General features: G+C 34.8%; 6 protein-coding genes across 7 annotated transcripts; 5 read left to right on the plus strand and 1 right to left on the minus strand.

Moving 5' to 3' along the window:
- Positions 1-591: 591 nt before the first annotated feature.
- On the minus strand, positions 592-1,527 carry LOC121451577 (olfactory receptor 8B3-like). The gene has a single exon (XM_041657243.1). It carries the CDS (start codon positions 1,525-1,527, stop codon positions 592-594), a length of 936 nt encoding a protein of 311 aa, XP_041513177.1.
- Positions 1,528-12,340: 10,813 nt separating this feature from the next.
- LOC121451524 (olfactory receptor 145-like) lies at positions 12,341-13,285 on the plus strand. The gene has a single exon (XM_041657117.1). The coding sequence runs from the start codon at positions 12,353-12,355 to the stop codon at positions 13,283-13,285; it is 933 nt and encodes a 310-aa protein (XP_041513051.1). The 5' UTR covers positions 12,341-12,352.
- A 25,893-nt stretch (positions 13,286-39,178) lies between these two features.
- LOC121451522 (olfactory receptor 145-like) lies at positions 39,179-40,117 on the plus strand. Its single transcript, XM_041657111.1, has one exon. It carries the CDS (start codon positions 39,185-39,187, stop codon positions 40,115-40,117), a length of 933 nt encoding a protein of 310 aa, XP_041513045.1. The 5' UTR covers positions 39,179-39,184.
- A 9,251-nt stretch (positions 40,118-49,368) lies between these two features.
- Positions 49,369-50,304, plus strand: LOC121451617 (olfactory receptor 8B3-like). The gene has a single exon (XM_041657312.1). The coding sequence runs from the start codon at positions 49,375-49,377 to the stop codon at positions 50,302-50,304; it is 930 nt and encodes a 309-aa protein (XP_041513246.1). The 5' UTR covers positions 49,369-49,374.
- Positions 50,305-55,805: 5,501 nt separating this feature from the next.
- On the plus strand, positions 55,806-56,871 carry LOC121451582 (olfactory receptor 145-like). 2 transcript variants are annotated; one of them, XM_041657251.1, is made up of 2 exons: positions 55,806-55,819; positions 55,935-56,871. In XM_041657251.1, the coding sequence occupies exons 1-2, from the start codon at positions 55,806-55,808 to the stop codon at positions 56,869-56,871; spliced, it is 951 nt and encodes a 316-aa protein (XP_041513185.1). The 2 variants fall into 2 exon arrangements, with proteins under 2 accessions (XP_041513185.1, XP_041513186.1); XM_041657252.1 differs by lacking the exon at positions 55,806-55,819 and having other exon boundaries at positions 55,930-56,871.
- A 4,960-nt stretch (positions 56,872-61,831) lies between these two features.
- LOC121451744 (olfactory receptor 8B3-like) lies at positions 61,832-62,773 on the plus strand. The gene has a single exon (XM_041657484.1). The coding sequence runs from the start codon at positions 61,844-61,846 to the stop codon at positions 62,771-62,773; it is 930 nt and encodes a 309-aa protein (XP_041513418.1). The 5' UTR covers positions 61,832-61,843.
- The last annotated feature ends 9,316 nt before the right edge of the window (positions 62,774-72,089 follow it).

The raw sequence follows: 72,089 nt of genomic DNA on the forward strand, positions 1-72,089 counted from the left end.
AAAGAGAAATATTAGCTTGTTTTCCTAAATAAAAGGGATACAAGAAAGAAGAGAAACAAATGTTGTATTCAGAATGAAATCACAACCCGATTTAAAAGGGAACTGTTAACCCATATTTTGTTTTACTTAAAAAAATATTTTCAAAATGCAATGGATTTAAATGTTAAAAACACTTCATTTGAAATCATGACTAATAGATAACTGTGGACTTAATATTTTATAAACTTTTTAGTCTAAGGACTACTACTCTCAGTAAACTCTAGAATTTTGCCCATCATACACACACACACACACACACACACACACACACACACACACACATCACCAAACTGTGATGGTATGTCTTTACAATATGCATATGACTAATATGACAAAAGATGGTTTTGATAGTTATATTTAATCAATGGAGAAAGCACTGAATATGGAATCAATCATTTCAAAGAGACATAATAAAACACCATTCTCCAACATCATGCTGAAAAAGGAAAATATAAATTACCCCAGTATGATGAAGATGTGAGATAATGAAGCAGGCTCAACACCTAGAAAATCATGGATTTGTGGCTGTTTGTCACCAAGACAGAACGTTTCTTACCAAAACTTTCTTCTGTTTAGAGTTTTGCTAAGGGCAACTTTAACATCTTTGTTTCTCAAGCTATAGATTAAAGGATTCATCATGGGGACCACAATATTATAGAAGACAGATGATACTTTTCCTTCATCTAAAGATCCAACTGAGGAGGGTTTTAGGTACATAAAAGCACATGATCCAAAAAATAGGGAAACAGCAATTATGTGGGAACTGCAGGTGCTGAAGGCTTTGGATCTTCCTGTAGTGGACCTTATCTGGAGGATACTAAAAAGGATGAAGCCATAAGATATAAAGATTACAATACTTGGTACAGTGATATCTTTACCCCCTACAATGAAAATCTCTATCTCGTTGACATAGGTGCTGGTGCAGGAGAGCTTCATCAAAGGCAAGAGGTCACAGAAGTAGTGGTTGATGATGTTTCCAGCACAGAAGGTCAGTCTTAGGATGCATCCAGTGTGGATCATGGCATCAAAAATTCCCATCAAATATGAACCAAACATAAGATAGGAACAGACCTTAGGGGACATGGCAACATTATACATAAGTGGGTTGCAAATAGCCACATAGCGATCATAGGCCATTGCTGTCAGGACATAACATTCAGAGATGACAAAAAAGCAAAAGAAGTAGAGTTGAGTCATACATCCTGCAAAACCGATAATATTCTTCTTTAGTACAAAGTTCATTAACATTTTGGGTGTAACAACGGAAGAATAGCAGAGGTCTATGAAAGACAAGTTAAAGAGGAAAAAGTACATGGGGGTATGAAGGTGAGGGTTAAGAACAATTAGAATGATCAAGGTCAAATTTCCCAAAGCAGTTATCAAATACATTACTAGAAAAACCAAGAACAGGGGCCTTTGCAGGTCAGGGTTTTCTGTTAACCCCAAGAGAATGAATTCTTTTACCAAAGAGCCGTTTGTCAGAACCATTCTTCTCTAACAGAATCTGTGAAGATATAACAGGAACAGTGGAAATAAAGTATCACAGAGAATTTACAAATGCCTGTTCTCTCATCCATGTGACACTTATGCTGGGAGTGACTGGGAATCAGCCACAGGGATGCTATAGTCTATGGGAAGCAAAGTCAAGAGATGCTATCAAAGGGTATAATGATTCAGTCATAAAATATAATTAAGTTCTGGATACTCAGATTTTAGCATATTAATAATACTTAATAAAACCTTGCTCTATAATTGAGTCAGAACTGATTACATCTTACTATGGTCTTCTCACTTTATTTATTTTATGTTTGCTTCAAAGACATAAAAGCCAGTTCATGTGGAGGGGAGGCCTATGTGACTTAGCTACATGTTGGGCATCTCACAATGAATAAATTGTTCCATATAAGTTGTAAATCATATGTGATTTGCTCCAGATTTCAGGATACTAGACATTTCTTATATAAAATTTTGACATTAGCATAAATATCAAAACATCCATGCAAATAACATACAGATAGATCAAATTGTACATATATATATACACACATATGTGCACACACATATATTTTATTTATTTATATTTAATTAAATATGTACATATGTAGTTAATAAAAAGAGGCCATGAACTTGACAAAGAGCATAGGCTTCTTTTCTTATCACTTTAAACTATCCCATGAAAAGTTTAGATAATCCTAAAAAAATTAAGCAAAAATTTAAATGTTAATTTGTCATAATTCAGAAGGAAAACAGTGCTGTCTCTTTATTACAGGGCTGTGTTATGTCAAAGAATAATATCTAAAGACAAGATTCATCATTTCTTAGATTCAAAGAATCTGAGAAGGCAAAAATCTTTTGTCATATTTCTTTGAAATCTTTTTGAGATGCAGCTCATAAGGTTTAATGTAAATCCTTAATCCTCTGAATCACTAGATAAAAAGTAAGTCACTTTTCCTGTGTTCACTATTGGCATTAGATAAAACAGAAGAAGATTTTATGTATTTTACTACCATTTAATGTATTTTTCTGCACTTGCCTGTTAACACAGAGTAGAATCTTCCTCAGTCTATTTCCAGAGCCCAGATACCAGTCATAAAAATGAAAGGAGGTGGTTTCTTCTGCATGCAAGACCATGATATATCCTTATGTCCTAAGGGACTCAGGTATGACCTTCTCTTAGGGATTGGTACATCATCTATACTTATGCCAATACTGAACTCCCATACCTCATTGCCCCTCATCTCATAAGGGAAATCTTTTCTTTTGCTTACTTTTTGCTTTGTTTGTGAGTGCTGTACAGTAATATTCCATAGGGTTCCATTAAAATCTTCTTACACTTTTTTCAAAGTTTTCATATATGTGGAAATATATTTAATGTATCATCTCATGTGAGATTATCCAAAGCACTTTTTAGAATTTTTTTTACTGCATTTATTTTCAATGACCTGAATCAAACTCACAAAATGAACCCTGCTCCTGAATAAGTACTCTGTCCTGGATCAGCATTCCCATCCTCAAGAATCACTTTTGCCATGTTTAATTTTGTCTTAGTTATTGTTTCTACTGCTATGATGAACAACCATGACCAAGACACTTTGTAAAGTGAAGGCATGTTTCTGGGGACTTGTTACACTTTCAGAGCACCAGTTAGTCCAAGCACAACATCATAGAGAACACTTGGGAGGCAGTCATGCGTCAGAGCATTATCTTAGAGATCACATCTAATCCACAAGTTGCAGGCAAGGCAGGGCCTGGATTAGGTTTTTGGAACTCCAAATCCACACCAAGTAACAGAGCTCTTCCAGAAAAACAACAACTACTCCATTAAGACCATCTCTCCTAATCCCTTTAAAATGGTTCTACTAAATGTGGACTAAGTATTCAAACATATGATTGATCCTATGATGGCCATTCTCATTCAAACCCTTACACACCCAACTAAACATCTAAAATAAATATTGAAATATTTAAAGTAAGTATGCTGCTCAGTCATTAAATGTAACAGAATATTAATGAGGCCAATGATTATTTTACACTCATCATAATAAGAAGAGAGACTATGTAGCTAGAGAGACAAGTTACTAGACAGTCTGTTTCCCTGGTTCATTTATGTAAAATAGGAATGGTTAAACTTCTGGGGGATATTTTGATTGCATTCTGACATGTCTGAGACTGCCAGTAAAGTCTGATTTCTATCAGAGGATGGAGCTAGCTACCAACAGACCAAATATTAGCCATAGAACTTTTGGAGGACCAAGGACACATAGAAATTGAAGAGACAGACAGATAGAGAAATAGTAGGGCAAGGCTTGGAGAGAGTCTTGGCCCCTTTTGATCCAGGACAAGAGTAAGGGGAGGTCATCGGTCACTTTTCTTATGCTTCTCTTATCATTAAGTTTCTTACCTTGATATTCCCAAGTATTCTAAAGAATAATTAGATAAACATTTTATTAAGCTATCATTTATTTTTTCTGATCACTTTTGATTATATATAAAAAAAGAACGTAATATATTTTTAAACCAGCTGCTGTCGTGGTCCAGAACAGGGCAATGAGTTAGTTCACGCCAATATATACCTAATCTATGAACTGCTGGAGTATGTGAAGGGGTCAGATCTGCAAATTTAAAGCTAAAGGATCTCCATGACACCAGACAACAAGGGGATATATATAGGATAAGACCTGAGAGTCCAGTATTGATAGTCACAGAAGCCAGAGGCCTTGAGCTAGACCAATGATCCATTGCAAAGAACACTTACAGGTAAAGATGTGTGGATTAAAGGGTATACTGTGTGACTCACTAGGCAATATTACAGCTTTCATGTCCAGATGTTTTGATTGTTTGTTTATTTTGGTTTTGTTTTAATTTTACATTTTGTTGTTTTGGGGGGTGGTGGTTCAAAATGCAGATGCCAGAGTTTAGGGGACAATGAGAAAAATGGGATTGGATGCATGACTCAATAAAAACTTAAAAAAAATTAAAAAAAAGAATATCATTGTACTTGAGGGAATAGTGAAATGTCTGCCACAATCATTAGAGCTTTTGAATTTCGGCAGGGAAGATGTTCAGATTAAGGTATCATTACTTCAAAGCATCACAAGTTGAATATATATGGAAATTAAAACAAAGAATGGATATTCCTATCACATATATTACCAATTTCAGGAAATGTTGCATGATATGGAGGATATTACATGTATACATTGTCCATTTCTACAAATACCAACCATCAGAAGTGGGGATTGCTCTGGAACTGGTTTTGCAGGTGAAGTTGATTTATGGATCTATTTGAAACCTTCAATGGGCTGTATAAGAGGAATGCTGGGTGTGCTGAAAATCTACCTTCTCACTTTGGTTTATATTTGTTCCCAAATCATGTATGATTAAAAATCGGGTTCTTAAGTTATCTGTTCATTGCTAAGGGGCTGCTTATGAAGATACCAATGTGCCATCAAAATTGCAATTTACTCTCTTCAACTTATTTAAATCATGTCTGGTTCTTTGTGGGAACACATAACTTTTACTCACAGCAATAAGAAGACTAAGTAGAAAGATTGCAAGGTGACAGTTCTCTATATAATGCTACAAGTTTCAGAGAAAATCTGGAATATATATAGCAAGATTTTGTCTCCAAAATCATGTAAATATAAGCATGAAATAACTATATAAAACTTTATTTAAATGTAAATTAAGTCAGTAAATGGTCCTGTTTTCTTTTATTTACAAAAAAAAATCAGAAAGTAAATAGTTAAGGTTTTGTGAAACATAAAGATCCTGGTGTTACTATCTAAAATGTATCTTTTTATTATTAAAAATTTCTGCCCCCTCCCCACCTCCCCTTTCCCTCCTCCTCCCCCACTTCTCTCCCTGTCCCTTTCCAATCCAAAGAGCAGTCAGGGTTCCTGGCCCTGTCCAAGGTCCTCCCCACTCTATCCAGGTCCAGAAACGTGCGCATCTAAACAGACCAGGCTCCCTCAAAGATAGTACATGCAGTAGGATCAAAACCCAGTGCCATTGTCCTTGGCTTCTTAGTCAGCCCCATTGTCCACCATGTTCAGAAAGTCCGGTTTGATCCCATGCTTTTTCAGTTCCAGTCCAGCTGGGCTTGGTGAGCTCCCATTAGATCAGCCCCACCATCTCAGTGGGTGTGCGCACCCCTCGCAGTCCTGATTTCCTTGCTCATGTTCTCCTTCCTTCAGCTCCTCATTTGGGCCTTGGGAGCTCAGTCCAGCGCTCCACTGTGGGTCTTTGTCTCTATCTTCATCCATCGCCAGATGAAGGTTCTATGGTGATATGCAAGATATTTATAAGTATGGCTATAGGAGACAATAGGTAAATGATTGTTAATCAATTCCTATAAATTTTAAGGGCTAAGTATACAGGTCAGTTGTATAAGCCTTGAGCATCCCATATGATGCTCTCGTCTTATTGGATAGCATTGAATAAAGAAATGTCAGTTGTCAGTATAAGATTGTAATCATAAGTATGATAATTCAGAACTGAAACCAAGGTGAAGCTAAGGCATTATCTCTTTTTTAAAGCTGTCATGTAAAGATTACAGTATCCTTTGAAAAACTAACATTTCAGTGCATCACACTACTGAAAACCACACTTACTTCACATATATAATAGGCAAAACTTTCATTTGTAAAATAAGTTTCTCTATTGATTTATTAATTTAACTAATGTTACATAGTTCAACTGTCTTAGTTGAAATTATAACCATCTTAGTTAGAGTTTTATTGTTGTGAAGAGATACCATGACCACAGCAATTACTATGAAAAATAATAATTGCCTACAGTTATCTACAATTCAGAGGGTTAGTCCATTATCACCATAGTGGGAAACATGACAGTACGTAGGAAGATATTGTACTGGAGAGGTAGCTGAGAGTAGCTGAGAGGCAGCTGTGCCTGAATCCACAGGCAGCAGGAAGAAAGAATGAGCTATTGAGCCTGGTTTGAAATTCTAAAACCTCAAAGCCCATGCCAGTGACACACTTCCTCTAATAAGTCCATATCTACTCAGATAAGATTGCATCTATTAATAGTGCTACTTCCTAAGGGCCTGTGGAACTCATTTGCATTCAAATCATCACAATGACTAATAGTTTTTACATGTTTGCATAATATAGATTATCGTGGTTTTAAAAGCTTTCTTTCACTTTCAAGAAATGTGTATTCCTTCCATTCCTTTTTCCTCTTTTTTTAAATTTAATTATTAAAAATTTCCACCTCTTCCTCTCCTCCCATTTCCCTTCTACCCCCGTCCCCCTCCCTCTCCAGTCATAAGAGAAGTCAGGGTACCCTACCCTGTGGGAAGTCCAAGACCCTCCCCGCTCCATCCAGGTATAGGAAGGTGAGCATCCAAACAGACTAGGCTCCCAAAATGCCTGTACATACCGTAGAATTAAAACCCAGTGCCATTATCATTGGCTTCTCAGTTAGCTCCCATTGTTAGCCACATTCAGAGAGTCTAGTTTGATCACATGCTCATTCAGTCCCAGTCCATCTGGCCTTGGTGAGCTCCCATTAGATCAGTCAAACCTTCTCAGTGAGTGGACGCACCCCTTATAGTCCTGACTTCCTTGCTCATATTCTCTCCTTCCTTCTGCTCTTCATCTGAACCTTGGGAGCTCAGTCGAGTGCTCCAATGTGGGTCTCTGTCTATATCTCCATCCATTGCCAGATGAAGGTTCTATGGTGATATTCAAGTTATTCATGAATGTGTCCTCTACTGCCTGAAGGACCTAGCTGGGGACATCCCCTTGGACACCCGGTAACCCCTCTATAGCCAAGTCTCTTGCAAACCCTAAAATGTCTCCCTTAATTAAGATATCTTCTTCCCTGCTCCCATATCCACCCTTCCTCCATCTCAACAATCCCACTTCCCCAAGCTCTCCTCAATCCTCCCCTTCTCCCTTCTCTCTCCCCATCTCCCTTTACACCCACCCACCCCCACCCCAGTGCTCCCAACTTTTGCCCAGCGATCTCGTCTACTTCCAATTTCCAGCAGGATAAATATTTGTTTTTCTTTGGGTTCACCTTATTATTTAGCTTCTCTAGGATCATGAACTAATGGCTCACTGACCTTAGTTTATGGCTAGAATCCACTAACCAGTGAGTCCATACCATATTCCTCTTTTTGGGTCTGGGTTATCTCACTCAGTAAAGTGTTTTCTATTTCCATCCATTTGCATGCAAAATTCAAGACATCATTGTTTTTTACCGCTGAGTAGAACTCTATTGTGTATATGTGCACACCTTCTTTATCCATTCTTCCATTGAGTGGCACCTAGGTTGTTTTCAAGATCTGGCTATTACAAATAGTGCTGCTATGAACATAGTTGAACAAATGCTTTTGTAGTATGCTTAGACCTCTTTTGGGTATATTCCCAAGAGTGGAATTGCTGGATCCTGAGGTAGGTTGACTCTCAGTTTCCTGAGAAACCGTCACACTGATTTCCAAAGTGGTTGCACAAGTTTGCATTCCCACCAGCAATGGATGAGTGTTCCCCTTACTCCACATCCTTTCCAGCATAGGTTATCATTGGTGTTTTTGATTTTAGCCATTCTGACAGGTGTAAATTATTAAAAATTATTTTTTAAAAAAAGTTTTGGTTAAGTTTAATGTGTTTTTTAAAAACATTTTATAATGTCATAAACATATTTCTTACTCACTAGGTCAAATTTATACATAAAACTGAATTATGAGAAAATAAAATGATCACAAAATTAAATGACTTAGCTGATAAATCCTAGAAAAAAAATTATATAATCATTGACTCAAATTCCTTTTCCCTTGCTTGTTTACAATCTAGAGTTTAACCTGGTGATGTGGAGAACTCTAGAGAAACATTGCACACTGAGCTCTAGGCCCAGTGATCTATGGATCCTAGAATATACTTATCAGATTTGACCAAAAAATGTGGAAACAGAACCCAACTGACCTTCAATTTGTTCTAAGTTCTTATGTTACTCTATAGTAGAGTAGTAGTATCATATCATTTTTCTCTAGCCAGAAAAATATCAATAGCAAAGTATTGAGGTAGGTAAGTCATAATTAAGATTTAAACTGAGTTCATAAGATGATAAATAAAAAAACACTATATTGTGTCACAGAAGCAGCATATGTTTAGAAAATTATTAATATTATCAACCTTTCTGCCAAGCAAACAAAAGATAAACAGAGCTTAACAGAAATTGGAAAATAATATATATTATCTCAACTATCAGTGAAAGACAAAGCGTCATTAAAGAAGTTCTTGGGGGATATTATGCTATAAATTATTATGAAAATCTGTAAGAAATTTATGTTCTTCTTATTGCATATGATATATGAAATTGTGCAATAAAGCATATAAGCAAGTATCTGAAACAATTGATGACAAGTAGTGTGCAATGACTGATGCACTAATAAAATTCTCCCATCTAACAAGACTGCAGGACAATTTACCTCATAATTGGATTTTACCATACTTTTAAGAGCCAACTGATACCAACAATTTCACAAACTCTTCCATAAATAGAGAGTAAGAACATGTTCAATTTGGTCCTATAAATACAGCTTTAGCCTATATAAAAACCAGATAAAATACAACTAAAATTTAAAACTGGTATATACTTAAATATTTTAAAGCCAATTGCTCAATGGCATTTAAAAAAACATCAAACAATATAATCAAGTTAATTTGCATAAGGCTGTTCATTATACACAGTCAGTATTAGAATATTGAAAAATATGAGGCTAAAACAATATGGTGATTTCTGCAGATGCAGAAATATTTTAACAATGCTATAAATACCCTCTTAAGAAATTTTTGATTAACTGAAAAAAATTAGACATCACACATTAAAGTAGTAATGGCTATGCATGATATAGGCAGTGTCACACTGAATACAGAAAACCTGAAAGAATTCTCTCTAAAAAAAGGAGGATTCTATAATATTACGTAATACTTATATTCCTCATCTGCTGGTTAATATTTGTGAAATAAATATAACACAGCTGATTGACAAAAGAGGTTCAAATACATATTATTTACAGTGGTAATGTTAATTGTGAAAAATGGCCAATCAATAAAAACACCCAGATCATGAAAGCACTGGAATTTCCAAGGGACACATTGATGTCCAAGAAAGGGTAAAAGTCAATCTGGGGAAGACAAGGTAAGGTGCCCCAAATCTTTTTCTACTCTCTTTGTTCCTCCGATCTGTTCCCTTAGACTTCTCTCTAGCACTGCAACAGAATGAAAGCTTCAGCCTCCTTTCCTCCTTCCTCCCTTACTCTTTCTTCTATGGAAAGCACAAACCATCCCTTCTTGGCCTCCCTTCCATTCTCACAATTGTATACCAGGCTCCAGTTCAGGGAGACATCTCCTGCTAAACAACATGTCACACATGACAGAAGACCAAATAAGCTACCTTCAGATCTTTTCCACACTCTATGTTCGTCCAGATCCAATGCCCCTGACTACTTTTTAGCCCTGTAGCAGGTTACCAACTAATTTATTTCCCTCTGCTCCTGTCCATGTCTCCTGCTGATTCTACAGACTATCCTTTCATAGTGTCTCTTCCACAACTCTGCATTCTATCCTGACCCCTAGCTCTAACTCACTTTGACTATTAAACTGCCAGAGAGCCTGATGCGCTTCCAATTGACCTTCTCCACCCACTGTTCCGCTAGAGCCACAAACTCAGCCCCAAAGAAAGTACTAGAATGAAAACACCAATCCAAGGTAGCTAACTGTAACCACAGGCAAACGAAAACCCCCACCAACAAAAAACAAAGAATAAAAACACACAAACACTATGACTGAAAAATAACAGGTATTAATAACAGCTGGCCATTAATATCTCTTAATATCAATTGACTCAATAAAAAGAGACCTATAAAAAGACACAGAATAGATATCTGCTGTATACAAGAAACACACCTCAAACTCAAAGACAGACACTATCTCAGAGCAAAGGGCTGGGAAAAGGTATTCCAATCAAATGGACCTAAGAAACAAGCGGGTGTAGCTATCCTTATAGCTAACAAAATAGATTCCAAAAATCAATCAGAAGAGATAGAGAATGACACTTCATACTCATAAACTTTCTTCTTCTTTTCAAGATTCATTTCTCTATGTCCTTTAATCAATATATCTTCTTCAGAAATAGTGTCTTTTCATCTGGTTATGTGGGTCAGACAAGAGCAATAGCAATACATTATGTTGTTTTAGGTATTTGCATGTGCCACCATGTTATCACAAATTTAGTAACAGTATTTTATTTAGTTGTCACAGCAATTTGATAAAATATGAGCTCTTAGTCACTATCACTAATTCATAAATTGTGGATACAAAAGAAAGGAAGTTAATTTAATTTAAACTAGTTGTATTAAAATCTCTGGACAAACTTCAGGTTGCAATTTCTAATCGTTGTAAAAGCAAAAACTTTTGAAGGGGGAAATTTTATAAAGTGAAATATTAAATGAGAAACTATTGAACTAAGCTGCTGAAATTACTAAATTATTTCAGAAAAAAGTGGGAAATATAGAATAAGAGCATGTAGAATGTTTCTATTTAAGATATAGGAAGAAATGAGATAATGCAATACATTTTCCATTAGATATGAATACAATATGGAGATAAGACTATGTTTTGGATTTGTCGTGGGAGTTGTACAAGCCCAAGGGTGAATGAAATACTTCAGTAAAATTGTGGGTCCCTTAGGAATTAAAGACAGATCTTCATTCAAGGTGTAAATAAAATCCTTTTAGTCCCTTCATACACCAAGATTCTGTTCTCAAGGAAAGAGAAATAACAAGCTTTTATTTTGTTTAAAGTCTGATATATTAATATTATTCCACTTACACAGAAACTTCTCCATACTATAAAGTGACAAATAGACCAATAAGAGGAATTTTATTCTGTTATGAATAAGTAGTTAAAGATCATAATTAGCAAATCAAAGCTACAGATCATAAATATTTTTAAGAAACTTTGCAAAACAAATCTTAGTAACAACAAAAGCCTCAAGCTATGAATCCTGGAATTTTCATTTCAAGTAATAATGCAGAAACACCAGTGTTTTCTGGTTCAACAATGGTGAGTTTATGAATGCTACGTACCAGAATGCCTTTGTTTCCAATAAACAGATGTCAGATATATGACAGATCCATTCCTTTCCTATTTATTAAACCTTGAAAAATAAGTGAAACTGACAGAAATATGTTCCAGATACAAAGGAGAGATGTTTTTAAAATACATTAAAAATAAATTCCTTCAACAAGTAAAAAACTTTTAAAGTTGAATTAGAAGTTGAATTCTGGGACTAACAGTAGTTAGTAACTGTGCCTATAGTCAGTGTCCTTACTTTTCTTTACTTCGAAAATATTTTGATTCCTTTTATACCACTATCTAATCTAAACAGAGGACAACACTAATTGTTAAAGCTTGTATTGTTTTTTTTTTCTAGAAAGCAAGTTAATCAAGGAAAAGAAGAAATAATAAGATGAGATAAGGTGTTTCTGTTCACTCCCACCATCTTTATACCTTGGTTTGTGAACAGTCATGTTTACATGAAATGACCCATCTTTCCTTCAAGATTAAAGGAACTAAGGTATATTGAATGCCTAACTTGGAAAGACTGTAATCAGTGAAACTCTATGGCACTCACAGTCATGAGAAAGGCTGATTCTACAGTTTGAAATTGGAGTAGACTTGAAGAGTTCCCATGACTATACATTGGTGGGATGAGATAAAATATGAAAAGAGCTAAATTGTCTTAAAGTATAACATGCTGTCCTACAGATTCTAATAGGAAAATAATGGCTATTGGAAATAGGTCTTTTGTGACTGAATTCATCCTGATGGGCTTAACAGACCAACCAAACCTTCAACTCCCTCTGTTCTTCCTGTTTCTTGTAATGTATATGGTGACTATGATGGGGAATTTGGGCTTGATAATTCTAATTGGACTGAATTCACATCTTCATACCCCTATGTACTTTTTTCTCTTTAATTTGTCTTTGATAGACCTCTGTTACTCTTCAGTGTTTACACCCAAAATGTTGTTGAACTTCATACTAAATAAGAATGTTATCTCTTTTAAAGGGTGTATGACCCAACTCTATTTTTATTCATTTTTTGTTATTTCAGAGTGTTATGCATTAATGTCAATGGCCTATGATCGCTATGTGGCCATCTGTAATCCACTCTTATATAATATTGCTATGTCCCCTAAAATATGCTCATACCTAATGCTTGGTTCATACTTGATGGCATTTTCTGGTGCCTTGGCTCACACAGGATGCATGCTGAGACTGACCTTCTGTGATGCAAATATCATCAATCACTACTTCTGTGACATTCTTCCCGTGATGCAGCTCTCCTGCACGAGCACCTATGTCAATGAACTGGAGGTTTTCATTGTGGCAGGCATCAATATCATTGTGCCCAGCATCACCATCTTTATATCTTATGGTTTTATTCTCTCCAGCATCTTCCGAATCAACTCTGCTGAGGGCAGGTCCAAAGCCTTTAGCACCTGCAGTTCCCACATAATTGCTGTTTCTCTGTTCTTTGGATCTGGTGCGTTTATGTATCTTAAACCCTCCTCAGTTAGGTCTATGAATGAAGGAAAAATTTCTTCTGTCTTTTATACAAATGTGGTTCCCATGATGAATCCCTTAATCTACAGCTTGAGGAACAAAGATGTTAAAGTGGCTGTGAGAAAAACCCTGAGAAGATGGAAACTATGATGGAAACACCGTCTCTACATATCTGTAGCTATATATTAAAATCTTAGATGAAATACATTTTCCTATTTTATTGTGCAATTATTAGCTATAGTCTGACTTTTCATAATAGCTATTCATTTCCTCTCGTCATTTAGTACAAATGATTTAACATGCTAAAGAGATCTAATCCAAAGCATTTTATTGTCATTATTGATAATTTTTCTTTAGGAAAAATTAATTATTCATTAAACTATCAAGCAAATACTAAGATAATATTTTCCTAATGAATAGGCTGGCAGATTCTTTAATTATATTCCACTGAACTTACAAATGATAATATTTCTATTTTAATTTCCATTATCCGATTTCAAAGTTAATATCTCAGGAATAGGAAGATTCCACAAAGACCATTGAATACAATCCATTTTGCTGTTGTAAACACTGACTGAGCTTTCTTATTATATTTCTTTATATTAATCACTGTACCAAAAATCATACTACATCCTCATATCTATTTTATAAATTCTTCATATATATTTATGACATGGATAGTATACTAATGTGCAGCAATATTGATTATTAAGGTGTCTCAGTTATTCTAATGAAAAGTCTCAGGACAAGGATGCCCTCTTATTATTTATGTTGTTTTTGTCAGTAATATGAAGAAAAAAACAAAAATTTAACTGAAAAAGCTGACTGCCTTTGTTTTTAAATGAGCTTCAATTATCATTCCAGGGAGTAAATACTGATTTACTTTCTGCCAGAAAATAACTTAGTGGCTCTTTCGCTTGTGATTTAAGATATTTTAGAGGCAATTAGCTCAAAAAGTCAGATATTGTATAAAAACAATAGAAAACATGAATTTGTAATGTTTTAATGTGTTTGATATTTTAGAATGACAGTATAGAAAAAAAAGAAGGATAACAGCATTTCTTGATGTTCTAACATACACAGGACCAGAATATAGGAGGTCTCTCTCTAGGAGGGTTTAGAATATACATGGCAATGAAAATGCATATCTGTTCTATGAGACATTGCATTGCCTTCCACTTTCAAAATTTTGAGAAAAGCTACAGTCTACAACTGGCACATGCTAATGATGTTGGATGTGAGAAAAGAATGACTATATTTGTGTGAAATAAAGAAATAAAATAGTGAACAACTGAGAAGGTTCCTCAGTTAAGGGCACCTGACACCATGACTGATGAGCTATGTTCAATCCATAGAACCTACAAGACGGAAGAAAAATGCGGATTCTCAGAGTTCTTCTCTGACTTCCACACATGTACTGTGGTAAGCGTTCACTACAATAAGCTGATTTTAGAATAAAAAAGAAATGACGAAGCTCAAGTTAGGAATTTTGAAAATTAAAGCACCACACTACCCAAATCTCCTAATTAAAAGGCCTTAAGCATAATAAAATTTCTAGATTTCACTAAGTAGGATAGGTTTAAATTATTGATTATAGAGAAGTATTCATGTCTGAAGGTCAGAGTATCTGAGGACAATTAAAGTTTTCTGATCTCTAGACTTTTATTTGCTGATTCTATATATTAGATATGTAGTCAGTAAGATCCTCTATTTCAGCTGGGAAAATTTGAACCTCAAAATGTTAAACAAATAAACAAATCAAGTAATTTGAAAGAAATTTTGTGGTCATGTATGAGACCAGGTTCAACAAAAATACCACTTACTAGGATAGGGTCATGGTGATTAGAAAAATAAGTAAAGAGAACAAAGACACAAGTGAAAATAATAAACCAGAAACATACGATAGTAACGGGAGGAAGTTACTATCCCTCCATTGAATACTGAATAAATCCAGTGAATTTTGAAATTGCCCATGTTTAATTTCCATTTGTTTAAAATTCCCCTTACCCCAAAAGGTAGGAGTAGGATAAAAAACTGCATTAACCTGATGCAAGAAAATGAACAGATGAGCTGAAGGTTGCATGCTACATTCTAAGTTAAAGATTCTGTCACTAGAATAAGAGTAACAATGCTTACACCTTAAACCAAACATTCTGCAGGCAAACCACTCCTCATTGTTATCACCCTAAGACAGTAGGAACTTCTTTGGATCCTTAGGCTTTGGTTTGAGGTAGAAACAGATCTACTTCTCAGTACCTGAAGAACAAAGTCTGGATATTAGCCACACCTGTTGAAAATAACTTTGTGAGAGCAGAAATCTCTGATCTGAATCTAGGAGAAAATAGGATCATGGTCAAACCCAAATTATTATATTTCTTTTCTAGAATAGGAGGTTGCATTATTTTACCCTCTCTTTGAGGAAACAGACCAAAAGACACCTGTGCTAAAACCAGTAATCAAAGAAAAATCAAACTTTTGTCTTGCAAACGATTCTCTATTATACTGTTTTTATTGAAACTTTGCATTTAAGTATTGTAAAATTTAGTGTAAGTTTTTATTGGTATTTATTGAGCTTTACATTTTTTTTCTGCTCCCCTCCTTGCCTCTCCCCTTAATCCTCCCCCAAGGTCCCCGTGTTCCCAATTTACTCAGGAGATCTTATCTTTTTCTACTTTCTATTTCCCATGTAGATTATATCTATGTAAGTCTCTCTTAGTGACCTCATTGTTATCTAAATTCTCTGGGATTGTGATTTGTGAGCTGGTTTTCCTTGATTTGTGTTTTAAAACCACCTATGAGTGAGTACATATGATAATTGTCTTTCTGTGTATGGGTTACCTCACTCAAAATAATGTTTTCTAGCTCCATCCATTTTCCTGCAAAATTCAAGATGTTATTTTTTCTGTTGTGTAGTACTCCATTGTGTAAATGTACCACATTTTCCTTAAACATACTTTGGTTAAGGAGGCATTTAGGTTGTTTCCATATTCTGGCTATGACAAACAAAGCTGCTATGAACATAGTTGAGCATGTGTTTCCTAATATTTTTAAATACAACCAAAAATGTAGTCTTTTATCCTTTTTCTAGTTGCTTGATTGTGTGTGTGTGTGTGTGTAACATTTCTAACAAAGTCCACACACCTCTTTTGAGACCAGGCTCTCATTGTTCTTTAGTACACAAATAATTATAAACTAGGTATCCAAAGACTTCATAGGAATATTCCTGTCCTTGCCTTCCTAGTGCTAGTTATGAGTGCATATGCCACCACACTCATCTTTCACACATTTGTTCTGGGGATATAACAGTTGTTCTTTTACTTCCAGGACAAGTGTTTAATTCTCTAATTATTATTAAAATTTGTATAAGGAAGTATAGGTGATTATATACAAAGAGTTATGCTTTAGTCATATGACGACGACTACAACTAGTACTACCACTGTTGCTACTGCTGCTATGTGAGAGACATTATAACAGATTGAAGTCTGCACACTGAGAGATAAACCAGACATCATAGGATTCATATTAACCCACAAACCTATGAACACCTGATTTTTCACAAAGGAGCCATTCCACTAAAATCAGGAACAAGACAAGGCTGTCCACTTTCTCCATACCTCTTCAACATAATTCTTGAAGTTCTAGCAATAGCAATAAGACAACATAAGGAGATCAAGGGGATTCGAATTAGAAAGGAAGAAGTCAAAGTTTTATTATTTGCATATGATATGATAGTGTACATAAGCGACCACAAAAACTCTACCAAAGAACTCCTACAGCTGATAAACACCTTTAGTAATGTTGCAAGATACAAGATCAACTCCAAAAAACCAATAGCCCTCCTATACACAAAGAACAAAGAAGCAGAGAGGGAAATCAGAGAAGCATCACCTTTCACGATAGCCACAAATAGCATAAAGTATCTTAGGGGTAACTCTAACCAGGGAAGTGAAAGATCTATTTGACAATAACTTTAAGTATTTGAAGAAAGAAATTGAAGAGGATACCAGAAAACTGAATTGTTTTAATAGATGTTTTTGTTCTAATAGTAAGCTGGTATTGCCTAGTATTATTGATATTTGATATAACCAACTAGCATCTGGTGGAAGATTAGCCAAGTCAAAAGTAGAAATGACTTTACATATACTGTACTTCCCTTTATCAGCCCTCCCTAGTTAATAAAATCTTCTCCTTACACTATAGCATTTCTATTCCATACTCTACCATACCATATTAATCACATTAACCATTCATCTTCTGCTCTGATGAAGGCTAAGAGTAATGTTAGTCTAAGAGCATAAGCATAAACATGTGGAATGCAAATGAGATGTTCATTTAGCAAATTATCAGTAAGAAACTTCACCCAGGGACTGTGAATTCCCAAAATATTAGATTTAAAACAGGTTTGCACTATCAGGCATATATCATTTCCCACAGAGTGAGCCTCACATCCATTCATGAAACAGCTTTTACCATTTTCCCTGAGCATTATGCCACTATTATATTAATGAATACCTTTTGCCTGGTTGGAAAGCTTTGTATGTAGCTGGGCAAGATCTTGCAGGACCTGATTCAATAATAAAGAGAATTTTGAATAAGAGTGGACTCCCTCTGCTTATCATTCTCCTCCTTGCGTCATGACTCTTGTTTTCAGCCTCTATATCTTCTTCTGACTTGAGATGCTGCTACAAAAAGACCCTGACTACATTTGGACAGCTTAACAATAAACTGTGTGACACACAGACCTTTGAGCTGCTGTCTTCATGATTATAATTGATTGTTTAATCTATGGAATGCTGTTAGAAGAGCAAATTCTTAAATTAGGAGAAAGGAGAAACTGCAGCCACAATATAAAATTAATTAATTGGTTTGCTAAAAAGAGTTATTTATTCCTTTATTTGCAATATAGCTGTCATTTATTACCTGCCCTATTGACAAAAGTAGATTCTTAGCCTTTATGAGTACATGTACATGATTTTGTCAGGTAGATATCAGCTCTATGTGATGATTGCAATTTTTTAGTTAAATAATAAACATTTGCTACAATTACCAACAATATTATCTATGGCTACAGTTTCTTTCATGAAAGATATTTAGCTAAGCATTAGCTGCCTCCCAGAGAAACATATTTAAATTAACAACTTAAGAAAGCTATGGTTGTATTTATAATTGATAGTTTGTGTGAAAGCAATCTATTTATTGAGTTTTAAAATTTATCATTTATTCATAGGCATACTTTATTTTCTTTGTATTATTTATATAGCAAACAAAATAGTGGTTTAACCTAATTAATTTTCATAAACACACCTCATTACACTAATTTCCTGCTAGTCAGCATTGTCCCCACAGACGCTCATCCATCATCTTTCATGTCATGGAATTTTTACATATCACTATATGTGTACATATATATTTAATATTAGATTCTGCAAATGAGAAAATCATGGTGTTTGTGTCTTTTTCCTTACTTTATATTCCACTCTTCCTTTGTCCCCAACCCGTTTGCTTTTTTTCCCTATATATACTGTTTCATTCAGCTTCATGTCATATGCATTTAGGTCTAGATCCTGAACATGACAGAAAATTATGAAATTAGTCTTCTGAGACTCATTTATTTAATTTAACCAGAGGATTTTCTGTTTTATTTATTTTCCTACAACTAACAAGGTATTCTTTGTTACAGGTAAATTAGCTCCATTGAGTTTATAAATACCACATCTTCCACATTCATTCAGTCATCCACTGCTGAACATCTGGGCATTTTCCATTTATTGACTGTTGTACCTACCACTATAATACACTTGTATGTGCAAATGGCTCTGTCTATTATTGTCTTTAATTCTTCTGAGTTTATACAAAGGAGTATTATGACCTTAGCAAGCTTTGGGGTCATTGTAGATGTAGCTTTCTCTTCCAATCACCATCTTCTACCATTAAGAATTTAAACTGTAAGACTCTGATAATTTGTCATATGACTGAAAGCCTAATTATATTTATGGCCTAAAGGGTGGTACATGACATTTTTGTTGTCCATATAGCAATCAGCATACGATTTTTGTATAGCAAGACACTTCCTGATAGAGAATAGGGGCATACTACCTACTATGAAGCACAAGATTATGCAGTAATTATTCAGCCATCATTTCATAAGGTCAGCCCATCAGAATTAAGGATTCTGTTGGGATTAAACCAAGATGTAAGGTATGTTGGAGTTATTGCCTTTTGAATGAATTCATTGTTTTTTGCTGTAGATTTCTTGTTGTAGCTTATTATCATCTGTTACATATTTGGAGTTTATTTCCCACAGTTCAACTCTATTTGACTATTTATTGGACACAACTTGCCCTATGCATTTGTTATATATTGATAACCCTAATTATTTGGGAAAACTGTCACACAGTCAAAAACCTGTGACCCACCACCAGGTCTTTGTTCCTTTCTCCAAATATAGAGATCTGCCTTCCTTCAATTATATTTCTTGGCAGTCATTTAGTCAGCCTTAAGTGTTCAGGCAAAAGTGTTTCAGGGACATAGAATTACTACATACTGAAAATTGTTGATTCATTGTTACTTAAATAGAAAATAAGCATGCCCTGGTTTTACCTCACTTGCAGATAAGAGAAGTAATAATGTAAACTAACTTTGCACTAAAAGATCCTTAACTCCTCGCACTTAACCTTCACCTTGGTCTGGTAACCCAAGATTTTAGCTTTGGGAATTATTGCTTTTGTTTAAAATAACAAGAAAGGTATTCAGCCAATTTCTTTATCGTCAGAGGAAAAGTAAACATTTATATAGATTGGCTGAAGACCTCCACCACCAAGTCAGGTTTAGTTTCTTGTGCAAACTAATCATAAATCCTCCCTTTGTCTATAACCTTAAGAAATGGGTATTATCCTTAGACCTAGGGGAGACACACACACTTGATCTACTTCATCTCATGAGATATGTATTACTAGATTAAAGAACACAGGATAACTCCAAAACAGTATAGTTGGGAATTTTAGTGCCCTATCTTCATCAATAGAAAAGTCATCTGAACAAAATTAAGCAGAGAAGCATTTGAGTTAAATGAAGGCTATGAACTTACATGTTCTCCAACTGGTGGTTATATTTGGGAAAGCTGTAAAACCTTTGGAAAATAGAACATGAACAGATGATAAAGGTCCCAGACGTGAGTTCTTAAGGTTTTATGTACAGTGCCCGTTTCCCATCCACACTCTACTTCCTGGCATGCAATATTGTTAAGCTATTGTGAATAAGAATGATTCCATATCTGTTTTTCAGGAAGTTTGCTATTGATGTATGGAAAGTTGCTGATTTTTATCAGTTGATTTTGTATCCTGCCACTTTGTTAAAAATTATTTTGATAATTTTTATAGGTTTTCTATTAGAAATTTTGAATTTCTGCAAACACTTTTTCCAAAAGGGGTAGATATTTGTACTGTATAAAACTGCAAAGTATTAAATGTCAATACACAATTACTCAGTCAATAAATAGATAAAGAATTAAACATCCAGTTTTCAATTTCAATAGTATTAGTACAGATATTGTTTGTGTGTGTGAGAGATAGGGGAGGGGAGAGTTCATCATTCTTGGCCACCATGGAAACACAAATTATAACAGCATTGAGTCTCCTTCTTACCTCAGTCAGAATGTCAGTTGACAAAAAAAATAATAACAAACAGCAGAAAATATATGTTGCGGAAGATGGTAGATGTGAAACTCTTATTTATCATTGCTGGATATACACATTACTACAGCCATGATGGAAGTCACTACAAAAGACCATAAAACATAACTATCAAATGCCCCACCTGCATCACCCCTGCCATATAGATTTCATAGCCTTGGTTCTCTGGTACTAACCCAGAAAATGAACACACAGCATATCGCAAATGATAGAGTTTATAACACAGTCAGTTGGGGATTCCCAGGGAATAAGAATGGACATTGACCAACATGATCATTATAGATCAGAACATTTATAGATGAAAATATATAATAATCAAGGAGACTGTGGTACTGGTTTGTATTCCAGGAAGACCATATGTCTTCAAAAACTTTTAAAGCGATGGGGACATTTCCTTCCAGGTGACTGACAAGGTACTTGTATTCAATTTTAACAGAATCAAAAATGCTATGCCCCTATCAAAGGCTTTGAAGGGCCAGCCTTAGAAGTCTTTTCTAAGAAGAGATGCTACAGTAAGCAAAGGAATGAAAATCTAAGAGCTACAGAAAAAGGATCTTCTCACAACAAGATCTTTCTGTTCATCTTTGTATATTTCTAAAACCAGGTGAAATCGTTGTTGTGGGACCCATCTTCTTCCTAGAAATGTCAAAGGTTACTGCAGGAAAATTTATTGTTCCTTGTAGAAAACATAAACATCATTTGTATAGACATATATTCAATGAAAGGTACCATAGAGACTAAAATAGGTATGGGGAGGAGTAAAATTTTCCTAAGTTTTTTCTTCCATATGTACCATACCAGGTGACTCCTGATATGAATCAGAAACTCTGAACTTTTCGTTTAACAACATGCCTGGATTTAGAGAAGGATAGCCACTTTCCTACAACAAAGCCAGCTTTGATTTTTAAGTGTGCTGGAACTATCATTATACTGAGAAGTAGGGAGATATGTATGTTTAGATAGTAAAATCCTGCCCTGCGGAGAATATGGTTACAATAAGTCAGATTTCTCTTTGCTTGATGATTCTTTCTTGATAGCTATATTTTCTTTTTTAGGCATCTGTATGTCCAAGGTCTCTTGAATTTTTGAAGATGGGTATTTCCTGTAAAGACAAGAACAGAACCCTTTCCCAAACCTAATGAAGTTTCCTTACCACCTGTAGGACTGTCACCTCTTTGGATGAGCTGTCATTTCTCTTTCTTTAGAGGTTTCTATTTTTCAAATAGAATCTTTATTAACTTTGATGGTATTCATAGCATTTCTTCTCATGTGGAAACTAAAATGAAACCCCTTTGCCAACATAGCACATCTCCTGATGTCCGTTGTGAGATCAGCACGTCCCTGAAATACACCAGCTGATTTAATTCAGAAGTTCTTTCCATTATCCAATGTCTCTCTGCTGCCATTGTTCCTTTCTCATTAGCATTAAGAAAACTCAAGGTAATAAAGCATTGTGCAATCTATTTCTGGGTATATTTCATCCCTTTCTGATTGTTTAATATATCATTTATAGTTTGATTTTAATAATAACTGCCTGATATGTAGGATTGTGTGGTATACCTGTAATACGCTCTATATTATAAATAAGCAAAAAGTTTCATTTTCTTAGAGACATAGGCTATAACATTATCTGTCTTGATTTTTGCAGGTATACTCACGATGGCCATAACTTCGAGTACATGTGTGATTACTGAATCAGTCTTTTCCAGACTCAAAGCAGTTGCCATTGAAATCTTGAACAGGTGCCAATGAATATATTTTTAATTTTCTGATATTTTGATTTGTGAATATTTCTAATGATTTCATCAAATCAAATAATTTCTGTTTCTCATTCTGCACATGTGATTTCAAAATATTACATTTTCCCATCAATGATAATTTTCTCATCCTTGGATATTATTTGGATGGCGTGTAGATTGCCTTCCTGGAGAGATATTCTGTCTGCTAACTTACATAACTTTTTAACAGATGTTGATTGTCAATTTCAACAGTATTAATCTTTTCATATAATCTCTCATCAGTATTATTTTGTAAGGTTTCATAAGCCACTGACATGGATTGAATTTTGCCTATCAAATTAAGGATATAATTTTCAATAGTATGAACACTTTCAGCTAAAGCCTGTATCCTTCCTAAAAGTTTCTAGTGCTTAACTCTGTTATCAAACCATTTCTTTAAGGATTATAAAGAACAAAGATAAGTGTCATGAGCACAAAAATATATGTACAAGTTAACTCATATAAATCTTGTAGAATTCCATTTACAATAGAAATAAAAAAGGCTGTTAAATTCCTACATAATGATATTTTCTGCAATTATCTTGGGGTTGAGTTACAATTTTCAAATTTATTTATCAAATTAACTTACCACCATTATAATTTTCAGAAAATTGTTGTAGATGTAATAATTTTGAATGGCCAGCAGGTGTCACAGTTGCAGCAGTAAGGCAGGTCCTAGATCAGGACCTGAATTTCCTGAGACTTAATTACTAACAAATTTAGTTAACTATTTAAGAACAGTGTTCCCATATATGAAGAATGTTATGTTGAGCAGAATATCAAAGAACCTAAAGCTTGCAGGAAGTTGCGAACTGAGAGGTTACAGGCCTGAGCTCAGGTCAAGAATTTGTGGATCCAAACTAGAAATGAAAGCCCAATTAGCCCATGCTCTGGTGTCAGAATTGGGCGTGATCAGAGCAGCCCTGGCAGAAGCCAGAGAAGCATTGGGCAAGTTTCAGCAAAAAGCTGCAGGCAAGAGTAAGTCAGCCACTTAGTAGGCGGGATGAAGCCACACAGGCGGATTGACAGGAAATTAACATGTCGCCGCAAGACAGACCTACCAAATGGTGTGCAGTTGTGTGCCAGAGGACTGTTCAGCTGCAGAGGGGTAGTTCAGCTGTGTGTGCTGGAAGAAGGCTTCAGCCCTTCTGGGGATGGACTCTGGCCACTTTCACACCAAACCGTTGCCATTCAAAAGAGTTCCACACCTGCCCAGAATGAAGTATAACAATGATTTATTTATTAGGAAGTAAATTCACAAAAGAGTAGTGATCCACAGTTCTCTGCATGAACTGGGAATTGGAACTGAATCCAGCAGCCAATGGGGTTGCACAAACACTTTTTATCTGCATTTATAGTAAATGAGATCACACCCAAAGTGGGGCCGTATCTTTTTTTTCTTTTTTTTATTACTTTATAAATAACACCAATCAAAATTCCCACTTCCTCCCCTCCTCCCACTTCCCTCCTACTCCCCCATACACCCTCCTCCCCACCCCCCTCCAGTACTAAGAGACAGCAAGGCATCCTGCTCTGTGGGAAGTCCAAAGCCCTCCCTCCTACATCCAGTCTTAGGAAGGTGTGCACCCAAAGAGAATAGGATCCCAAAAACCCAGTATATGCAATCCAGATAAATCCCAGTGCCATTGTCATTGGACCCTCAGTCTGCCCCAATTGTCAACCACTTTCAGAGGGTCCAGTTTGAACCCATGCTTGATCATTCCCAGAACAACTAGAGTTAGTGAGCTCCCTTTAGCTCAGACACACTGTCTTAGTGAGAGGCATTATGGTAAGAGGTATTGGACGAAGAAATTCCCATAGCAGATTGATCCGTTTTCATTCATTTTGCTTGTGAATATATTTGGATTGGAAAATTGAAACCATTGGTAAAAGATGTATACTGATTCCTATCTTTTTGTTTATTTCATATTGTTTGGTGTTTTTTCGTTTTTATTTGCTGAACTAATGGCCTGATATGGCTGTGATTTCCTGTACCTTTATGTTGTGTTATCTTTTTCTTCATTTGAAATGAATTCCTGCCGGGCGGTGGTGGCGCACGCCTTTAATCCCAGCACTCGGGAGGCAGAGGCAGGCATATCTCTGTGAGTTCGAGGCCAGTCTGGTCTACAAGAGCTAGTTCCAGGACAGGAACCAAAAGCTACGGAGAAACCCTGTCTCGAAAAACCAAAAAAAAAAAAAAAAAAAAAAAAAAAAAAAAAAAAAATGAATTCCTTCATTTATTTTCTTTAGGAATGATTTTGTGACCGAAGATTCCTTTAGCCTGTTTCCATCATGGAAAGTTTTTCTTTGTCCTTAATTATTACAAATAATTATTTTAGGTAGAATAATGTCTTGTTAGTTATCCTTGGATATTGAAAAATATCACTTCAATACTTCTTTTATTTTGTTTACTTGCTTTTTTTTTTCTAGACAGGATTTCTCTGTAATTTTGTAGCCTGTCCTGGAATTAGCTCTTGTAGATCAGGTTGGCTTGAAACTCACAGAGATCTTCCTGTCTCTGCCTCCAAAGTGCTGGAATTAAAGCTATGAACTTCCGCCACCAGGCTCAATCCCAAGACTACTTGATGAATAAGTTCTATACTTATCTGTGTGTATCAGAAACTATACCAGTAATGTTTCATCAATATGGCCACTCACATGTAAGCAGAACAGATTCACAAGCGTTCAGGTCAAGAAAAAGGGAAAAAACTCACGACAAGGAGGAAGCAGAGGTAGTCAGAAAATATAGTAGGTCTTGGGCCAGTCACAAATTAGTTGATTCGTTCATGAAATTCAACTGCTTTGGCAGAAGAGTTTTCTCAATGTGAACAAAAATACATAATTTATTTTCTAAACCTACATTTTTCCTGGCCAAACACCTCTAAAATTTGTAGGGGTTTACAAATAAATATGCCAAAGTGAATTGGAAAAAGTCCATGAGGTTTGAAACCTACACAAAGAACAATAGGGAATTGAGGGGGGAAAAATAAGGGAGATAGTATTTCCCTGGTAAGGGCAAACCAATTGGTGTCTCATCAATGTGTGGTCTCATCAATGTGTATATTACTAAACCATCAACCATGAAAATTTTTGCAAGTGATATAATTATGTGGACTAAACATATTATATTTATGTAATAATATTTATGAAAAAAGAGACCATGAAATTTGAATGAGAGAGGAAAAGAGTATATGCCAGGGTTCTGAGGGAGGAAAGAGTGGTAAGAAGTATTAAACAAATGATCATGGAAATCCTTGGCATGAAGATGTAAAATGAAAACTTTTTAACCTATACAGAACTCAACTGCTAAATATAAGAGCTTATATTTTAAACTGTAAAAGGCATATTAAGAAGATTAACAAAATTGGAGTAGGTAAGAATTTTTCTCAATAGACTTAGTAGCATGGGAAATGCTATCAACAATAAACAACCAGAATCTTATGGAACTTCTAAGATTTGTTACACGAAGGGAATTGTTAAGTGAAGAGGCAGCCATATAATATGAGAAAATTCTTTTCTAAATAAACAAATGACAGAAGTAAAATAGAATAAATATAGAACTGAGAAAAAACCTAAATAAAATAATCAACTAAAACTAGACCATTAAACTTCATTAAGATTTCTCAATAAAAAAATAATAATTGACTAAGGAACACTTGAGTGGGAGAGAAGTGGAAATTTGGATTGGTAGTTTTTAAAGTAATAAAATAAAATTACAATAATAATAACAAAACTGTTCAACATTCTTAGCTGTATTATATTCATTGCTGTCATAAAATGCCATGACCAAAGGCAACTTATGGAAGAGAGAGTGTATTAGTCAGTGTTCTTTAGAATAACAGAATTTATAGAAAGAATCTCTTCTCTCTCTCTCTCTCTCTCTCTCTCTCTCTTTCTCTCTCTCTCTCTCTCTCTCTGTCTCTCTCTCTTTCTCTCTCTCTTTCTCTGTTTGTCTCTGTCTGTCTCTCTCTTTCTCTCATTATCTATCTATCTCTCCCAGATAGCTCAGTTGGTCTTCAATACATACTGAAACTGCAAAGTAGTAGGCGAAAATATCAATGCCATTGAAGGAATGAATATGCTAGCAATACAAGGGCAAACAGGCAAAGAGCAAAAGCTTACTTCTGTGTTGTTGTATAGGCTTCCAGCAGAAGGTGTGACCAAGGCCAATGGTGTTTGCTTTGTACTTCAAAGGTCCAAAGTAGAAGTGGATTTTAGATCAAGCAAAAAATAATCTCTCACAGGTGTGCCCTCAGTTTCTGAGATGTAGTCCATTCCAGGTGGTAATAACTTGACAACCAAGAATAGGATCATGAGGGAGATGAGAGCAGGAAGCTAAAACTAGAAGTCAGCTTATCATATTTCTAATGGTTTAGAATGTTAGGTACTTCCCCTTGAATGCTGGTTCTATCCTGGGTGGTGCCACCTGTTCCAGAATATTGCTTTGTCAGGTTCTACCTGCCTCTTTTTGTGATTTTGATTATCATATTATCATTGTCCTTCCCTATGGAATTTCCCAACTGTGTCTGTAAAAACTAGAAAGCTCCTCAAGATCAACGCTTATTTTTCCTCTTCCTCTTCTTCTCACTAATCCTACTTCTTCCCTTTACTCTACTTTCTTCTCCTTATTCTTCTACTTACTCTTCTTATTCTTCTTCTCCTCCATGCCCTTTTTACTTCACTTTCTCCCCTTGCATGAAAAATAAAGAAAATGCAGAGGTAATGTACTTGAGTTATTTTTTTACTCTCAGTTCCATGGCTGCTGTACACCTCCAATTCTGAGCCCTGAGGAGGTACTGAGGCTGGTACTCAAGACCTCCCATAAAAGATCATTGAATACAACCCATTTTGTTGTTGTAAACATTGATCATTTTTTTGGTATATTTCTTTATATTCATCATTTTAACAAAAACTCACACCACATTTCTCATATAGATTTATACCACTGACAGTATACTAACGTGCAACAAAATGGACCATTAAATTTGAAAGACCCCTGGAGTAGGGAGACTCTCACTCAAGTCTCAGGATAACACAACCTCCCAGGAACTCAGGAGAGACTGTCCTTGCTGCAAACACACTGTTATGGTTTTCTGTCCCTTTAAGAGACAAGCCATGCCCACTCCCTCCCCCATCCACTGAGGCAGGCTGATCTTCAGCTTCTGGCCTGAGCTCGCTCTCTTTCCCATCTTCCTCTTGGAGAGGCAGCTTCGCTTCTGCCTCTCTCCCCACTTCTCCGCTTCCCCTGTATTTGTCTCTTTCTCCTTCTCTCTCTCTCTCTTTCTCTCTGCCCCCTTCTCCCTTCCCCCTTCATATCCCCCTAAATAAACATTCAACCTCATTCTGCAAGTCGTGTCTATCCATGTTTCTGTCTCCTGCCAGCCTGCCATGTGTCTCCCTGCTTGGGACAAGCCACTTCTCGAGGACCGGCAGCCATTTCTGGCTGCTCTCTGAGCCCGCTGCCTGCCGCCATATTTCCCACCATCATGGCTCAGGCCACCGCTCTGGGACTGGCAGCCATCCTTGCCTGGGACTGGCTGCTCCCAGGGTCCACTGTCTGCTGCCACATAGCCTGCTACCACCACTTGGGACCTACAGCATTTCTGCTGCCTACTGCCACCGGGGATCTTGCAGCATTTTTTTTTTATAAAATATAAAACACATAAGGTTTATTGACAGTACAGAAACCAGTGCACTGAGGCCGAAACTCATTTCCCAAACAGGGGTAGAGGAGTTCTACCCTGAGTAGCTGGGAGAAGGAGTATTTAAGGGACGAAACCATAATGTTTCCAAAAGGGGTAGGGAGGGCGTCATTGGAAAATTCCGAAAATACCAGTGATAATCACAAGGGGGTAACTCCCTGTTTATCAAGATTATTCTCAAGATTATAATCTAACTTTATGGTCAGGTAGTTTCTGGAACAGAGTCACTGAACCGATTAACCTAGATTTTTGGTTCTTCTCTTCCTGCTAGATTTTATTTATTTATTTATTGCTAGAGGGGTCTGACGTTATCTGGGTCTTTCAAATTGTGTCAGGTTTTCTAGTAAAAAGTCTAAGGAAAAGGGTGTCCTCCTATTATTACTAAGTTTTGTCAGTAAATGTGATGTAAAAAAAAATCAATTTCGTTTTGAAATCTAACTGCCTATGTTCTTAGATGAGCTCAATTATCATTCCTCAGGGTAAATACTAATTTACTTTCTGCCAGAAAATAACTTAGTGGCTCTTTTTGTTGTGATTTATGTTATTTTAGAGGGGATTGGCTCAAAAATCCAGGTTTTGTACAAAACTACAAAAAAATGAATTTGAATTTTTTAAATATGTTTGATATTTAAGAATTACAGTATAGGAAAGAAAGGAGACTAACAGCATTCTCTATGCTCAAATAGACAGAAATTCAGAATATATGAGGTCCCTCTCTAACAGGATTTAAAAGAAATATTCCAATGTAAATACATATCTGTTCCATGAGACACTGCATTGCCATCTACTTTCAAAGTATTTAGAAAAGCTACAGCCCACAGCCGGCATGTACTAATGATTTTTGGATGTGAAAAGGGAATGGCTACATTTGGAGGAATCAAAAAATGAAACAGTGGACAGGTGGAATGGTTAATCAGGTAAAGTCACCTGTCGCCAAGCCTGACGACCTATGATCAATCCCCAGAATCCACATGATAAAAGAAAATACTAATCCCAAAGTTCTCTGATGTTCACACATGTACTGTGGTATGCACACACCACTCATAAGATAATTAAGCACTTAATTAATTAATCAAGAACAAGAAAGGAATAATAACTGAAGTTCAAGTTAGTAATTTTGAAAATAAATGCAACATCTATCCAAATCTCCAAATTGAAAAGCTTTATATATATTGAAATTCCCAGATTTCCCTAATTAGGATAGTTTTAAATTAAAGAAGTATTAGTTCGTGAAGGTCAGAATATCTGAAGTCAGCTAAAACTTCTAGTCTCTGGACTTTTATTTGTTGGTTCTGAATAGATATATTGTCCCTAAAATATCTCCTAATTCAGCTGACAAAATTTGAACATCTAAATGTTAAACAAATGAATAAACCAAGTAATTTGAAAGAAATTTTGTGGTCAGACCCAAATTATTATATTCCTTTCTAGAATAAGAGAGTGCATTCTATCCCCCTCCCCTTTTTGAGGAAAAAGGCCAAAAGATGACCGCATTGACAAGCAGTAATCGAAGAACAATAGAAAGCTTTGTGCTGGAAAATCAGTCTGTATGTTACTGTTTTTATCATAAGTTTTATTTAAGTGTTGTCAAATTTAGTGTAAGTTGTTAGTGATTTGTATATTGTGATTGGATGTTGGCCATTGCCAACACTGATTTTCACTCTAAAGTTTATTTTTAAGTAAAACAGCTGACATTATTTTCAGTTTTTTTGCCTGCAGTTTTCCTAATTTGAATAAAAGACTTTTCTTATAGAATGGGCAATATTTATGAATGTTCAAATAACATATCCACTGTTTCTAATTCTCCAGAGTAGGGATGTACTTACACTACGATAATTTTCTTACTAATTCCAGTATCCATATTATATTATCTTGCTAATTTTTCATTGAACCAATCTCAAAATATAAAAAAAATTTTATACTACTGTCAAGTAAAAAATAATAAGAAAAGGACAGCTCTGCCAGTGCAAGAAATCCAATTAGGTCAAATCAAACTAAATCAAAATGTCCCCCATTTTTTTAAGAATGATACACCTGGGTGGCTGAGTGCATGGTGGGGAGACAGAAAAGCAGGGAGCCCATGCAGACTTGAAAACCACATGATTCTCCTCTGGGAACCCATTTAAATACCCTGTGGGAGTGGTCGGGAGGAGGGGTCAGGACCTAGAATGCTGAGATTTGGAGTCCAGGGCAAAGCAACTCCCAGATTTGGGGGCTGGGATGAATGGCAGGGGCTGGGGGCTACGCTCCCATCTTAACATTCCAGACTCTTTGGATAAAGGGGTGACAATAAATTGAAGTGATAATTGCAACAAATATTTAAGCTTTCTTTGAAAAAAGGGCGTAGACTCAAGTATGGCTCCTTCCTACAGGTATGGGGCAAACTGGGGAGGGGGTGCTGGCTGTTGGTGAGTCCACCTTAGCGGGTTGTGTGGCTGAAAAGGCATTCTGTCTGTTGACATTTTGGAGATGCCAGGCATTTGTTTCTTGAGGGAGGTAAGAAGGCAGCTATCTAGGGAAAAAATATTACTGGAGCTATGAAATAAGGCTAGCCTTGGGATGAGACACAATAGCAGATGAAACCATATTTAAGTTGGCAGATGTCCGTGACCCAGAAGAGCTGGTACCAATTAAATCCCAGGAGCTAGTACAGGTGCTTTTGGTGTTGTCCTGGAAGCGTTTTGTAGGTTGGTCTGGAGTAGGCAGCAGAAGTAACCTGCAAAATAAGCTTAAAACTGGCTGGGGTTAGTCTAGTAGTAAAACAATTAAATAAATTGGGAACCCTGGATTTTACCAAATCTGATTTTGGTGTAGCTATAAAACTTTTCCAGGAATTTGTAGCAAAAGGCTATTAAAGTAAATTGGGAACTTTTGAACTTCTGGAGACTGAAATCTGTTAATCCTGGACTATAAGCCTGTTAAAGACCAGTACCTTGTGTTGTCAAGTGTTCTTTAGACAGATCTGGGAGGAATAGATGAGCAAAAAACAAGACACTTTTGGCCAGCAGGCAATCCCAAATCCTGTCCTTGGGGAACATCAGGCTAAGAAGCAATATTTGCCATTAACTGTTGAGTGCAAAAAGACCAAAGATTTTTTTTTTTTTTTTTTTTCCTGTGAGGGGAAGAATGTCTTATTACCTGGCTTGGCAGATACAGCAGATTGATTCCCTGAGAAGAAAGTCATTTTTGCTTTTGTGTGGGTGCTTTGCAACCCAGAGGAAGCCTAGAGACACAGGTTGTCTTCTTGGAGGACACACAGGATGCTGCAAAGACTGGCTTGTCTCTATGTTAAAAAAAAAAAAAAAAAAAAAAAGAACTCTTATTTGAAATGCCATGATCTCATGTCTGTAAAGGCACTTGAAAACCAAGTGTTATTATTTGGTATTTTAGCTGTTGTAATCTGGAAGTACATATAAACACCAAACTGAAATTTACATTAAAAAACAGTTAAATATTTATATAAACATATGTTGTAGCCACATTATACTAGGCATGGCAAGAGAGAACAGAAACATAGAGATGAAAGACTTTTAAGGGTTTAGAGTGGAAGAAGGACTGGAGAAAAAGTAGTTTTGTCAGTAGGGAAGATTTGTTGTCAGCATAGAAGGTGGGGCAGCAGCCGTTAGAGAACAGAGGCACAGAGACAGGGAAACAGCTTGGAAAGGAGGGGCAGCAGCAGTCAGAGCTTCGAAGGCAGCCCTGGAAAATGGAGCGCTCTGATGGTGAGGGGCCCAGAAGTTGATGGGCATTTTGGGTGCACAGGAAGCGCGCGCATGCCCGAATGAGGCAGAAGTCAAGGCGGGACAAAGAGCAGGAGTGCCAATGAAAACATAGAGAAAGACAAAAGTAGGGTCGGGACAAACTAGTGGTCGGCGAATGAACACACAGAAAGAGAAAGAAAGGGAGGGCGGCGGAAGCGCCAAACTTGAAAAACACAGGCTTGGAGTGTAGTTTGCTTTTACAATTTAAAAAGGTTTTAAGTCCCCACTTAAAGGCTTTGAAATTGGCTAGGATTCGCAAGAAAACCACTTTAAATGCATGCCTCTGACACAGAGAAGGTCCAAATGCATATTTAAATATCATTTAAAAACCCTCTAGGTATTTAAATATCACTTAAAAACCCTTTAGGTAGTTAACTATCACTTAAAAACCATAGCATGCTGGGATTTGGAGTCCAGGGGAAAAAAGCAACTCCCAGACCTGGGGGCTGGGATGAATGCCAGGGGCTGGGGTCTGTGCACCCAACTTAACAACTACATCTGAAAATACCTTTGTAGGAGGAAGGGGCCATTTGTGAACATCGGATGCTGTGAACTTTGAACTTTGCTGGTAAACAGATTAATAGAGATGAGTTAAATTAAGATGTAAGAGTTAGCCAATAAGAAGCTAGAGCTAAGGGGTCAAGCAGTATTTTAATTAATACAAATAGATAGTAACACAAAGCAAAGTAATTCATGACCACAGACCTAAGAGGTACCTAAAGAAACCCTACATACTGATGCGAAGGTTAAACACACATATAAAATTATGGAAAAGAATAAACTTTACTAGAATACTGAAAAACAAATGAAAATTAGAAATTTGTCAAGTATAAAATTATAATATTTTGTAAATTTTTATTTATAAATTATATATTATTTATAAAATTATAAAATATGAAATAGGCAGGAATTAAAATATGACTTTCAAAAATGTTAGGAATGTGGCGGTCTCATTTTTAATTAAAGATACATGCTGGCAGACTGAGTTAAAATAGATTGTATATTGCTTCTGAGAAATGCACATCCATGGAAATAGCCTTGAGTGATAGTCTATAAATATGAATTCCAAACAAATGCAACTAAGAAAGAAAGCAAGTTAACTAGAACTGGTATCTTAGAATATGGATTTCAATGAAAGAATTTTCAGTGGTATATAAAAGACCAGTCCCTGATGTGGGAGTCCCCTTTGTGTGCTGTCATTACCATTAATAAATAAAGAAACTGCTTTGGACCTATAGCAAGGCAGAACTTAGATAGGCAGGGAAAGCTAGGCTGAATGCAGGAAGAAAAAGGCAGAGTCAGGGAGATGCCATGGAGCCACTGCCAGAGTCAGATATGCTGAAACGTTGCCCGTAAGCCACTTCCCAAGTGGCCATACACAGATTAATGGAGATGGGTTAAATTAATATGAAAGAGTTAGACAAGATCTTAACTTATGTATAGTAAGTCAAATAAATATGAGACTTAAAACTAAATAATAGGAAAAACTGAAACATTCTCAAAATTTTGCTCAATGACTATTTTTTAGATGATTATTAGAAAATTACCTACTGTATTTTAATGACATATATAGATAAAATTATCTGAGACAACTTTAATAAAAATTTTAGAGAAGGAAAAATTGAAGGAAGACAATCAAATATCACATTGTCCAAAAATACAATTCAGTAAAATCAAGGGCAAATTAGATTTAAAAAAGTGGTTGTAGGAAAATCAACAAGCACCAGTAATTTCTTGTTGATAACTCTAGGCATATTTTCACTTGGCTCAAGAGTTAATCCTATTCAAATATAAATATGAGTTTAATAATTTATGCTTTCAAGTGTTTTCCACTAAACAAGCACAAACCTGTGAATACCAGAAGGACCAATATGTCCTGATCACAGATGACAGTAAGTCCAACAGAACAAAGGCTTTCATTTGACTTAATTGGACATTAACTTGAAAGCAGTAGAGGTACATTGTGCATTTTCTTGGTGCACAGGTGGGTTAGAATGTATTTCCAGAATTTTTTTTTCAATCAGAACTATTAACTAATTGTGGTGTGAGTTTTTCACTACTTTGATACTCAAAACTTTAGTTGGAACTGTACATGTTGGCTTATACCTACAATCCCAGCATTTGAAAGGTTGAGGCAGAACCATTGCCATAAGTTTGAGGCAAGCTTGGACTACATAGTAAGACTCTAACTAAAAACAACCAAAAAAAGTAAAGATAACATAGAACTCATTAGAATGCAGATGGCATCTCTATCTTTGTGACTTTATAAAAAGAAATATTTTATTTTTGTTTTGTAGACTATATAGATAAAGTAAAATATTCTAGAACATGATCTGAACTAATAAAAAATAAAATGGAAACCAGCAATTTCATGCCTGTGAGTTAACCAGTTTAAGAGTTCTTTCTCACATACCCTGTATCCCTCAAATACAAAGCCTCTGAATACAGTTTTATTCTCTCCAGACCTGCTAAATGGAATTTTGTAGTCTTACTTAGTCATTTTTTATTAAAGAGTCTTGCTATTCAGATAAAGATTGTTTCAATTAAGCCAAGGATTTTTAGGTTTTCTCTCTTCTTATTTGATAATTTATTTTTATGTTCATTACACAATAAAATACACCAAGAAAAGTTATTGTTCTACAGATGTACAATGCATGACTATTGATATAACAAAGCATTAATAAAGTTTTCAAGGTCTGCTAAGAATTGTGAAGTTCCTTGATCATATTATGAGTTTTTAAGAAACATTTTAACCTTTCTTTACAGCTTTGATTGCTTCATTCTTGGATTTTAAGGGCAGGTACATTTCTAGAGCTCCACTGTCCTTTCCTCTTCATCAGAAACATAAAAACTGGTTTCATCTTGTTTACTTATTTCAGTTCACTCCATGAAATCATCCTGGCTTCACAAGTCACCAGATCCTCATCAAGAGCAGCATATTCCTTCCTCTGTGGACAAGTCTTCAGGAATATGTTAGGAAAGCAAAAATGAATTGAACTCCAAATAAGCAGTTTTAAAAATATAATAATGATTCAAGCAGAGAAAAAGGAAATGGAAATGAAAAAAATATAAAAAATAATGAAACAAGGTTATTTGAAAGATAGCCATGAATGTCTATCCATTATCCATCTTAAACATAACAAAGAGAAGACTCAAATTCATAGTGTAAAAGATAAAAAGGAAACATTACAGCACACTGATGAAATCTGCAGTATCTTTATTGCATATTGCAAAATCCTGTATTCCAGGAAATTTGAAAACTTTAAACATATATTCTAATTCTAAAACAGAGTAAAACCAATAAAAATATTATGGTTCTATATTACTAATAAATTTTAGAAAACATTTTTTATTAAAATACTGGTACATTAAATTTGCAACACTTTTCAAATGGCATTCACAAAAAAAAAAAAATGTGCTTCTTTCCTGGGCTGCAAGAATAGTCTTTTAAATGTAATTCAATAACATTTTCAAAAGGTTATTATCCATGTCCAGCTATCTATATAAGAATATTAAGAAAATTAAGAAAGTGTTGATTTATGAAATTCAGTAACATAGTATTATGCATTAATAGAAGACTGGAATTACATGATTAATTTTTTATCCATTAATATTTCATTCATATCTATTATTCCACTATCTAAATATTGTGGATAGAGCAGTGACCAATATCTATGTGTACATATCTTTGAAATGGGATATATAGTCATTTGGGCATGTATTCAGTGATAGTGTAGCTCAGTCATACTAGTTTGCTTCTACGTTTTGAAGAACCCCTCACTGATGTCTTTAGTATTTGTAATAGTTTATATGCTACCATACTTGAATAAGTGTTCATTTTTCTTCACATCCTCACCAGTATTCCTTGTCATTTGACTAACGGGTGATAGTCATTCTGACTGGGATGAGATGGAATATCAAATTAGTTTTAACTGGAATTTTCTGCTGACTAATCATGTTGAACACTGTTTAAAACATATTATTTTAATGATCTTTTATGTATAGCTTCCCTTCCTACCTTGATTTTTCCAGCAATATTTTAGGCTATAGCAATATAAAAATGTTGAAAATAGGAAAATAAATTTTCACAAAAGAAGAAATCAAATTCTCACATGAAATTAAATTTGTATACTAATGCAGATATATTATTTAAAGATTATTGTGTATTCCTTGTTGTATAACTACAAAATAACATTGCCATTAGAAGAAATGTTCATTGTATTATTAAATTCTTAATGACCAAGCAGGGTACTCACTCAGAAATTTTCAGTAATTGTTAAAAAATTAACTTGAGTTGTAACATACCTTAGATATGGTATGACTTTTTTTGTTTGTTTGCTTAATTGTTTTATTTACTGAGAAATTGTCTTATTATGTAGTCATATCTGTCCTGAACAAAATATGTAGAACCAGGTTAGTTTTGAACACATAGAAATCTGCTTGTTTCTACCTCATGAGTGATGGAATTATAAGAGTGCATAACTACACATATATTAGTAAAAAGGAATTTGGAATTCTTTGTATATTGCTCAGAGGTAGTCAGGCCAGGTATGAGTGAATTCTTAAGTTTGGTAGAGATCATAAAATAAAAACATTAAAATAAGGAAAAAAAACTCAGAAAATATGATTTCCTTAAAAATAACTAAAATTGATAATGAGGTATTAGATGATAATGGAATTAGACTCTGTGGAACATTACCATGAAGAACTTGGGAACTGAAATAAAAATAACAGAAGCAGATTTCCTGTATGAAATGAAAGGTGATGGGCAAATGGGAGTTCATTATTGGTTAAATCAAAGAGGAAGTACAATCCCTAAAGATGAAAGTGTACCAGAGTAGAGAACTGGTCCCTAAAGATCTAAATAAACACCATTACTAAGCATGTAAATGCATAAGCCCCATTTCCTCTTTATATCTGGGCTCTTTAACCAGGTAAGAGTCCAAGAAAACCAGTTCCTTATCCATAGGCAAATATAGAGTAGTAATAAATTGTGCATAATATTCTGGAGTCTTACCTGGTGACCAGTGTGATACAAAAGATAAGCTTTATGCTTACTTGTGTTTCTTCAGAGTCTTAGGGAATTAGTAGCATTATGAATTATGATTGGTAGTTCAGAAAGATTTCAAATGACTATGGAATATTAATTTTGTGCTTCATCATCTTGTAATCAAGACTTCATCAGGACTTCAGGAAAAATAAAAAAAAATGGTAAATTTGCAAGAAGGTTTTCTCACCAAAAGTGGGTAAGTTTTGATTTCTATGCCAATATTTCATTGTTTAATTGACACTTTCAATGAGATATCTCTAAACTCTAAAATGATAATGTGAGGTAAGAAATTTGTTTTGAATCATGCTTTACTTGTGAAATGCCCAATGATAAAGCTAATTGAAACATGGCTTCTTGCATACAAACCTACTTTTATTTGGTTTAATGTGTATCCATGCAGAGAGAAGAAGACCTGGAGATAGATCCTCTTAACAAATTCAAATTGACAATGGGGCATTATTTCTGTTAACCTGTTGAACAGTTGATCTCTAGGGCTAGGTATTTTTCCAAAATGAATGGCTTTCTTTTAAGCATAGATTCTTTCTATTTTTAAAACCAATATTTTGGATTTGTAGCTCTTTTTTTTTTCTTTCAGTATTTATACAGTGACATTGGACATCCTCTATCCTTTCAAAAATACTTGATTTTTTTTGCTCCATTTGCCCTAGTAAACAACATTCTATTTTCTGCTAATGCGGATATAACTATTTATATTGTATGTGTCATGGAGTTCATGAAGGGTTTTTCAATTTTAGCTCTGATTTTATTATGTTTGCAGAATGGTTTTGTGTTGAGTTGAAGCCCAACATCCAAGATCTTTCTTTCTTTACCAATCTGTGTTGTCATAAAGTTTCACAAAAATAACTGGAAATTTTCCTGCAACATTTTGTTTAGAGTCGATAAAAACTGGAGTTGCTTGGGGTATTTTAATCAACAAGTTCTAATTCAATAGCTATATATCACTTCTGAATTTATGTTTTTTGTTGTGATAAGACTAGTAACTAAATCAAAGAAGGAACTACCAATCAGTATTGAGAAAATGAAGGTTCCTTTAGGGAAGTTTTTTTTTTTTTTTTTTTGACAGCAGATGTCTGGGAATCCTAACATCAGGAAAGCTGCAGTTGACCACAATGAACTGCAACCTATTCCCAGTACCTTATCCTAAGACCATAAGCATCCTTATTTGGATGGCCCTTATTAACAAGGTCCTTATTTGTCTGACAGAGATCTAACTGGAGTTGCTACTTGAAAAATTGTTCAAAATATCCTCCCAAAGCAGCTCAGTTTTCAATTTGGCCAGTCCTTTTTTTTTTTTATGAATCAGGAGCTTGGAAAATATATATTCACACACACACACACACACACACACACACACAGAGAGAGAGAGAGAGAGAGAGAGAGAGAGAGAGAGAGAGAGAGACTCAGTTACACCTTAAAAATACTTTTAAATGTGATTATTTTAACTATCTGCTGATACAATCAGTAGTTTTCTAGATATTGCCTTTCCAGGTTTGCTACAATCTGAAGTATATATAATAAACCATTGGTTTCCTTGTCAAAGGAGTTAATTCATCAACACCTGGCCATCCTTTACTCTACAAGAGTGAACACAATGTCCACTATATTAGCTATTCTTAGAATTAGGTTCTTTTTCTTATGCTTACAATTTTACAAGAGTTCAAGTTAGATGAAGCTCAGAATTTGTTACCCAAGGCAGAGGCTAAGTCAAAGAAACAATAGTAGAAAGAGAAATGACAATTTGTCTGGAGACAAGCTGCTTCTCTCCTCTCCCTTAATTTTTCTAATAGTCGTATTGGGTATGATAGTACTGCTGTCGACTTATATACACTGTTGTTGACTCTGTAATGTAGTTAGTTTTTAAAGTCTGATATGGGGAAGATGATGACGTTGAGTAATGTGGTGCCATGAAGAGTTTCAAATTGATCAACTTCAGGCAAATCTACTAGACAACTCACTTACATAGTAAAAACTTTGGTGACATTTTCTTTTATCTTACCCGATTTCATCTTAGCTGCTTTTGTTCCTACAGATACTCTAATGGAAGAATGGCTCTGGGAAATATTTCCACAGTCACAGAATTCATCTTGATGGGGTTAACAGACCAGCCAGAACTTCAAATCCCTTTGTTCCTCCTCTTTCTAGTAATGTACATGATAACAACACTGGGGAATTTGGCTTTGATCATGCTAATTGTACTGAACTCTCACCTTCACACCCCCATGTACTTTTTCCTATTTAATTTGTCCTGCATTGACCTTTGCTATTGTTCAGTCATAACACCCAAAATGCTAATGAACTTCACACTAAAGAAGAATGTTATTTCTTATGAAGGATGTATGGCTCAATTCTACTTCTTTTGTTTTTTTGTCATTTCTGAGTGTTATGTGCTGACAGCAATGGCCTATGATCGCTATGCGGCCATTTGCAATCCACTCTTATATAACATTACTATGTCTCCTAAGGTGTGTTCTTACCTCATGCTTGGTTCATATTTGATGGGGTTTTCTGGTGCCATGATCCACACAGGATGTGTCCTAAGACTCACCTTCTGTGACAGAAATACCATCAACCACTATTTTTGTGACCTCCTCCCTTTACTCCAGCTCTCCTGCACAAGCACCTATGTCAATGAGATAGAGCTGTTCATTGTAGCAGGAAAAGACATCATTGTGCCCACGGTCACCATCTTTACCTCTTATGGCTTCATCCTCTCCAGCATTCTCAAAATAAGTTCTACTGAAGGGAGATCCAAAACCTTCAGCACTTGTAGCTCCCACATAATTGCTGTTTCTCTGTTTTTTGGCTCATGTGCATTCATGTATCTAAAACCCTCTTCATCTGGGTCTATGGATCAGGGAAAAATATCTTCGGTGTTTTATAACATTGTGGTCCCCATGATGAACCCATTAATATATAGCCTTAGGAACAAAGATGTTAAAATTGCTTTGAAAAAAACTCTAACCAAAAGAAAGTTTTAAGAACAACTTGATATCTTTTTAATTGTGGGTATATCACCAACAGTTAGCGCATATTTGTCAATATATTTTTGTATATTCCTCTCTGTATTTTTTTTTCATATCATGTAGGGAAGAATTTGTAACTTGTTCTTTTTAGTAGGTTTGTTATCTGGCATTGAAAAGCTTTGGTCCTTCACCATTTTGTCAGTTTGACAACGTAAGTAAGTAAATGACTTTTTCTTTTTCATTGATGTCAGACTGCATTCTCAAAATTATTAATGCTTCTAACAAGTCCTAAAAGGGATTATATAAATAAAAATGTCATTGGATGATGTGGTTCTTATTTGTCAATTTTTTAGTAGTGAGTCAAATAGTCTATCTCTGCTGCTGTTTTTCTTCTTTGGATGACCATAGGTCATTTTAATGTCATGTCTACCATGATCTCTTTCTTTCACCACTGGCTATTAAATATAACCCACATCATAGCTGTGATACAATGCACTGAAATTTTTTTTGTCAGTGATTGTATATTTACTTTGCAAAGACAAATTAAAAATATTTGGTTGTTTTCACTAATATTTGTGTAAAGAAACTAAAAATATTTAGTTGTTTTTCCTTTAGTTGTTTTAGTTGCTTGTATGTGTTTGTGTGTGTGTGTGTGTGTGTGTGTATGTGTGTGTGTATCTTCTTTAACAAATTCTACCCACCTCCTTTAAGACAAGGTCTTACATTGTTCTTTAGTATACAAATAATGCTAGATGAGATATCCAAAGGCACTGTAGGGATCTTCTTGTCTCTGCTTTCCTAATACTAGTTATGAGTGCACATTACACCACACCCAGCATTTACAAATTGGTTCTAAGGATATAGCTGTGGTATTTTTACTCTCAAGGCACGTGTTTTGTCAACTGATCCATTTCCCTAATCATTATTAACATTGCATTTGAAATCTAAAGAAGTATGGGTAATTACATACAAAACAGAGATATCCTTTATTCAACTGAGCACCACTACTACTATTACTAATACTACTGCCTCTGCTACTGCTGTCACTACTACTTGAGAGACACGATCACTTTGAAGATGACACAGTTGATGGTTAAACTGAAATTATAGGATTCATCTTGGCCAGTGTATGAGAAAACAGATGATTTTGCATTAATCAGAAAGTTTAGGCTTTCAATTTACAGTGAAAAAAAAATTATCTTCCTTCTAAACATATAATAAAATGTTCTTGTCATATCCTGAATAGATTAGATATGTTTTTTTTCTATTAGTAAGCTGCTAATGTTGGTTAGTATAAGTGATATATGACTATGACCAGCTACCATCTGATGGAAGATTAACCAAGTCGAAAGAAGTAACGTTAAGTGTCCTATGTTTTACTTTCTCAACCCTCCCTAGTTATTAAAGCCTCCTTGTTCTCCTATATATTTCTGTGTTACACTCTACTATACTATATTACGCATATTAGCCATTAATCCTCCGCTCTGATGAAGGCTGAGTGTAATAATAGTATAAGAGCACAAACATGCACATGTAGAAATGCAAGTAAGATGCTCATTTATCAAAATATCAGTGATAAATTCTATCTACCCTGGGCCTGTGATCTCCCCAGAGATTGGATTTAAACCAGGTTTACATTTTCTGGCATGTATTATTCGCAACAGAGTTGGCCTCACATCAAATTATAAAGTATCTTTTAACCATTCCCATGGCCCCTCTAGTATCAAACCACTATTAAAATAGTGAGTACATTTTGCCCACTTGATCAATATAGCATCCTACTGACTATATAACTTGACAAGGCAGTTATTTTGTTTGTTTCACTAGCAACCTAGCTATCTCTACTGGTTCCAACTTGATTTCTCTTTGACCTGTATGAAAAATGTATGGTTTTTCAGTAAAGGGATCTTTCTCTCTGTTGCTTGTAGGGAGACGTTATCAACTAAATAAATCTTTTATTACTTAGGAAGTTTTGATGAGGGGCAGGACAACAATTCCTAGGGAGTTATCCTATACCTGATAGTGGGATTATCATTTTTAAAAAAATCGTGCCAGGTTTGTTTGTTTTCTTGGTTTGTTTTTTTTCCTTAACTTGTTGTATATTCTGACTGTTAATTATTTATTGGGTGTATGACTGACAAATGTTTCTCCCCCGACTGAGTGTTTGCTCTTCTTTACAGGAATGATTTAATATATGAGGTTCCATTAATCACTTTTGAGACTAATTGATGAGCAAATGCATTCCACCTCAGAAAGCTCTTTTTCACAGCCATGTCAAATGTAGTGTTCTCCTTATAATTTCTTATTGCACACTGGGATCTTTTGTCTGATCATTTTGCACTGTGATAGCTTGTTTTAGTTTAATTCTTCTACATTGGGAATTGGGGTTTTTCCCAACACCATTGTTTTAGGATGCCATCTTTCCTTGAGTCTTTTAATAAGACTTTCAAAAGGCTACCTGCACTATTTATGAGTCCATACTCCCTTCCCTACCCTAGATTCTGCTGACATCCCATTTTGACCCTTCATGTTCTATTATTCCCCTTTTACCACTTTATATCACTACTTTCTAGGTCTGATTCCTTGAGAAACAATTTTTTTTCTCTATTTGATTTTAAATAATTTTATTAGCTAATAATAGTCAGTAATAGGTGTCGTACTATGATAAACAAGATTGAAATGAGTGGAAATCTCTACTTTGATCATGGTGTGAAAGACAAGAGATCTCAGTCATTATAATGGTCATTAGAGATTATGATATGTTGTTTCATAATTAACATTTATCATGTTGTTATAGCTCCAGTATACCTTTATTTTGCTTTTTTAAAGGAAATTATGTTGGATTTTTTCATAGGATTCTTCTATGTCCACTGACATACATTTGATAATGTAATGTTATAACATATTAATATGTTTGATTTAAGAAATGCTTAGCTTTGTTGAGATGTCATTCTCACACTGTTATTTCTTTTTTCCATGCAATTAGGATATTTACTGACCCATGTGAAAATTCATTACTAAATTTCATTACTGCATTATCACCACTGAAAGTAAATATTGGATCTATTTGCAGCCAGTTTTGTTTCTTTAATTTCTATCACTACCAGCACCATAAAACAATATTTTTTTTTATTTTTATAGATTTTTTATTGTTCTAGAAAATGATAAATATTAAGTGAAATGACATTGTATGTTGACTTTTCTGATTAACATTTATAATGTAACTGATATACTAAGTGTTCATTGATTTTAAAACCAGTATGTTATTCTTTGTTAAATTAAATATATGGGTGTGTATACACATTTTGTTATAACCAATTAATTGGTTTGCATTTGAGAAAATTTCACCTTTTCTTTTTATGAATATTGATTTTATGAACATCTGTGTACATTGTAGAGATAAATGCATTATGTGGACATGCATATTCAGTGCTTATTAGTACATATTTAAATTTCCTAGTTGCTATGCTATGCTCTTTTTAATACATTTTTAGTGATATTTATCGAGCTCTACATTTTTCTCTGCTCCCCTTCTTGCCTTTCCCCTCCTCCCTCAATCCTCTCCCAAGGTCCTCATGCTCCCAATTTACTCAGGAGATCTTGGCTTTCTATACTTTCTACTTTCCATGTAGATTAGATCTATGTAAGTCTCTCTTAGTGTCTGCATTCTTGTCTAAGTTCTCTGTGATTGTGGGTTATAGGCTGGCTTTCTTTGTTTTATGTTTAAAAACTACCTGTGAGTGAGTACATGTGATAATTGCCTTTCTGTGTCTGGGTTGCCTCACTCAAAATAATGTTTTCCAGCTCCATCCATTTTCCTGCAAAATTCAAGCTGTCATTATTTTTTTCTGCTGTGTAGTACTCCATTGTGTAAATTTATCACATTTTCCTTATCCATTCTTCAATCGAGGGGCATTAGGTTGTTTTCATGTTTTAGCTATGACAAACAAAGCTGCTATGAACATAGTTGAGCACATGTCCTTGTGGCACAATTGAGGATCATTTGGATATATACACAAAAGTGGTATTGCTGGGTCTTGAGGAACATTGTTTCCTAATATTCTGAGGAATTGTCACACTGACATCCAAAGGGGTTGCACCAGCTTGCATTCCCACCAGCAGTAATGCAGAAGTGTTCCCTTTCCCCCACAACCTCTCCAGCATAAGTTGTCATCAGTATTTTTGATATTGGCCATTCTTACATGTGTAAGATGGAATCTCAGAGTTGTTTTGATTTGCATTTCTCTGATGACTAAGGATTTTGAACATCAAGTCCAAATGGATCAAAGACCTCTTCATAAAGCCACCCACACTGAACCTAATAGAAGAGAAAGTGGGAAGTACACTTGAACACATTGGCACAGGGAACCACTTCCTAAATATAACCCCAGCAGCACAGACAATGAGAGAAACAAATGGGACCTCTTGAAACTGAAAAGCTTCTGTAAAGTAAAGGACATGATCAACAAGACAAAACGACAGGCTACAGAATGGGAAAAGATCTTCACTAACCCCACATCAGACAGAAATCTGATCTCCAAAATATACAAAGAGCTCAAGAAATTGGACACCAAAATATCACATAATCCAAGATAAAAAAAAAAATGGAGTACAGACCTAAACAGAGAAATCTCAGCAGAGGAATCTATATTTTCTTTAGCAGTTTGAATGTATTATTTTGATAACAGTTTTGCTGTTGTTTCTTATTTACTCTACTTGATGACAGACATTGTGAGTTAGATGAGATGCAGTATCATACTGATAGGATTTGGATTTCATCAAGAATAAAGATGTTGGAGTGTGTGTATGTGTTTGCACATGTATGCGTACATGTACACACACATATGTGTGTTTGTGTTAACCATTTTCAGTTCCTTTTGTGATTGATATAGTTGATTTTTTATACATTCTATATTGATCTGTTAAAGGAAAACTGGCAAACAGAGCACCACACATTCTTTATAAGCATTTTCTCTTGCTGCGACGAAGTATTTAATTGATGCAAATTGGTTAGTTTTTATTTTCATTGATTATATGATGAAAGACCCATATATAAATAGGTCTTTTAATAAATGATTTTGAAAAAAAAAACAGGAGGAGTATATGAATAGGTTCAAACAGAGGAAAGGGGAATGGTTTATGTTGTAATTATGACCTCAAAAAATAAAAAGACCTATTTAGAAATACATTGAATCTGTGTTTGTCTTGGAATTTTCTCTTCCTGTTTGTCTACTACTTTTTAGTTTTCAAGTGTTCATTTACATCTTTAATACAATTTATCTTGATTTTTTTTTACAGAAAAAGTATATAAATCCTTTTATTTACAAGTGGATAGCAAGTCTTGCTGGCATCTGAGTGTCTTTTTTTCCTTATTATTGTCTTTTTTATCTTTTTAAAAACCTTTTCAGAATAGATATTATGTTGTCTATATTGACCACAAGCCAGTAGCCAAGGACAACTTGAACTCCTAATCTTTTATGCAGGTTCTAAAGTGAGGAGGTTTTAGGCATACATCTCCAGGCCTAACTCCAGCAACAGTTCACAGAATTTATCTTTTCTGTGACATAGAAAAAAATACACAATGCACTTTATACCAAAGTTTAGAAAGCTCAAATGTGTTCATGGGTACCACTTCTTTTCCCTTACTAATCCACCAATAGGCATTTATGCCTGTTCTAATGAATAGCTGTAATCTACCCCATTTCAAAGATAACTGCCTATGTCTAGGATTTTTGAGAAAGGAATAATCTAATCTTTTAATGAGATAAAAATGTATATTTGACATAGGATATTTTAAACTATTGATAAATAAATCAAGAAATGGCTCATTCATGATGTCAATAGGATTTATATTTATGGATTGATTGTCTATTATTTTTACTATTTTCTATTATGTATTGATTTATATAACTAATTTTATATTTTTTTCTATTTTATTACCAAACAATAGAACTGAAGACACAATCTTTCATACTTTTTATTTTAAAAAATACATACATTAGTTAAATAGGTTATATCAATAAATCTCTGCATTACATACTACATTTCTACAAAGTGTATATATGTTGTTAAACTCATTTATAAAGTGCCATATATAAGAAGTAAACTGGAAACTAAGGGGGAAGTCTTATGTAAGTATTGAAATTACTTAGCAATAATGGAAAATTTTGAATGTGACTTGAATGTTTGGGGATCTTGCTCAAAGGGACACCTCATGCTTGGCACCAATGACTTTCTGATCTTCATCTTAAGCAATGAAGACAAAACAGCAACAATAAATTACTTTTGCCAAGTGATATGGGGAACACACAGGATAGATAATAGTTTAGATATTTTGCTGCATTCCAAAAGAAAAACTGATATAATAATAAGGAACATTGGGAATAGACTCTGTGGAAACTTCCACAGTACGGGCTGGGCCAAATCAAATGATTTTTGTAATTCTGAGCAGGTTACCAAATGAAATGTTATGGCTTTACTTTGGTCAATTAAAGGGGGGTATTTTTTTTTTAATGTGCCTTATTTGTTTTGACTTAAATCGGCTGATTTGAGGATCACAGAAGTGAGTGGATGGAAGATCATATCCATGCTCTAGGTCCCCAGACAAACCAAATAGGAACATTTTCTTTCTCTCTCCTAAGGACTAGCTCTGGTTCTACAAATATAAAAACTTTGTCACACTTTTTGTTTTGTAGCACCCAGATCCAATGCTTTGCATATAACGGGTGCTTAATAAATTTTTATCAACTGAAAAATAAAAGAATGGAGGAACAAAAAGAAAAGAAAACAACACAATAGGTTTCCCTTAAGCTATCAAGTTTTATTGTGAGATGGGATTCAATGTTGGCTCAAGAACAGAAGCACAGTCCCTAAAGACTTGGTGTTTCTTAAATGCCAAATCCCTAAGAAACAAAAGGTACATTCTGGCCTAGCATGTAAACAGCATACCTCTTGTCTTTTTATATCTGGTGTCTGTGTCCTCAGAGAGGAGTGAGAAAACGTCTACTTTGTTCATAGCTGAGTGTATTATGGTAGTGTACTATGCAAACTTTCTGATGTCTTATCTGGTGGTAAGCGTGATAAAAAGAAGATATCATTTCAAGTGATTAAGGTGTATTTGATAAATTATGACAAATTATTAGCAATTCCAGTGTATATAAAAATTAATTTTGTGTTGTACCCTTTTAGAAACAAAGGTTTGAGGCTGGAAAGATGGTTCAGTTAAGAGCACTGGCTGTTCTTCCAGAGGACCTGGGTTCAATTTCCAGCACCCATATGACAAATTACAACTGTCTGTAACTCAAATTTCTGGGAATCTGACACCTTCACAGCAATGCACATAAAATTCTAAATGATTTATTTAAAAAAGAATCAATGTTTTTAAACCTTCAGAAACTTTCAGAAGGCTATAATCACAACTGGGTAAAGACATGAGATGCAACCTTTTCTGTCATGATGATGTAAGTTAAAATATCCTAATGCCTGACTCCACTTTTTTCTTAACACATTTATTGATATAGTTTAAACATCTATAAATGATAAATTATTTGGGACACAAAGGTTCTGGTACCACAGATCACTGGAGAAACCAGGAATGTTAAGCATGTAGGGATCTCTCCTGGAGGAGATAAAATAACTCTTTTCTGTTCAGTAGGCTGGGGTTTGATATTGATAATAACTTGGTGAACTTTGGACTATCTGTGGAGGTAGAACTTGAACTCATCCACTCTTTGCTATAAAGGCAGATCTCACAGAATACCCCAAAAAAATTATCCTAGACTCTTCCTTCCCTATATTTCAATTCATATAGCCCATCATTAGGGGGGATGTCACATGTACGTTATAGCTTACTGATCTGCATGCCATCTTGGTCAAAGACCACACTTGATTCTAGGCCCTACTGTTATAGAGCCCACCCTCATGGTCACATGTACTTAAAAGGGAGTTTCTAAGTAGTCTCTTTAAGCTTTATTATGTACATGTTGTTAACATTATTCTTCTCTGGAAACCAGAATTGGGAATGATTGTTGCCTGGAATCTTTCCCCCAAATTGTTCTGTGTTTTAAATATGCTGCCAATGAAATGCCCAATTCTGATACAGATTGACAAAGTGAATCTGGACTAAATTTTCATTCTCATTTTTTTGCAGATAACTGCCTGCATTGTCATTTGCAGGATCCTCCTCAGTAAAGGTACATGTTACAATTGCTTTGAAACATTTATTAATTGTAAAGTTATGTAAATGGATATTTTTCAAAAATGCCTTTTTCCTATAAAGGCTTGCCTTTTGAGGTTTTTAATATATGTACATGACAGTAATAAAATTTAAAATGTTATTCTTTATTGAAAATCAAAGCATATACCATTCTTAATTATTTTAACTTGTTGAAATTTTTTCTGCAGACTTAACTGCATTTCTCATTTGAATCATTTTGCCATTAAACATGCAGTGCTTGATTTCCAATCTCTTGAACCCCTTCCATGAATGCTCTCATATTTCTTTATGAATGTCACTGTTTATATTGTACATATTGAAAAGGTATTGCTATGTTTCCATTTAGTGTCTTGGATTTTAGGTTTATGAAGTCGCTTGACATTGAAGTCCAAGGATCTCATGAGTGCCCTATCCTTTCATATTATATAATTCTAGGAATGATGAAATTCCCAAAAGAGTATCCTGGGAAAAGGTACAGGGTATTGAAAGAATTTGAAGCAACACAAGTATTACAATGTAGCACTCATTAAGTTTCATCTCTAAGACCATCTCACAATTCTTTCTAGATGAATATGAATGGTGGTTGTAGCAACCATGGGATTTTATTCCAGCCTCTGATTAAAGCCAAAGCTTATATTTGAAACAATGTCGGAAGTCCTGATGCCACCACAGTTATGTCTGAATGAGGTTAGATCCAGGTTGCAACAGGTTCTCCATGTATCTACCAATGGTTGAAACTATGACAAAATGATGAGATGAGGGTTGAGAATTAACAAATATGTGTCCTGCCTACTTGTATTTGGATATCTGAGTAGCCATACTAGAAAGTGAGAGCAAAGATAACAGCTTTTGGATTGTTGGTGATTACTTTAGTTATCTTTTAACAGTCTAGAATGGGTAAATGTCACTCTACATCATGATAGCATGAACAGTAATTTCTGTGAACTCAGATATTTAGGCATTCCTATCACGTAGTTAACAAATGTAATAGAAGCTATGCCAGTAATATTTTTTGGTCTCATAATGTCACAATATACATTTGTGTTTACAGATTATCATGGAACTGAAGAATGGTTCTTTGGTTACTGAATTCATTCTACTGGGATTGACAAATGACCCTGATCTGCAATTACCACTGTTCTTACTGTTTCTGTTAATATATACAACCACAGCACTGGGGAATTTAACTTTGATCATTTTAATTGTGCTTAATTCTCACCTTCACACCCCCATGTACTTTTTCCTCTTTAACTTGTCTTGCATTGACCTCTGCTATTCCTCTGTGATTACACCAAAAATGTTGTTGAACTTCTTAGTAAGGAAGAATGTTATCTCCTACATTGGATGCATGACCCAGCTGTATTTCTTCTGTTTTTTTGCCATTTGTGAATGCTGTGTTCTGACATCAATGGCTTATGATCGTTATGTGGCTATCTGTAATCCACTTATGTATTATGTTGCTATGTCCCCCAAGGTGTGTTCCTATCTTATGCTTGGTTCATACATAATGGGATTTTCTGGTGCCATGATCCATACTGGATGCATTTTAAGACTGACCTTCTGTGATGGTAATATCATCAACCACTATTTCTGTGATCTTTTCCCTTTGCTGCAGCTCTCTTGCACAAGCACTTATGTCAATGAAATAGAAATTCTTATTGTGGGTGGGAAAGATATCATTATACCCAGTGTTATCATCTTTACCTCTTATGGCTTCATCCTCTCTAACATCCTTCAAATGAGATCTACTGCAGGCATATACAAAGCCTTTAGTACCTGCAGCTCCCACATTCTTGCTGTTTCTCTATTCTTTGGATCATGTGCATTTATGTATCTCAAACCCTCCTCGGCTGGATCTATGGATCAGGGAAAAATATCTTCTGTCTTTTACACCATTGTGGTTCCCATGATGAACCCTTTAATTTACAGCTTGAGAAACAAGGATGTCAAAGTTGCCCTGAGAAAAACCTTTCACAGGAGTCTTTGAACAAATTAAAATATTTAGAACTATAGATTTGTTAATGAGCATTTTTATGGCTATGATAAAAACTACCTTTTGATTTATCTTTTTAAAAATGTTGATGATTGGTAGAATATTGAGACATTCTTGTTCCTCCAGATGTTTTGGTATAAATATCCTTTGATTTTATACTGCTGGCAAAGTTTTTTTTTTCATCATTTTTACTAAGAATAACAATAACTAATTATACCTCTTTTGTGATTGTTCTTATTGGATGTATCCCCAAAATAAAAAATTATCTGTCAATAGTTACATAAAGTACTCCTTCATTGTCCATGTATCTATTGGCAAGACGATTCTTATTCGTCTATGTAATAAAATGTGAAGCAGATTCATTTTTACCCTTTCTTGGGCACAAGTGTGTCCCTTTTTATACAAGTGCATAATGATCCAAGGATTTTTATTAACTGGCTATTCAATACAACCTACATGTGAGTTTTAAATACTATGTAATTGACATTCTTATGTTAGTCAGTTATGTTACATTTATTTCATAAATAATAACTAGTTAATTTTTTAAATAATGTATTATGTATATGTATACATATATATGCTGTATGCAACGTTACAGATTATACTTCCTCTCCTCTCTTCATAAAGTTTTGATGATGAAATTTTATCCTTAAATAATCTCATCTATCAGAAGGTTAAAGAATGATTGAAAATGTACATGTGGTCTTTGATTTATCTGATTTTTGTGCAGTATGATAGCTTATGTTTTAGTTTAATTCTTCTACTTTGGGCACTGTTTTTTTTTCCAGCACCATTGTTTTAGGATGCTATCTTTTTTTGAGTATTTTAATAAGACTATCAAAAGGCAACTAGTGTTATTTATAACAGTTTATGCTCTCTTCTCTACCCTACACTCTGCTGTCATCCCATTTGACCCTTCTTGTTCCATTATTCCCCTTTTACCACTTTATATCACTACTTTCTAGGTCTGATCCCTTGAGAAAAATTTTTCCTCTATTTGAAATTTAAATAATTTATTAGATAATTATAGTCACTAATAGGTGCCATACTATTATAGACAAGAATGACATGAGTGGGAATCGTTACTTTGTTCTTGGTGTGAAAGACAAGGGATCTCTATTAACATTGGTCAGTATAAAGTATGTACTGTTTTGTTTCATAATTGACATTTATTGTGTTGTTGTTACTCCAGTATAGCTTTATTTTGTTTTAGAAAGGTAATTGTGTTGAATTTTGTCATAGTTTTCTTGTATGTCCACTTATATGCATTTGATAATCTAATGTTAATGCATATTAATTTGTTTGATTTAAGAAATTATTAACTTTGTTAAGATGTCATTCTCATGCTGTTATTTCTTCTTTCCTAGCAATTAGGATATTTACTGACTCACATGAAAATCACCATGCTAAATTTCATTACTGCATTATCACCACTCAGAGTAAATAATAGAAATATTTGCAGTATTTCTGTTTCAATTCCAATCACTACCTGTCTCAGAAAACAATAATCTTTCTATTTTTATATATTTTCATTGTTCTGTAAAATACTTAATGAATATTATGTGAAATGGCATTGAAAAGGCTACTAGTGTTATTTATAAGAGTCCATGCTCCCTTCTCTACCCCACCCTCTGCTGTCATCACATTTGACCCTTCATGTTCTATTATTACCCTTTTACCACTTTATGTCACTATTTTCTAGGTCTGATCCCTTGAGAAACAATATCCCTTGAGAAATATTTTCATTTTTTCTGTAAAATACTTCATGAATATTATGTGAAATGGCATTGTATATTGACTTTTCTGATTAATATTTTCAATGTTATACAAGACAAGGCAGTGATGGCACATGCCTTTAATCCCAGCTGGCAGATCTCTGTGAGTTTAAGGCAATTCTGGTCCACTAGATCTAGTTCCAGGATAGGCTCCAAAGCTAAAGAAAAACCCTGTCTTGGAAAAAAAGAAAGAAAGAAACAACAACAACAACAAAACATTTTTAATGTAACAGATACATATTAAGTGTTCATTGATTTTAAAATCAAAGTGTGTCATTCTTTATTAAATTAAATATATGGGTGAGTATGTCAAACTAATGTTGCTTTTCAAATTTTCTTTACATTTTGAACAATAATTCTTATAGTTCATTGATACTCATTAAGAGGATTTTTGTCACCTGTTATTAGAGATATGTCAATGTCTTTGTTGTTTACCACTTATTAAAAATATGTTATATTTTAAAATTGAGTGTTGTATGCATGTTCAACCTTAGAATAAGATGATTACCCTTGTCAAATTTACGTTGTGTTCACGCAGGGTTTCTGCATCAGCACCTGTGTTGTCATTTTTTTGTTGTCAGTGACAGACAAATAGAGTCTCATGTATGCTAGTCAGGACCTATACCACTGGACTACACTTTAAGGTTTTGCAAATTTTTATTAGAATTTATTTGGAATTATTATTTATTGTCTAAAAGATAAATCAAATAATAAAACACTTATAATTGCCCACAAAGTCTTATGTCTTATTTTTATAAAAAAAGATATATTTTCAATACCTAATCTTATTTAAACTTTTGCTTTCGTTTTTATTTTTTTATTTCTGTTTTTATGACATTTGGGACAAGAACTTGATTGTACCTAAAGCCTTTCCTGATGCTTGTTTCATAACCCAAAGAAATTTTAAACTATATCTCTTGATTCAGACTTCCTGCTTCTTGATTTGTGTTCTACCCTAAAGAGATAATCACGAGGTTTAATAAATGTGACTCAGTATATTAAACAATTTAGAAGACATGGATGCCCATAAATAGCTCCAGAGGTACAAATGTTTGAAGACATGCTTTAGGAACAAAATAATAAAAGCAAAGTATGAATGGAGAGTGACAGACTAACTGGACCATTCATTTGGCAATTCAGTGGGTTTAAAATGTACATAAAATATTCATTCCTGAATCACCACACCAGAAATTCAGTGGGTGTTTGCATTCTAACCTACGTCAGATAAATTCTTTTTTGTCTAGTATTCTTGGAAATGAGTAAGTTAACCTTTGTCGTGAGATTAAAAATACATTTAGCATAGGATATTTTAAATTAATGATAACTAAATGATAAACGACTACTTCTTAAAGTGGGATTTATATTCATTGTAACTGGAGGTTTCTCTCTTACCCACCAGTTCTGAATAGCCACTCTGAGACTTAATAGTAATTTCAAGCTGTTTGGCTTTTAGGTCAGGTTTATTATTAACTAGCTCTTAGAACATAAATTAAACCGTTTCTGTTATTCTATATTTTACCACAAGGCTCATGGGTTTTTACAGCATATCTTCTTTCTCTGGCCATGGCTCACATCTCTCTGACTTTGTCCTTTTTCATCATGCATCTGTTTGGATTTCTTGTCTGGCTCTGTTTTGCCAGGCTGTTGGCCAAATAAGATATTTACCAATGGTAATAAAACATATTTTCAGCATCCAGAGAAACACCCCACATCAGTTTATAGAAGAATTTCACAATTTTTTATTGTGCATGAAAGTACTGCAACGAGTTTTATAATTTTTTTTCTATTTATTTACTGCAATTCTGTTGAAGACATGACCTGTTAATAAATATTGTTTAATGAAAATGCATAAATTAGTAAAGTAGTTTATATTAGGAATTCCATGGATTCTATATTTTTTTCTAAATTGTGTATAGATGTGGCTGAATCCACCTACAAAATGCTACATGTAAGAACAAATATGGAAACTAAATTAGAAATATAATTTAAGGACTGAATTGACTGGGCAATGATGTAAAATTTTAGACAAGTCTTGGAAGATCTAGGAATATTGATTAACGGGAGAGTTTCTGCTTGGTATCATTGACTTTCTGAAACTGATCTTCAACACTGAAGGCAAAACACATCAACAAATTATTTTCATAAAATTATTTTGGTAACTCTCAGGATATATATATATATATATATATATATATATATATATATATATTCCAAGATAATAGGGAGTACTGGGAATAGAATCTGTGGAAAATTCCATTTAGGATGGAGGAACAACAATAAGAGGAAACATCACAATAAATTTCTCTTAAGATATGAAGTTTATTGAGATACAGGGTTCAATGATGGCTCGAGCACAGAAATACAGTCCCTAAAGAGAAATGAATGTACTTCTTAAATGCCAAGTCTCTAAAGAACAAAAGGCACATTCCAATTTAGCATATAAACATCATTACCTCATGTCTTATTTTTTATAACTGGTGTCTGAGAGGAGATTGTGAAAACCTCTCCCTTGTTCATAGCCTAGTATTTCATGCTAGTGGATTATGCATACTTTCTGGTGTCTCATCTAGTGGTAAGTATGATAAAAAGAAGATACCACTTCTAATTATTAGCAATTCCAGGGTATATAAAAATGAATTTTGTGCTATATACTCTTATAATCAAAAGTTTGAAACCACCTGACACTTATAAAACTCTATGACACAACAATGGTGTGGGAATGAAGTAAAACCCATTCTTTCATGATGAGGTAAACTGAAATTTATTTATGGTGGCATTTTGTTTTATCTTTAACATCCTTAGATGTTATATCTAATATTACAAATATGAGTTAACTATTTGAACCCATTTTTGTTGTGAAGTTACCCAAAATGGAATGTATTCACATGTTTTCTCCTACATAGGACTATATGAACAGGTAGTGATAATTTTTTTTTTTTAGAAAATCAAAGCACATGCCATTTTTAACTACTTTAATTATTGAAATTAGTCCTCCAAACTTCACCATGTTTCTCATTTGAATCCTTTTCTAATTTAGATGTCAGCACTTGCTTCTTAATTTCATGGGATCTAGGCAAAAATATTCTATCTTCTGTAAGTGTGTATATTTTTTATATTGCAGAAATAAGGGAGGTGATGCACTGTTTCTGTTTAGTGTCTTACTCATTTGATTTCTGAAGTAGCTTCACACTGATACACAGGAATCTCACGAATGTCCTTTCATTATATATTATGCAGTTTTAAGAATAGAATGGAATTTTCAGAAGAATACTCTGGAAAAAAACATCATGGAGTGTTGAAAGATTCAGAGGTTAGAAAACAGAAGTTATACAACGATACGTTCAGTAAATTACTTATTGAGGGCCATCATTCAAATCCTTCTAGCACAACTCTGACTAAATCAAAACTAAAGTTTAGATTTGAAACAATGTTCATTGTCCTGATGTCACCACAGTTGTATCCAGATGGGGTACTCCAAGTTGTCACAGGTTATACATGTATCTGTCCAGTGCTGAAACAAAGACAAGATGAGAAGAGGGATGGAAAACTTCCATATCTTTTGCTCCCTCTTATAAGGATATCTGAGTAGTCATGTAGGAAATGACAGCAATGGTCATGGCACTTTAGACCATGGATAGTTAACTTTACTCTATTTATCCTTTTAAGCAATAATCTGGGAGAATATTACGTTTTATCACGGTAGCCTGAACTGCAAATTCTATGAATACAAATAAGTACTCGTAAGGCATTTCCACCATGTAATTCACAAGTATGATATAAACTGTGGCAGTAATTGTTACGGCTTTATAATGTTATAATATTCTTTTGTGTTTACAGATTATCTTAAAGAAGAATGGATCTGGAGAATAATTCTTTGGTGACTGAATTCATTCTACAGGGATTGACAAATGACCCTGATCTCCAATTACCCCTGTTTTCACTCTTTCTTCTAATATATACAACCACAGTACTAGGGAACCTGGCTTTGATAACTTTAATTGGGCTGAATTCTCACCTCCATACCCCCATGTACTTTTTCCTTTTAAACTTGTCCTTCATTGACCTCTGTTATTCCTCTGTGATTACACCCAAAATGCTGATGAACTTCTTACACAGGAAGAATATTATCTCTTATGTGGGATGCATGACCCAGATGTATTTCTTCTGTTTCTTTGCTGTCAGTGAATGCTGTGTTCTGACTTCAATGGCCTATGATCGTTATGTGGCTATCTGTAATCCACTCTTGTATAACATTTTTATGTCCCCCAAGATTTGTTCTTATCTTATGCTTGGTTCATATATAATGGGATTTTCTGGTGCCATGATTCATACTGGATGGATGCTTAGACTGACCTTCTGTGACAGGAACACCATCAATCACTATTTCTGTGACCTGCTCCCTTTATTGCAGCTCTCCTGCACCAACACCTTTGCCAATGAAATTGAGATTATTATTGTAGGCGGGATAGATATTATTGTACCCAGTGTCATCATCTTTACCTCTTATGGCTTCATCCTCTCTAACATCCTTCAGATGAGTTCCACTGAGGGCAGGTCTAAAGCTTTTAGCACCTGTAGCTCTCACATAATTGCTGTTTCCCTATTCTTTGGTTCAGGTGCATTTATGTATCTTCAACCATCCTCAGCTGGATCTATGGATAAGGGCAAAAGGTCTTCCATTTTTTATACCATATTGATTCCTATGATGAACCCCTTAATCTATAGCTTGAGGAACAAAGATGTCAAAATTGCACTGAGAAAAACTTTAAGCAGGAGGATATTTTGATTAAATATCAATATGTTCATCCCTATAGCCATGTTATTGAGAATTTCTGTGGCATTAATCAAAACCACAGTTTTATGTTTTTTTTTAAAAAATCTGATCATTAGTAGACTATTGGAATATCTTTATTAAATATAAATTCCCTTCAATTTTATATGATTGGCAAACTCTTATTTCAGAATTTTAACTAACATAACAGTAAGTAATTAAAATTTTTATCATTATGGAATGTATCCTAAAATAAACAAATGATCTGCCAGTTGTCATATGAAGCCATACTGCCTTGGTCATGTATTCTTTGGCAAGATGGTTCTCATCTGTCTTTGTACTAAAGTGTGATCAGATTATATTTTATACTTCATTGAGCTCACTGTGTCCCTTGGAAATCCCAATTCTTCCCAACTAAGATATTTTTATTAACTAGCTATTGCTTACAACACATATTATAGCTGTTAGTAATATACATTTGACTTTTTATGTTACATTGTTGTATATATTTTATAAGATAAAACTGACGAACATTGAGGAATATAGGAATTATACTACATAGTATTATATTATATTAATATATTTTAAGAACATTAATGACTGCACTTTACCCCCACTCCTCGCAAAGCTTTCAGGGAACTTCTCACCCTTAATAAACATAGTCTAAGAGCACCTTAGAGAATGATTCAAATTTGGACTTATTTTTATTTTGGAGATAGACTGTGTACAATGGCAGAAACAATTTGTAGTTGAAGCTCTATGTAGCAAGAAATGTGCGAAGAAACATATAGGCAAATGGCATGATATATTCTCTTTTCTTTTATAAAAGATCCTAAAAATATTTAACAATATGAGAATTTTATGGTTATCATAGTGACTGATGGTACGTAATATCAAGAAACTTACAAAACAAAAAAATTTCTATGTGGAGATAATGCTTATACACAACTAAATCACCATTTTCTTTGATGGATCTCATGTATTATCGGTATGTGCAATTCAAGAAGAATGAAAGCTCTTGATTAAGGTCGAAGATAAGAATAATTTGAAAGTACATTTTTATGTATAAAATGAACTGACAAAATACCTCAGAGAGCAATGCAATGATAATATTTTCTTCTTAGAGAAATGGGCAAATATTTTAATGAAAAATTCATAATCTGATGTCAGGTGACAATTTTAATGTGTTATATGATAACTTTCGTGATATAAATTTTTTTGTCTACTGTTCATTCAATTTTAAGTGCTTGGATGTTTGTTTAAAATATTTTTTACTTGCTTGTTTGATTTTTAGATGTTTTGAAGAAACACATTTATTCTTGCTTTGAAGTGACCATTTGATGTTCCAGTGACTCAAATAACAAATTTTGGCACATTTAGAAAACGTATTTACTTATTTATTTACTTGCTTTTGTGTTTATGAGATTTTTAAATGTGTATTTATATGTATTTTTGTATGTGCATCACTTTTATGCATTATCTTCAGAGGTCAGAATATGATGTTGGATGCTCTGAATCTGAAATTACAGATATTGGTCAGTTATAATGTGGGTAATAGGTATGGAACCCTAGTTCTCTGTGGGAACATCAAGTGCTTTTGACCAATAAGGAATTTCCATTGGGAGCAAATTCCTATGTTTTAATTAAAAATGTTCTGTTCTCACTGAAGAGCTCAGTTTGCTTGGCAACCTCTTTGATTTTTCTCTACATAAAATTTCTAACATTGTTTTATGTATTGACTAAAGTCATGCTTCCCTGAGAATACAGCAATTTTACTATATGGGATACTTTTTAAGCACTCCAGGGTATTGCTGTCTGATGCAGAGTTTATTATTCTTTTTATTACTATTACTATCAATAAATTAGATAATATAGAATTATTTTGCTTGAAGAACAATAAATGGCTCATTTACAATGTCAATAATACTTATAATCAAAGATTGTTGTCTATTTTCACTTTTTTCCATTATGAATGGATTTATTATAACTAATTTTATGATTTTTTTCTTTTTATCACCACAACAATTCAACTGAAGACATGATTTTTTTATAATTTCTATTTTTATAAATTAGATAAATAGCTAGTATCAATAAATTCCTGGGATCAACACTCTTTCTAAAATGTATATAGACATGGTTAAACTCATTTATAAAGTGTTCATCTAAGAACTAAACTAGAAACTAAAGGAGAAATGTCATGTAAGTATTGAAATGTCTTAGAAATGTGACTTGGGATTCTACGGCTGTTGCTCAATGGGATAACTCACACTTGGGTTCAGTAATATTCTGATCTTGATCTTGAACACAGAAAACAAAACACAGCAATAGATTAATTTTCAAAATTGGTTTGGGAACTCTCAGAATAGGTAATAACTTAGATATTTTGCTGCCATCCATGGTAAAAAAAAAAAAAAGATAAAGTAACAAGGAATACTGGGAATACAATCTGTGGGAATTTCCATCAAGGATGGAGGAACAATGAGGAAAGGAAGCAAATAATAGATTTCCCTTAAGATATGAAGATTCTTGGAAGAAGAGGCTCACTGTTGGCTCAAGCACAGTACAGTCCCTAAAGAGAAGTGCATGCGTTTCTTAAATGCCAAGTCTCTTAGGAACAAAAGATACATTCTGGTCTAGCATGTAAACAGTATCACCTCATATCTTTTTTTAAATATATATTTGATGTCTGTGTCCTGAAATGAGATTGAGAAAACCTCTACTTTGTTCATAGCCAAGTACATCATGCTGGTGAACTATTCTAATTTTCTGGGATCTCATTTGGTGGGTAAGTGTGATAAAAAAAGACAGCTCTTCAAATGATTCAAAGGTATTTGATAAATTATGACAAATTATTGGTAATTCCAGGGTATATGAAAATTAATTCGTGTTGTGTCTTTCTAGAATCAAGGTTTGGGGCTGGAGAGGTGGTTCAGTGGTTAAGAGCACTGGCTGCTATTCCAGAGGATCTAGGTTCAAATCACAGTATCCGCATGCAACTTACAATTATCTGTAACTCAAGTTCCTGGAGATATGAAACCTTCATACTACTTCACACAAAAATATTTAAAAATTATTTAAAAATGAATCAAAGTTTTGAAACCCTTCTAGAGACTCATAGAACCCTATAATCTCACATGGATAAAGAAATGAGATAAAAAACTTTTCTCTCGTGATAATGTAGGTTGAAATTTCTTTATGCCTATGTCTTCATTTTTCTCAACACTATTATTGATATAGCTCCAAAATATATAAATAAAAATTATTGGGGACACAAAGGTTCTTGTATCACAGATAACTGGGAAAACCAGGAATGCTAAGAATGCAGAAATCTCTCTCCAGGGAAGGAGATAAAATAACTGTTTTCTGTTCAGTAGGTGGGGGTTTGATATTATTATTGACCTGGTGACGTTTTGGCTATCTGTGGAGGCAGAACTCATCCACTGTTTGCTACGAATGCAGACTTCATATAATACTCCAGAATGTTTATCCCAGACTCGTTCTTCCCTGTCTTTCAGTTAATATAACCCATCATTATGGCGGAAGTCACATATACTTTATAGCCTGCAGAGTTCTATACCATCTTGTTCACAGACCACACTAGATTCTAGACCTTTTAGCTATAGAACCCACCATCCTGGTCACAAGTATTGTGTAAAGGTGATTCTAAAGAGTCCTACTTTAAGCCTTGTTGTGCACATGAAATTTACATAATCATTAACTAAAAAGCAGGAGTGGGAATGATTGGTGCCTGGAAACTTTTTCCAAAATAGTGCTGTGTATTAAATATGCTGACAATAAACTGGCCAATCTGATCTAGGCGGACAATGTGAATCTGAACCAAAAGTTCATTCTCAAGTCTTTGTAGATAACTGCCTGCATTGTGACTTTCAGTGTCCTCCTCAATAAAGGTACATGTTGTATTTGCTTTGAAACATTTATCAATTGAAAGGATCTCTAAAATAGAGGTTAATCAAACATGTCTTTTCTTTATATAGGCTTGAGTTTTGAATGTACAGATAGTGGCAATATATTTTAAAATGTTTTTGAACAAAATTGAAGCATACACCATTCTAAATTATTTTAACTTTTTGAAAATTGATGCTGCAGACTTAACTGGGATTCCCATTTGAATTATTTTTCAATTTAGCATGCAATGCTTGATTTCCAGTTAACTGCACCCAACAAATGATTGCTCTAGTCTCTCTTCATGAATGTAACTGCTTTTATTGACCACACTGAAGAGATTATAGCACTGTTTCCATTTGGTGTCTTGGGATTTACACTTAGGGAATATCTTGACAGTGAGTCCAAGGATCTCATGAATGCACTTTCATATCAAAGTGTGCAATTCTAAGAATCAATGACATTCCAAAAGAGTATCCTGGAAAAGAGAGTATAGGTTATTACAAAAGTTTCAGGAGACAAAAATATTGCAATGTCTCACTGATGAGGCTTTACCTTGATGGCCAACTCTCAAATATTTCTAGATTAATACATTTTCTTGTAGCAACCATGGGATTTTAATCATCCCAAGACTCTGATTATATCTAAAGTTTATATTGGAAGCAATGTTGCAGGTCCTGATGCCACCACAGTTATATCTGGATGAGGTTAGATCCAGGTGGCAAGAGCTTCTCCACTTATCCACCAATGGCTGAAACTATGACAAAATGATGAGATGAGGGTTGAGAATTCTCACATACATTTCCTGCACAATCTTATTTGAATATCTGAGCAATCATGATAGAATATGACAATAATGATGACAGCTTTATGGATTGTTGGTAAATACTCTGTCTTTTAATGGTCTAGTATGGGTATATCATTTCACAACACGGTTGCATGAACCTTAATTTCTGTGAACTTGGATATATAGGGATTCCCATCATGTAATTCACAAATTTGATAAAACTTTTGGCAGTAGTTGTTTTTGGTCTCATATTGTCACAATATTCTTTTGTGTTTACAGATTATCTTAAAGAAAAAAATGGGTCTGGAAAATGGTTCTTTGGTGAATGAATTCATTCTACTGGGATTGACAAATGACCCTGATCTGCAGTTACCACTGTTCTTACTGTTTCAATTAATATATATTATCACAGCACTGGGGAACTTGGCTTTGATCATTTTAATTGTGCTTAATTCTCACCTTCACACCCCCATGTACTTTTTCCTCTTTAACTTGTCTTGCATTGACCTCTGTTATTCCTCTGCGATTACACCCAAAATGCTGATGAACTTCTTAGTAAGGAAGAATGTTATCTCCTACAATGGATGCATGACCCAGCTGTATTTCTTCTGTTTTTTTGGCACCTGTGAATGCTATGTTCTGACATCAATGGCCTATGATCGTTATGTGGCTATCTGTAATCCACTCTTGTATAACGTTACCATGTCCCCCAAAGTTTGTTCTTATCTTATGCTTGGTTCCTACATAATGGGATTTTCTGGTGCCATGATTCATACTGGATGCACTTTAAGACTGACCTTCTGTGATGGTAATAGCATCAACCACTATTTCTGTGATCTTTTCCCTTTGCTGCAGCTCTCTTGCACAAGTACTTATGCCAACGAAATAGAGATTCTTATTGTAGGGGGGAAAGATATCATTGTAACCTGTATCATCATCTTTACCTCCTATGGCTTCATCCTCTCTAACATCCTTCAAATGAGATCCACTGCAGGCATATACAAAGCCTTTAGTACCTGCAGCTCCCACATTCTTGCTGTTTCTCTATTCTTTGGATCATGTGCATTTATGTATCTCAAACCCTCCTCAGCTGGATCTATGGATCAGGGAAAAATATCATCTGTCTTTTACACCATTGTGGTTCCCATGATGAACCCTTTAATTTACAGTTTGAGAAACAAGGATGTCAAAGTTGCCCTGAGAAAAACCTTTCACAGGAGTCTTTGAACAAATTATTATGTTTAGCACTATAGATTTGTCAATGAGCATTTCTATTAGTTTAATCACAACCACTTTTTAATCTATTTTTTTAAATTAACTTTTAATAGAATATTGGGATATTTTTGTTCTTCCTGAAGATTTTGGTATACATTTCCTTGATTTTTTGCTATCGGCCAAACTTGCTTTCATCATTTTAACTAACAATAACAGTAATTAATTAAACCTTTTTTATCATTGTCTTCATGGGATGTATTGAAAACCAATCATCTGCCAATAGTTATACAAAGTACACTTTCATTGTCCATGTATCTATTGCCAAGATGGCTCTCATTCGTCAATGTAATAAAGTGTGAATCCGATTCATTATTACTCTTTCATGGGTATCATGTGTCCTTTCTTATTGCAAGTGCTTGATTACCCAGGTGTTTTCATTAACTAGCTATTAAATAAAACCTACATTGCATCTGTAAATACTATGCAATTGGCATTATTATGTCAGTCAGTTATATTTACTTCATAAATATTATCCAACTAATATTATGACTAATGTATTATATATATGCCATTTATAGCCTTAGGGATTATAAATCCTCTCCACTCTTCATAAATTTGATAGAATTTTTATCCTTTAATAATGTCATCAATCAAAAAGTTAGAGAATGTTTGAATATGTAGATCAACTTTTATTTTTGTGAGTAGAGTGAAGACAGCTTCAAAAGCTAATGTAATGAATAGTAATTGAAACATAATTGATGGATTCTTATGCCACTTCTAGAATGTGTAATGATGAGCAGTGCTACAAAATTATGAATGAATCTCTATCTTTGTTTCTTGTTACACTGGGTTCTTCAAGCATCTTAAAACCATTTACGTGTAACTGCATTTTTATTTTTTGAGAAATCTCTCTACTTTTTTCTATAGTTACATTTCCTGTTGTAGGGCAGATTGTTGTTTTCTAATCTCAACTTTCCTATTGTTTATTCTTTATTTTTCTTTATTATACCCATTATTGGTTAGACGAGATTGTATAACAATGTAGTTTTGATTTGGATGATGGCTACAGGTGTTGAATTGTGTTTGTGTGCATGCGTGTGTGTACTAACATCTGACACTTAATATTTCAATAAGTTTTCAGTTCTTTTTCACATAATGACTATATTACTTCTTTCAGCAATTAGCATGTTTGAGATCTTTAATATATTCTACTTACTGCCTTCCTATTAATGGATGTGCTGGTAAACACATACCTCTATTTTATTCATGTTACTTTTACTGTATAGCAATATTTTTGATGCAATCCCATTCATCATATTTTTGCTGTTGTGGTGGTATGAAAGAAAATGACCCCATAGACTCATAGGAAATGACACATTAGAAAGTCCAAGCTTGCATAGTAGGTGTGGCTTAGGTGGAGGAAGTGCTTCAATAGGTAGGAGGGCTTTGATGTCTCTGGAGCTCAAGCCTGTCTTCTACTCACAGTCTCTCTTCCACCTGTCAAACAATATGTAGATTCCCAAGCTCCTTCTCCATTACCATGCCTGTTGCACACTGCTATGTTTTGTTCCAAGATGATAATGGGCTAAAAATTGCTAGTTACTGAATTATTAAATATCTACTAATGAAAAAGTGAGACCATGAATTGGAAAGAAATCAAGGAGAATATTTGGAAGGGTTTTGTAGAAGACAATGATGGGGGCAATGATGTAATTATGTTATAATTTCAAAATAAGTAGACAGCATAGAATAAATTCACCCCAGTAAACAAAATATGTACTATTGCTCAGGGTCTTAGCAGGGGTCATTCTTGTGGATTCCAGGGAATTTCTCTAGTCCTAGGTTTCTTGCTAGCCCCATAATGGGTCCGTCAATGAAGATATCTCTTTCCTTGTTCTCTGTCTCTGTCCTTTCCCAATCTCTACCACCCCATTACCTCTAGATCTCCTTTCACATCCCTTTCCCCCATCACTCTCCCTTTCCACCTTCGCTTTTCCCCCCACACCCACACTCTCATTATTCTCAGGAGATCTTGTCTATTTCCCTTTTCTTTCTTTCTTTCTTTCTTTTTTTTTTTTTTTTTTTTTTTTTTTTTGGTTTTTCAAGCCAGGGTTTCTCTGTAGTTTTGGAGCCTGTCCTGGAACTAGCTCTTGTAGACCAGGCTGGTCTCGAATTCACAGAGATCCGCCTGCCTCTGCCTCCCAACTGCTGGGATTAAAGGCGTGCGCCACCACTGCCCGGCCCCCATTTCCCTTTTCATAGGGATCTATGTATGTTTCTCTTAGGGTTCTTCTTAATACCTACCTTCTCTAGAGTCATAGACTATAGTCTTATCCTTTGCTTTACACCTTGTATTCTCCTATGAGTGGGTACGTACCATGCTCATCTTTCTGGGCAGTTATAGAAAGTTCAAGTCAAACTCTTTAGGATATGTTAAATAAACAGAAAGATATTATAAATATCCCAAAAATAGATGGCATAATGCTTTGTTAACTTTAAATTTTCTAAATGCTAATGAGAAAGACACAACAGATGCAAAGAAACATTGGATAGTAGAAAAATCTAAGGAATTAAATCAACAAATATACTTTAAATATGTACTGATCTCAGAATGGAAATCAGGACATGTATTATGTTGGAAAAGGGGTATACCTTCAAAATTGATCAAGATTTTATTTGAACAAGAGACACATCTTAATTAGGAGAGATGATAGTTCATTAAACACTATGACTGTTTAATCTAAACCAACATATAAAATAAACAAATGTTTTAAGTTTATCAAATATAACTTGCCAAAGAGAATCTCCCAAACATTAGGGTTGGGGAAGGGTTTTGTTTTTTGTCTCTTTCAGGAAATGAAGACATCAGGCTAAAGAATCTGAAGAATACTGGACAAATGTGAGATCTGAAGAAAAATGTCAAATCATCCAGGGAAAATATCTCAAGAAAAAAATGAAATTGGCCAATTGTTACATCAAATTTCCAACGGTATAATTTCATGATTCCTCCCAAATGTTTGTTTCTGCTGTTCTCTACAGACATTTAATACAAATGGGCTTCTTGTAGTACCAGTTCAGTTAAAGATTAAAGCTGGATTTTGGTAGGATTATGGCTCTCTCCTTCTTTAAACCCAAGCATGCTTATTAAAGTGAAATCCAAAGTCTCTGTCCCATGTCAGAAAAGTCACATGCAATGGGATAGAATAAAAACAAATATTTAAGTACTATTTTATAGCTACTAATCTCATAATTCTTTAATTTTATATTGATTATGTAACATCTTTTCTTAAAGTTATATATATATATATATATATATATATATATATATATATATCGTTTTGTCGTGATACTAATGGTCATATAGATTACTAACTAATTCTAGAAAAAGGTTTTATCTACCCTCCTGTGCATGATTTCTGTTGAGAGTCTCTGTCAGTTTTCTGCAGTGAACCATGATCACACCTAACAGTAATTTTTGAATTCTCCATAAGGAGGATAGGTCCCCATAATGATGATTCCTCCAGGATTGTGATGACACCAATAAGCTGAAAAACATCACATAAAGATTGGATTTGAATTACACACTGCTCAGAACAATTTTGAGGTGGCTAGCTGAGATGATCCAGCCTGACAGACCACTATAGCAAAGATTTGAAAACAAGTACTGCACTTCCCCACTACCCAGAAACTGGACAAAAATGATCAATCTATGCAGGACTTGATAATTAATCCAAATTTTTCTTTTCAGGATACTCTAAAGGTATCCTCATCCCCAAACAGCAGGAAGTAATTTTTAGAATATGATGCCCACATTCCCAAGAGGTAGGGTGGGTGGTTTTTAATCATTCAAAGTTTTATGGATATTTGTCATTATTTAATGGGGTTGCTTGCAAGCTGTTATTGGTAATGGTAAGGGAAAAGGCTTAACAAAAGGGATTAGATTCAGAGATCATGTTTTGAAAAAAAGAGGAATGTAGTTATTTTAGGATAAAAGAATAGATTATTAAAACTACTTTAAAAAGAACTAAGATAGGATATATATATCATATATATATCATATATATATATATATATGATAAGACTAAGAAGAAGATTATTGAATTTACTTTGAGAAATCACCTACTAATTTTAAATGTTTTACCATGGATCGGACTTTTGTATATTGTATACATATTTTGTATATTGATACAAATTTGAGATTAATTTTGTTAAAGAAAACTGTACTTACATATCTGATCTTGTTCAAGGAATTATATCTATACAGCTCATTTAACAATGTAATACAAATTTTTAGGCCTGGAAATTTATTATTACAAATTGTTAAGGATAATAAGAGACCTCTTCCACCTGCCTTGGCTTCTGTAGCCAGCCAGCAGGTGAGTTTTCTACAGGTAAGTTGCTCCAATACCCCCATCCCATCAACTGGACCCTGGAAGCTGCTCATCCTATATTGCCCCCAAATCCTCCTATTTCCCTGAAACCTCAGTGGGACTCTGAAAGACAGCCTGCTACTACACAGAGAGGACCAACAGGCATGTTGCTCTAACACCCCAATTTCACCCATCAAACACTGAAAGCTACATTTCCCATTCTACCCCCAAACCATCCTATCCCCCCTGAAACCTCAGTGGAACTCTGAAACACAGCCTGCTACTACACAGAAAGAATCAAGAAGTGAGTGACCACTCACCTGTTGGGATATCCCACTCTCTAGGTCCTCCATACTGGGGGCAAAATTCTGGGCCCCTCTCATACATTTTTCAGCTTTTCTAGCCAGCCAACAGGCAAGTGTTCTACAAGTATGCTGCCCCAACACCTCTATCCCATCCATCAGTCTCTGAAAACTACAAGTCCTACTCAACCCACAAGCCCTCCTATTCCCTCTACAACCTCAGTAGACCTCTGAAACACAGCTTGCTAATATGCAGAGAGTACCAAGAGGTGAATGGTATCCTACCTGACATGACACCCCACTCTCTAGGCCTGCATACTTGGGAAGAAACTCCAAGCTCCTCCCCGACATGCCTTGTCTTCTCTAGCCAAACAGATGATGAGTTTCCTGCATACAGGTTTCTCCAATACCCCTGTTCCATTCATTGGACCCTGGAATCTAGAAGTCCCAAGGTGCCTCCAAAACCTTCTATACCCCTGCAACCTCAGTGGAACTCTGAAAAACAGTCTGATACTTTACTGAAAATATCATGATTGAAAACTCAGCCACTCCCTAAGCCCTCCATACCACTTAAAAACCCCAAGCCCCTCACCTGCCTCCTTGGATTCTCTAGCTAGCCAACAGGCAAGTTATATACAAGTATGGTGCTCCAACATTTCTATCTCATCTATCAGACCATGAAAGCTACACATCTACCAGAACTTCAAAGAAGAGCAAATACATATATTCCTCAATGTGTTCCATATGATAGAAACAGAAGGAACATTGCCGAACTCTTTTTATGAGGTTACAGTTACCCTGCTAACAAAATTACATAAAAACTCAACCAAGAAAGAGAACTGCAGACTTATCTCACTCATGAACATAAATGCAAAAATGCTCAATAAAATGCTGTCAACCCGAATCCAAGAACACATCAAAAGAAATCACTATGATTAAATCAGCTTCATCCAAGAGATGCAAGGATGGTTCAATATATGAAAATCTATCAAAGTAATCTACTACATAAATAAACTGAAAAAAAAATCTTATGTTCATCTCAGTAAATGCTGATAAAGCAATCAACACAATTCAACACCCCTTCATGATAAAAGTCTTGGAGAGATCAGGAACACAACGTATCTAAACACGATAAAAGCAATATACAACAAGCCAACAGCCAACATCAAATTAAATGGAGAGAAACTCAAAGTGATTCTACTAAAATCAGGAGGAAGACAAGGCTGTTTACTCTCTCCATATCCATTCAACATAGTTCTTGAAGATCTGTCTAGAGCAATAAGACAACAAAAGGAGATCAAGAGGATTCAGATTAGAAAGAAGTCAAACTTTTACTCTTTGCAGATGATATGATAGTATACATAAGTGACCCCGAAACTCTTAATAGGGAACTTCTAGGCCGGGCGGTGGTGGCGCACGCCTTTAATCCCAGCACTCGGGAGGCAGAGGCAGGCGGATCTCTGTGAGTTCGAGACCAGCCTGGTCTACAAGAGCTAGTTCCAGGACAGGCTCCAAAACCACAGAGAAACCCTGTCTCGAAAAACCAAAAAAAAAAAAAAAAAATAGGGAACTTCTATAGCTGATAAATCCCCTCAGTAATGGATCAGGATACAAGATCAACTCAAAAAAAATTAGTAGCCCTCCAACATACAAATGATAAAGTGACTGAGAAAGAAATCAGAGAAAGATCACGCTTCACTATATTCACAAATACCATAAAATATCTTGAGGTAACACTAGCCAAAGAAGTGAAGGACATATTTGACAAGAACATTAAGTTTTTGAAGAATATACCAGAAAATGGAAAGATCTCCCATGCTCTTGGATCCTTAGAATCAATTTAATAAAAATGACAATCCTACCAAAAGTAATTATAGATTGAATGCAATCTTCATGAAAAGCCCAATACAATTTTAAGAGACCTTGAAAGAACAATACTCAACTTCAAATGGAAAACCAGAAAAAAAAAACAGGATGTCCAAATGAATCCTATACAATAAAGGAACTTATGGAGATATCACCATCCCTAACATCAATCTATATTATAAAGCTACAGTGATGAAAACAGCTTGGAATTGGCATGAATAAAGACAGATTGATCAATGGAATTGGATCAAATACCTACATATTAATCCACACACCAATGAGCATCTGACATTTGACAAAGAAGATAAAATTATATAACAGAGAAACAAAAGGAACTTCAACAAATGTTGCTGAAATACCTGGAGGCCAACATATAGAAGAATGAAAAAATATAAATCTATCTCCATGCACAAAAGTCAATTCCAAATGGATTAAATACCTCAATATAAATCTGACCACACTGAACCTGGTAGAAGAAAAAGTGGGAAGTAGCCTTCAATGTATGGTCAAAGGGGGCCACTTCCTAATTATAACACCAGTAACACAGACATTGAGAACATCAATAAGTTAATAGGAACTCCTGAAACTGAGAAGCTTCTGTAAAGCAAAGGACAAAGTCAATAAAACAAGAAGTCTGCCTACTAAATGGGAAAAGATGTTCACCAACCTCACATCAGACAGAAGACTGGTCTCCAAAATATATAAAGAACTCAAAGAATTAGATATCAAATTCCAAATAATCCAATAAAATGGGGGTACAGAACTAAACAGAGAATTTTCAACAGAAGAATCTCAAATGGCTGAAAGACACTTATGGAAATATTTAACATCATTTTCCATCATGGAAATGAAAATCAAAATGACACTGAATACCATATTATACCTGTTAGAATGGCTAGAATCAAAAACACCAGTGATATCTTATGCTGTAGAGGATGTTGAATAAGGGGAACACTGCTCCATTGCTGGTGGGTATTCAAACTTGTACATCCACTTTAGAAATCATTATGGTGGTTTCTCAGAAAAATGGGAAACAACCTACCTCAGGACCCAGCTTACCACTTTTGGGCATCTTCCCAAAATATGCTCACTCAAACTATAAGGATATTTCTTCAGATATGTTTATAATAGCATTACTTGTAATAGCTAGATTCTGAAAACAACCTAGTAACCCCTCAGCTGATGAATGGATAAAGAAAATGTGGCACATTTACACACTGGAGGACTAGTAAGCAGTAAAATGTAATGACATCTTGAAACTTGCATACAAATTGATGAAACTAGAAAACCCATCCTGAGGGAGGTAACCCAGACCTAGAAAGATGAACATGATATTCATTCACACATAAGTGGATACTATCTCTAAAGCAAAGGATATTGAGCCTATTGTTCATGAGAAGCTAAGCAGCAAGAAGAACCCTAAGAAAAGCATACATAGATACACATGTAAAGAGAAAATAGACAATATTGTGTGACAAATTTGGGAGCATGGGGGTGAGGGGAGTAGGGAGGGTAGAAGGAGAAGTGGAGGGGGAGAAGAAATTGAGGGAATTTGATAGTCAAGATGGAGGAATGAAAGAGATGAGTACAAGGAAAGATATGTTTTGATTGAGGGAACAATTTGGGGACTAACAAGAAACCTGGCACTAGAGAAATTTTAAGGAATCCACAGTCCACAAGGATGACCCCAGCTAATACCCTAGGCAATAGAGGAGAGAGTGCACGAATTGGCATTGCCCTGTAGTCACATTGATAAATATCTTAAATGTCACCATAGAACCTTCATCAAGCAACTTATGGAAACAGAGATAGAGAACTACATTGGAGCACTAGATTGAGTTCCCAGTGTTCAGTTGAAGAGTGAGAGGAGTGAGAATATGAGCAAAAAGGTCAATACAATAATGGAGACACCCTCTGAAACAATTTACTTCGGCTAATGAGAGCTCCCCAACTCCAGCAGGACAGGAAAGGAACCAGTATAGGTCCAAACTAGTCCCTCTGAATGTCGGTGGCAGTTGTATGCCTGGGCCAGACTTCAGGGTCACAGGCATTGTCACCAGAATTTATCCCTACTGCTTGTACTCACATTTTGGGACCCTATTCTCCTTGAATAGATACATTGTGCAGCCTAGATATATTGGGGAGGGCCTTGGACCTTCCCCCAATCAAGTACCTTACTTTGAGGAGTAAATAAGTGGGAGCATGGAGTGGGGAGGTAGGTGGAGGTAATGGGAGGAAGGAAAGGAGTGGAAACAGTTATTGATATGGAAAATGAAAACACTTAGCTTGTCTTTTTAAAAAATAAAGAAAAATTATAAAAAAAGAATAATAAGGAAATGCTTGTTAGTGATTAGTCACCTATTACTATCAGACTTATAGTCACAAAAGGTATTTTTTTCAAGGTCACATAGAGATGTGATAAGCTAGCCAGGCGGCCGGGGTGCTGGGGACACAGCCCCACTGCTCCAATTACAACATAGAGATGTATTTCAAATAGGTCATCTTCAAACACTTTAGAGGTTTACAGAATATGGCATTTAAAATGTTTTAATAACATAGGTTCCATTTCTTTTTTATGTCATTGAGACATGTCTGCTCCTGGGAGTACCAGCAGCATTGGAGAAACCCCACTTGGAGTTTGTTTTGTTGGTGGCAATAGTAAGACACTGGCAGAAAAATGTCCTTGCATCAACTATTGACAGTATGCTGTCACACTGGGAGAAGCAGAAGAAATTGACTGCCAAACCATGCCCAGACAAGGTAGTAAAGTCCTTCAAAAACCCTATTTCA

This window comes from Microtus oregoni, unplaced genomic scaffold (assembly GCF_018167655.1).
Source record: "Microtus oregoni isolate MIOR12 unplaced genomic scaffold, Mior012 000008F_ref0000371, whole genome shotgun sequence".
In the NCBI taxonomy this organism is placed as follows: Eukaryota; Metazoa; Chordata; class Mammalia; order Rodentia; family Cricetidae; genus Microtus; species Microtus oregoni.

Bases quoted from the DNA above. Each gene is read 5' to 3' on its own strand.
- LOC121451577 (XM_041657243.1), bottom strand. From the start codon at position 1,527: ATGGTTCTGACAAACGGCTCTTTGGTAAAAGAATTCATTCTCTTGGGG.
- LOC121451524 (XM_041657117.1), top strand. From the start codon at position 12,353: ATGGCTATTGGAAATAGGTCTTTTGTGACTGAATTCATCCTGATGGGC.
- LOC121451522 (XM_041657111.1), top strand. From the start codon at position 39,185: ATGGCTCTGGGAAATATTTCCACAGTCACAGAATTCATCTTGATGGGG.
- LOC121451617 (XM_041657312.1), top strand. From the start codon at position 49,375: ATGGAACTGAAGAATGGTTCTTTGGTTACTGAATTCATTCTACTGGGA.
- LOC121451744 (XM_041657484.1), top strand. From the start codon at position 61,844: ATGGGTCTGGAAAATGGTTCTTTGGTGAATGAATTCATTCTACTGGGA.